The following is a 71194-nucleotide window of genomic DNA, read 5'->3' on the forward strand; positions in this document are numbered from 1 at the left end:
AACAAATCTAGGTTGTCCATCACCGACGAGGTCGTCGTTCTTGTCATCTTTGGATGCGTTGGTGGAAATCAAGCCTGGCGAGGTCAGGATCATCTCCGTCATTCTTGAAGAACAACTTCATGGAAGGGTACAACCGTATGGTAAACCCCAATAGATACTCACTCTTGTTTTTCTTTTCCTTTTTTTGAATTCTTGAATTAGATCTAGCAATCAGTGTGATGTGTTTGACGATATTTTAGCTCCAAAGCTTGATTGATGATTTCTTGTAGTAATCGAGTTTGTGGAGGAATCAAGATTTTTGATCAAGTGAGAGATTTTTGATTTAGCAATCAGTGTGATGTGTTTGACTATCATACTGTACACCTCAAAACCTCCAATTCTTCTTTTTTTTAGGATTTTCCAGTGTGAGGTTTACCTTTCAATTTTTCTTTTTCCTTTAAGTTCTTAATGTATGGTTGTTTTGATGGAATGTATGAGGAATTTGTGATGGTGTGACCAAATACAATTCGTCGCATAGATTTTGATGCGAAGTTATGATTGAATTAGGCCCCGTTCTAGAAACTTTCTTAAAAAACAAGCAGTTTATTTCACATTTTTAAACGAAAAAATAAAGCAAACGAAAATTAATTTTTCAATTTTTTTTGCATCGTATAAAAGATCTCATCGAGATATTTCAAACAAGATCCATATTGCATATTTTAGATTTCAATAAGTCTACAATTTTTGAGCTTGAAATTGCCTTCTTAAAAAATAAGGGCTTTTTTTTTGTTCCGGAACGGAGCCTTAGTTGTTTGCTTTTTGTCATGAGGCTATGCGAATTGCACATCAGAATTGTTTATTTTAGCGTGCCATGAGGCTATGTGAACTGTGTGGTGGGTTATGAGAATTGCATATGTGAATTGTTTATTTTAGTGTCGCGAGTCTATGTGAATGGTGGATTATGAGAACTGCATATGCGAACTGTTTATTTTAATGTGTGGTGAGGCTATGTGAATTGTTTATTATTGTTTGTTCAATTTTTGTTCATGCATGTATTTCTATGAGAACTGTGTATTTTTCTATAGAAATTGGGTATTGTTCATGAGAACTGAGTATTTTTATATGAGAACTGTGTATTTGTCCATGAGAATTGTGTATTTTCTATGAGAACTGTGTATTGTCCATGAGAACTGTCTATGAGAAATATGTATTTTTTTTATGTGAACTGTGTATTGTCCATGAGAATTATCTACGAGAACTGTGTATTTTCTATCAGAATAGTGTATTTTTCTATGAGAACTATGTATTTTTCTATGAAAACTATGTATTTTAGTGTGTGATGAGGCTATTTGAACTATTTATTTTTCAGTTCACATAGCCCAATTTTCATAGCCTGTTCACATATCATAAAGAACTGACAGTTTTCATAGAACTAACTATGAGAATTGACAGTTCACATTCACATAACCAGTTCACATAGCTTAGTTCACATAGTCAGTTTTCTTTGAGAATTGAGCAGTTCTCATAGAACTGACTATGAGAATTGCCAAGGGTATTTTTGTGCGAAATAATATGGGTCAGAAATTGATTCTAAAAATATAAATTTTACTAAAAATAGACATGTATACAAAAAGTTAAGAAGAAGGGGCAGAATAATAAAAATGCATGAAAAGTCAAGAGAAATGACTGAAATAAAGAAAAATATTTTTGTCAGGATTATTTCAAGTTCGAATCTAGAAAACGGGGCCGGCCTCTAAATTCCTAAATCAATTACTAATGTAGATGAACTATTTGGCCTAAAAGGAAATAAAATATCACAAGTTCAAGTAGGGGTGAAATCGGGTTGAGTTTGGTCCAAACATGTTGAAGACCAATTCGGTTCAGGGATAAAATTTTCAGGACCGATCCCAACTGTTATTAATTTTCATTCGATTCGGTTCGGGGTGGAATCAATTCGATCGAAAAATTCGACCTTATCGAATTGGGCTTAGTTGGACCGAAAAAAAAAAACTTTGATAGTGGGCCAATTCAAAAAAATTAACTTCATAGTGGGCCAAAAATAAAAACACTGGGTCTTAAAGGTGTATAATGGAGTACTTGATAGTGGGGCAATTTCAACTGTTTTTTTAATCAAACACCAATTCAAAAGAAAACACATATACAGACAACTAATTTCCATTTTCCACTACCTTAGCTCTTTATACCATTGTGGAGGACCAATTATTGATTTTCTATAGAAAAAGAGTTGTTACTTTTTACACCAGCCACTTGATGCGGAAGAAGTTCCTCAGGGCAGAGAAGGGAGTGATGCGGAAGAAGTTCCTCAGGGCAGAGAAGGGAGTGTAGACACCTTTCAAACGGGGCGTCGCCATACAGATTAATCAAGTTTGTTTGGTTCCACTTTAGTATAAAACAAGATCGTGGATATTCCCATGGTTAGGAACATCGCCACACGATAACGGTTATCATCAAAATAGAGTCGTCACATAGTTTATAAAAACTAGGAAAAATAGATAGAGATTCCCGGTACGGGAGCCAAAAGTATAATAAATAGAAGGTGTTAGGCACTCTTTTTTGTCCAGTCGTGAGACTAGCCCATAATTGTTCAATATATGATTAATACTTCATTTAATTCTAAACACATAATCTGATTATTAGCCTTTAACAGTGGATAAGGTGAGCGCAGACAGTAATTGAAAGCATGCCTTGAAATACACATAACACAATAAAACTGTCCTAGAGAATGGATCCCGCGGTCGGTGAATAGATGTCACGGCCCCGAAGGATCCTTCTGGATCGATGTATCAGCCGAAGGAATGAAGTCCCAACAGATGTTCTTTTTCACACCAGAACAAACAGTAAATTAGAAGATCAAATTACTATGATTTAAAGTACAGAAACATAAAAATAGACAAACCATAGGCCCCTGGGCCTCGCCATCTTGATCCTTCAGTTGCTTGATTGCTTCGGATTGAGGGTGATTGACTGATTTCCTTCTCGAAACCCTAGGGTTAGGATTTGTACTTCGGGGTTTGATTGCTCGAATTGCGGTTGCCTTTTAGATGTTAGGGTTTTTGTATGGGAGATATGGGAGAGTATTTCTGTAGAGTTTCGTGGCTATTGGGGGTGAATTGTGTGTATAATTTTGAAACCCTAAAGGTCCTTTATATAGGCACCAGATGACATCATTCCAACCAATTATAATGCATAAATTAATAGAAAAGTATATATGCATAAGATCTCTTCTCAGAATCTCCTTTCATAGCCCGAAAGAATCAGAATTTGTCAGCTAGGGTTTTAAGCATCGAATCAAATGATTGACAGAACATTCTAAAATCTGGAAAAAGGACGATCTGGCAACCAAAGGATCGATTTGGCGGCTGAAGGATGGTTTTTGCGGGCGAGGGATCAATCTCTCAGGGAGAATATTTTCAAACAACATATTTCACGGGTGAAAAAATGAAGTTGGGGCGTGAGATCAATGTTACAGCCGAAAGATGTTTTTTCCTAGGATATTGTATTTCTATCTGAAAGGCTATATGGCTCTGAGTTGGGTCCCCTAAATGGCTAAAAGTACTCACCAAAAGTCAACGTGTTTATGAGAAGTCAGTCATCAATCACTGTATCCATTCATCATCGGGATGGTCCCCAAGGTGGGACTTTGAAATAATCGTTAGGCCAAATTGGGGTGTCTACAGATGTCCCTTTTTGACTGAACTTAGACGGATTGCGAGACATGTTTAAGTAAGAGTCAAAGCCGTAAAACAACTTCAATTTGGTCGAACCACTATTCCAAGGGTTTTTGAAAAAGGTTTTAGTTATGGTCGGGTTAGGAGGCTGCCTAAGTATTCCACAAGGGAAATTCAGACCAATTGTAGTTCGGGCCAAAAATAAAAAGTTAAGAAGGTTAGGGACAAAAGATGTACCTTTGGGCTTTAAAAACCGTAGTGCAACGTACTTGGGCTACGCTAGGATTTTAGCGAGGAGTAGTTGAAGGAGCGCAGAGCTGCCGGGGAAGTATTGGCGGAGAGCATCCTCAGTATTTTAGGGTAGATCAGTACACAACGGGTAAGTCAGTTGCTTTTTATGATCATCCTTACTTTGACTGAGTGGAGCTTGATTGGGTAGCCCATCCTTGCGAATGAGCTTGATGGAATTGATGTAATTTTGGGGTGGAATCCAAACCATCTTCTGGAGACAATTGGACGCCGATTTTGAGATATGACGGCATGGAGCAAGTAACTGGAGTGTGGAGCTTGAGGAGACAGAACCGAGGCGTGGAGCCGGTTACAGTCATGAGGTGAGAGCCTGAGGAGTCGGAGCTTGGAGCTTAAAGTGAGAGAACCGAGGCACAAAGCCGGTTACAATCATAAGGCGAGAGCCTGAGGATTGGAGCTTTGAGCGTGAAGTAATGGAACTGAGGCGTAAAGCTGGTATCAATCATAAGAGGGTCAGAGCTTAGAGCTTTTCTATTTCTCACAAATTTTGGCATAGAGCTAGAGGATTGAGGCACGGGACCGATCAATAAAACCAAGGCACGGAGCCGGTTGATTGTAGGATTGACCTGTTTCATGAGAGAGATACAAAACATAGCATGTATATGATGATGGTTAGATATGAACAACTATGATGATGATGATGTAGACTCGATGTTGACAATGGTGATGCAATATGTGCACGGGCCTGTGCGTGTGTGTTGTTTTAAGCGTAAAACTTCTTTCAAGTTCTAAACTTGAGCATTCACAGCGTAGAGCTTGAGCATTCGGAGGATAGAATCCGAGCATTCAAAGTACAGGCTTTGAGCATCTAGTACACAGTGGTTGGGCATTCGAAGAGCTTACAGCATTTAAAGTATAAACTTTAAGCATTTAAACATAGAGTTCAAGCTTCCAGTATGTAGTGGTTGGGCATTCAAGTGCAGAGCTTGAGTATCCAGTACACAGTGGTTGGGCATTCGAAGATCTTCGAGCATTCAAAATTTTGGTACTTTGAGCATTCAAGCATAGAGTTTAAGAACATATGATATCTTGGTGATCGTGGCATGGAGCCTGTTGAGATAGTAGGCATAGAGCCGTTGAACTAGGCCTGTCAATGGACCGGATTCGATTCGGATCCGATCCGAAAAATTCGATCCGGATCCGGATCCGATAACATCGATCTGATAATCCGATAATCCGAATCCGGTAATTCAATACGGATCCGGATCGGATCGGATTAAATCCGTTATCAATCCGAATCCGAACTTTATTTTTTTTTTAAATTTTAAATTTTTTTTTAAAAATAGTAAAATTTTTATTTTGAAAAAAAAAATGTTTAAGAAGTTGTATTTTTATTTTTATTTTCTATTTTAAAATTTTTTTCGGAAAATAATTTTTTTTTGAAAAAAAATATTTTTTTTTTGCTAAAATTTTTGAAGTAAAAAAAGTTTCCGGATCGAATTCGTATCCGGATTTTTCGGATCCGGATTACCACTATCGGATTTGAGTCTTATCGGATCCGGATCGGATTGTGTCTTATCGGATCCGGATCCGGATCGGATCCGGCCCATTGACAAGCCTACGTTGAACTTGTGGGCGTAGAGCCGCTGAGTTTGTAGGCGAAGCGTCGCTGAGTAGTTTGATGGTAGTGAGTTCATGGGCGTAAAGCCGCTGAGTGACTTGAGCACAAGGCTGTTGAATGAGCATGGAGCTGCTAAGGCTTGAAATAATAAGTTGTGCATAGAGCTTTTGAGTAGCTTGAACTGCTAGGTGGTCAGGAGTTGCAAAGCTACTGAGATAACGGGCACGGGGTTGTTGAATTGGTGAGCATGGAGATGGTGAGCGCAGAGCTGCTGAGTTTGAAATAATGAGTTGGATGGAGCTATTGAGATCATGAGCATAGAACTGCTGAGTGAGTGAGCATAGGGATGCTGAGATGATAAGCTCGGGGCTTGTCTAATGAGCGAGTGTAGAGCTGCTGAATGGTTGAGGTGGTGGGCACAGAGCTTGCCAAATGGTCAAGACAGAGAGTGTGGAGCTGCTAAGTAGTGATGGGTGCAGGGTTGCCGAGTGATAGTGAACATAGAGCCGCGGAGCTTGGAATAGAACTGTTGATGGAGCACAGAATGTGACGACTGTTGTATTTTCAGAGTGCGATAATTAGGGCATGGATCCTGAGGTATCGAGGATCCTTGGGCTTTGAGAGTAAAAGGTTGGAGTTCAGAATCCTTAATGGTTAAGTGACCAGTAATCGGTGAACTTGCTACCATAGAGAGCTTTGGAAAATTCCAGATGCAGGTTCAATGCTAGTGCTTGAGATTCCATATGCTCGAGGATGCCCCCAAGGCTAGTTTTGATTACATTACATTTGCTCAGGAATGCCCCCAAGGCTGATTCAAACACATACACATCTGGTCTTATTGTGGTGAGAAATGGGAGATGTTGTTGAGCTTTCAAACAGAAGAGTGAGATGGGACTATAAGCGAGATGCTTCGATCTGTGCAAAGTTGTCGCCATTTGGGAGAGAGAGATCGCAGATTGCTGCCATGGATGGTTAGAAAGAGAGGGGGTGAATCGAGGGAGAACAAAGACGAAAAGCAATACACAGATCTAGGTTAATGGTGTACAGGATAGTGGGCACATGGATGGCTGAGATAACTTTGCCACTAACTAATGAATGGCTGGGATTAAAATGCAAAATACAGAATGTAAAGGTTTGGGAAGTGTTGTATCTGTTCGGTTCGGTGACATTCGGTTAGTTTTACTCCTAAACCGAAACCGAACCGAATTTATTTATTTTTCAAAATGTAAAACCGAACTGAAGTACTCATAAAACCGATCGAAATTGAAAAAACTGTTCGATTCGATCGGTCGATTTGGTTTTTCGATTAATATTTTCATCCCTAGGCTTCCCTTGACAAGGATAACCATTTAAATTTTTCTTCGTAGATCAATACTAGCATTTTAGTTGGGGGAAGACCTTGATTGCTACTTGCTAGTATTACTTAATAGACTGAATTAGAAATTCAAAGACTCCGCTACTTTAAGAGTTTTGAATTTTAGATTTTAATCATTATCTTATTTATTTATGATCATTATTTTCATTTTTATCTTTTCAGTTATTATTCTATTTCCTTCTACACTAATTACGTACAAATCCAAAATCCCAATTCGTAGCAGAGGGTCAAAACAGGCAAGGGAGATGTTGATGGAGCGCCGGACATGCATGGATGAGATGGGAAACAAAGAAGAGAGAGAAAGAGTGAACGGGCACGAGTTTAAACTGGGGCAGAAATGTCCCACTGGCTGCATCAAAAGTTATGCGGCAATTTGGATTAAAAAAATGCAACAGTATTTTTTTTTTGTCTTTATTTATTTTAAAAAAATTCGCATTCGTTAGTTTTGAATCAATTTTTTTGACTTATTGATTTGTCTCAGTGAGAGGGATCGACAAAAGTAAAACAATTTGATCGAAACTCATAATTTTTTTTAAAAAGACAAAGATAAAGTAAAAAAATTGTCTTATTGACTTATTTTTGTCTTTATTTAAAAAATTATAAATATCGATCAAATTTTTTTACTTTTTCGATTTCTCTCATCGAAATGAATAATAAATCTCAAAAGTTTAAAGCATAACAAACAAATGCAAGTTTTTTTAATAAAGACAAAAAATATTCACTCATATTTTTAATCCAAACCCACAATCTCTCCTGTCCTATTCTTAAAAAATTCAATTTATCCGTTCGGTAGCACGGGAACTAGGCCTGTGCCTGTGTCCCAAAACATGCGCATAAGGGTGGGACCCTAGAACAGAGAGAGAATCTCAACATTCTACAACAACCATCCATTGCATATTCCTTTCCCATCAAACCCTGGCATAAGTCACTGGTGTTTGACGATAAATATATTAGAAGATAAAAAAAATATTGTATTTATTTTTGTGTACTTTATATACTTTTTAATATACATTTACATATTTACTATTATCAGCCCATTAAGCTAATTTTAAAATTTTTCCAAGTATAATACCAACAGAGTTGCTACCTGCACAGACATTTTGCACATATATTTTATGGGATCTATTACGAGTCTCACATAAATTATTCAAGCCGTTCATTAAATGTAAAATATTTTTTTAAAGGTTAAGACAAAAAATTAACTCAATCTGATACTTAAAAGTGCTCGATTCAATTATCTAACTTTTTATTTGAATTTCAAAATAATAAAAATTAGATGATTGAATCAAATACTTATAGCCGGATGGAACTGATTTTTCGCTTCAGTCATTGTCTTACATTTAATTAACTACTCGAATCGTTTGTTTTGAAATCCACGGTGGACTCTACACATTAATCTATGCACCATATGTGTGCAAAATGTACATGGCAACCGACTTTATGTAATAGTAGCAGTGCTGCTACACACACAGCAATCTATGTATAGATTGTGTACAGATTGTATTGCAGGGCTTACTACGGGTACCACACAAATCATCTGAGTCGTTCATTAAATGTAAATATTTTTTCAAGGGTTTCCGTAAAAAATAAACTCAATCTAATACCTATAGGTACTTCATCCAACTATCTAACTTTTCATTCAGATTTCCAGATAATGAAAAGTTATATGATTAGATCGAGCACCTAGAGATATCGGATTGAGATTATTTTTTACGGGGACCCTTGAAAAAATGTTTTACATTTAATGAACGGCTCGGATGATTTGTGTGAAATCTGTGGTAGATCCCACAATGAAATCTCTGCACTTGTATGTGTGTGTAGACTCTCTGTAATACTAGTAACCTCAAGGAACCCCACCAGCACCAGCCACCAGGTCCACCACCACACCCTGGCCCCATTAAATTAGTACTATTTTAGTATTACCACATTAAATTAAATACTATAAAAAATACCAGTAGCGGATTATGGAGCGGTGTTAATCTTTCGAATGCTCAATCTCCGTTCTGGGTTCTGTTCTGGTTAATTTTTCTCGGCGTACGTAACAAAACCCTGTCCCTGTTTCTAACTTCTTTATCACCAAACGATGGTGAAATGTGAAGGATCAAATGCATAATCTGTTCCAACTTTTTACGACATACTATTTCTAAGAATTAGCAAAAAAAATCCGCGACCAGAGAAATCCCTCCTCCATTAACGGGTCAAGGGTTTCTGGGTTTTGGTCTTGCTCATTCTTTCGGTTGTCGTTTTCTGATTCACATTGTTTTGCTGCTTCTTTTTTTTTTTTTTTTTTTGGTTTTTCCAGCGGCATTTGGGATTTGAGGACGTGGGTCGGTCTCGGATTGCATGCCAGGTTTTCGTTGAAGGAGGACGTGGGTCGGTCTCGGATTGCATGCTAGGTCTTCGTTCAAGGAGGACGTTATGAAGAAGAAGACAGGGAAAAGGACTGTAAACAAGGAAGAGATCTGTGAGGATTGGTGCTTTGTTTGCAAAGATGGTGGATTGCTATTTACTTGCGACTACAAGTGAGTTTTTTTTTTCCTCTCTGAAAAAGACCATTGCTTTTGTCTTTGAAAAGCATTTTGGGGATCTTCAAAGAGAAACAGACGGACACTTTTTTAGGATCTCGCCCTTAGACATGTGGGCCTTCGCAGCTTCAGTTCAATGATTAAAGAAAAAAACTCGTTCATTTAGTATAGATGTTGGATGTGGTTGATATATTTTTTTAAAACCGTTTATGCTGCATCTAATTTTTTATGATATAAATGTCATTCGAAAACAAATCAATTTATATTCAATGAACATGATTTTGGACTTGCTTGATGGTCTAAACGAGTTGTAAGAAGTAAATGGTTCAGATCGTCAAAATGGGTCCGGAAAGGGCCCACAAAAGTTTGGTCCGAGACGTCCTTGGGACTGAATAGGAATCCAATCCTTTTAGGTGACATGGACGAAATTGCTCCATGTGCATGAATGGTATTCTTGTCTTAGCATTCTCGCAGAAATGGGGAGTCTGGGCCACAACCTGTCATGCTCTGCCTTGAAACGGGCATTGCAACGAGCCCTAAAATGTGATTCGATCCATTCACTTCATCGATCTCGACGTGTACAACATGTGAAAGTCGGGTTGATTCAACAATTGGAAACCTTGTGATTGAATCATATATATATTTTAAATAAATGAACAGCAAGTTTGGTTTTGAAAGCATGCTGCCAAGATAGCATGGTTCAATCAGTCAGTTTCCAATGTTCAGTCAACTTGATTTGTAGCAATATTGTTCTACGTGTTGTGTTCTACGGACTGAACGATAGGGATAGCCTATTCGGGTTCAGGATGAAGCGCCGCTCCCTACCGCATACTCACATGGTGTTGAGAAAATGGGGTGTCCAAATGAGTAGCCTCCCAATGATGAATTGTTTATTTTGATAAACATGTAGAATTTTTTTTCTATGATGAGGGTGTTCAGGGCTTAGTCTTGACATGAAGTCCGTCCATTTCACGTAAACAAGTCATCCCCGGACCTAAACGCTATGTAGAAACTAGTGATTATCTATGGGCGAAGGGGTGACTGCACTCAAGAAGTTTGGAAACCTTAACGTTAACTAACAATTTGTAATATAACCATGAAATGACAATGGTTCGCATCCCAAAACCATGCGAGCGCACCTGCAAATTCAAAAAGTCCTAGGTCCTTGGCAGCCACCTCAAGGTACAGAGGAATGAGAGTTCAGTTAACCATGCTTGACCTATTCGAACTCGAGAAAATTACTGCCCGCATCCTGTTGACATTGCAAAAACTCAGTAAAACATCTATAGCAGTAAATTTGTAAAGGTTTGTGCTAACAAGGTGCCAAGAAAGGGGAGCCTTAAGGTATACTTTTCACACATTCCAATTACTTCTACGTGTTTCCAAGTATTTCATACTTGGCCGGGCTGGTCATTAGCAGTTCATATACATATATTTATATATTAATGTACTTGTTATGTTTATTTTTTTGGAAAGCCGAATCATATTTAAATGTAGTGTTTCAATATAAGAGGACTACCAGTTGAATGTTTTACAAGTTCTGTTTTTAAACACAGAATATGAATTTAAAAAAAAAAATTGAACTGGGGGAAAATTTCTTTAGTTTGAAGACCTCCCAGATGTCTCAGTTGTACAATGTGGTTTTTATGTTATAAGATAACCCATATAATCACAAGATGCGGTTGGGTGAGGGTCTTATGACACGAGGACAAGAGTTTTTGAGTCAGGTATCCTATTCATACCCTATAATTTGGGATGTAGTACCAGCTCCTTTGCAATGATATGAAGATCGCATATTTTTATGCTCCTCGTATTAATGATTGGTGTCAAGGCACTTGGATGCCTAGTAACATCCTTGGAACAGATTTCTATTGGTCGAATGTAATTATCTTAATAAGTTCTTTTGAAGAGCATTATGCTAATTTACAAACTGACCTTTCTTGAAATTTACAAGGAAAAGGATGGGAGGTTAATATTGTTTGTAAAATTGTTAGGCAAGGCATTTTGCTCCCAGAGGCGAAGGTTTAAGTTGTTTTGATTTGAAGGTGGTTTTTTAACAGAAATGCACAGAAGTGGAAAGAATAATAGATAACAGAAAATCGTATGCCCGATTTTTTCTCATCCTTATATCATCCATGACCATTTTGTGTTACTATGACTATCTGGATTTAAATATGGACATTTGGTCTTGTCCTATGCACCACTACCTTATTACTTAACTGTTGTTGACTTCTCCAGTGTTGATTATGCATAAATATGCAATGCTTTAGTCCTGTATGATGCATGTGCATTATAGGCTACACCATCAAACAGTGAAAGGATAAAGAAGCACCGACACCTCTATGAAGGTGACATGTAGTGTCAGACACCGACAGGACACGACCTCATCGTCATTCCCTGTCATTTTCACATATAGATTTAAGAATTGTTGCATTAGATGATGTGTGTTTTTCATGCATGAATTGATGGACTTGATTTGTCCTAATTGATAAAAGGTCTGTACTATTATTTTTTATGGCCTGGCGCAACGGTAAAGTTGTTCCATTGTGACCTGGAGGTCATGGGTTCGAGTCCCAGAAACAGCCTATCTATTTGCAGGGCAGGGGTAAGGCTGCGTACATCAACCTTTTCCCATACCCCACAATGGTGGGAGCCTCGCGCATTGAGTTTGCCCTTTACTATTATTTTTTATGAAATTATGTCAATGACATATCATTGCTTAAGTTATGAAACATATGCTTCATTTCAATCTCAATTAGTGCTACGTCACATTTTTAATCATAGCTATGATATGATTCGATGTAAACGGACTACAATAGTAGATAATTCTTATTTGTTTAACGTGTCTTGTACCAACATTGTCTAAAAATTTCTTGCTCAGTGTTCGTTTTGTGTCCTTGTTCGTGTCATGTCCATACTTAGTTGAAAGGTGTGTGCTTCAAAAATTAAACTTACCTCAGGCATAAGCCTTTCGAAACTGCAATGGAGAAAAGCTCAAAAGAGATCCATGTTGAAGTATAGATGAATTAAGAGAAACAAAAGTTTCCTGAGGAGGTAGAGTCACCAATACATAGATTAAAGCTTTCTTTTCTTAGTTTTTTTTTGGTACTAATCCTTTGGATGATGGGTTACGCTTTATGGTTTGATTGGACACAGGTTGGCCTTATAATAGAGCAGACCTCCAGGGCCGTTGTGGGATATTATTGCCCAAGTTTGTAGTTTTATCACATATAACCAAAACCCAGTGACATTTGGCTTTGTTTATGCTTGAAGGAACAAGCTTCGCCATTGCATTCACATCTATGTGCTTTCGTATTTATTTTTCTGAACCGAGCTGTGTGTCTGTTTAAGTTTCTGAACATGTTTAGCTGTCTATTATTACTCCTTTATTTGTAGCCTATTGATTCATGGGGACTTTTTATTTTATTGAATTATTTTCCATTATTGATCATGAAGTAGTTTTATTTTGTGTAATCATTGTCAAATGTACTGGTTCAGGCAGTGTCTAAAAGCTTATCATGCTCGATGCGTGGGAAAGGATGAACTATTTTTCGATTCCGGGAACCGCTGGAGTTGTGGTAAGCCCCTTATATTTGTCTGCAGTTTTCTTTTCTCTTCTTGCATGCCATTCACTGGTTCTAATAGAATCTTGACTTTCGAAGTAAAAACGGGGCACTAATTGCCAGATGTGGCAAAGGTTTATTTCCCATCCTCAATTATCTAAGTTTTCCTATTCCACATGTCTTGGAGAAGTAAGAAAATTTGCTCTTTATGGAAACTCCATTTCCTAAATATTTAATCTACTAGTTATGTCATGGAATTTGTGACTGAAATTGAGAAGATTTCATAAATATAGTTTTGCAATGATATAACATCCTCTTCCACATAACAAGACTTTCATGACGAGACTTTCAACAGTCATTGCTATTTTTCAGATCTTATTCTAAAAACTAAAAGAAGCCTTATCTGGCCTTATGATGTTAACTTATTTTCTCGTACTTCCAAGACGGTGCATATTGTCATAACAGCATGCAAAGTGGCAAACTAATTCTCATTTTGTATTTCAGAATGGCATTCTTGCTTAATTTGCCACAACCGCTCAAAGTTTCATTGCTTTTGCTGCCCGAATGCTGTGTGCAAACGCTGCATGATTAATACGAAGTTTTCATGTGTTAGAGGGGAAAAAGGATTCTGCAATCACTGCTTAAAGCTTGCCCTACTTTCAGAAGAGAACGTTGATGTTGACTCTGATGGGGTATGACACTTCTTTCTTGGTAATATGTTACTAATCAGTTTGAGTTGCAAAATGAATCATTTTTGATTGGTACTAAGTTCTTTAATTTGGTTATGGATAATCTCCTTTTTGTGGAGACAAGATAGAAACCTACTTATGATCTTCCAAGAAGCTAGCCCTCCACTTAATTCATGTTGCATTAGACATAGCGTATAACTAGTTGAAAATGTATATGCCAACTCTATGTTTGTCTTAACTTCTAGTTCTAGCTGTGGGTTGCGATGGTTTTCTAAATGCTGGTAAATTAAATGGAAAAAGGAGTTTCCTCGTTTGCTTGACATACCTACTTGTAACAACTGACTCAATATGAAAACTTTAGATGTTAGATAACTTTCTTATTTCTATCCTCACCGATGACCTCACATTTGGTCAGGCTCTCCTCCATTAGACACTAAACACGTGCAAGTATTTTAATTGTTAGGCATGTGGTGAGATTTGAGCACAAGAACTGTTGCGTGCTTTGATATCATATTAGATAGTTAAGCGTGAATTCATCTAAAAGATTAAGCTGTCAGAGAGGGTGGGTAATATTATTATTTGTATCTTCAACAATACCCACCTAAAATTTACTCAAGTAACATGTAAGATACGATGTTTGAAATTGTTTAAGACGAAATGATACGTAAAGTGGGCTGTTAACAAATCCTACTGTGATCCAAGTCACCCAGTAATGGTCTCGATTAAGATCCAATTATGCCTAACATTTGTATGTTTTTTGTTTTTGAATAGTAAGAAAGAAGACTTCATATGACATAGAAAAAGCAGCAAGAGTTCAATTAATAAAAGCGGGGGACAAGGAATCCACATAAAACAAAATGAAGAATAAACAAACGACAAACGAGGAATCTACAAAAGGAAAAGAAGAAAAGTCCAATAGCCAGTTGCAATTTTTCACCCACACCCGGGGGGGCTTTTCTTATTCGTTCAAAGGATGAGTTTTGCTGCTTATTCTCCAATATCTGCTTATTACATTGCAGGAACAGGTAGACTTCAAAGATCGAGACACATATGAGGGCTTATTCATGGAATATTGGGAGATAATCAAGAAGCAAGAAGGCTTGACTTTGGAGGATCTTCGTTTTGCCTATGCTCAACTGAAGAAGGGTGAAAACATTAAGTCTGACTATGTAGTCGAATCTGAGGAGGATGAAGATATTCAATTAAGATCTGATTACGAGGATGAAGATGATGTAGAGGAACGCAAACCAATGAAGAAAATAAAGAAATCCAAAGGGCAGCAACTTGTGATGAAAAGGAAGGTAGTGTCGAATAAAAGAGAGTTCATCGGTTGGGGTTCAAAATCCCTCATAGATTTTCTTGCATCAATAGGTAAAGACACAAGCACAGAATTATCACAAGTGCAGGTGTCTAGTATCATTACTGCATATATCAACGAAAACAGGCTCTTTGACTCTGAGAGAAAAAGGAAGATTTTATGTGATGATAGACTGAAATCTGTTTTGGGGAGGAAAACAGTGAACCGGAATAAAATACATGACCTCCTGGAGCCTCATTTTGTCAACAACCTAGAGCCATCAGAGGATGAATTTGAATACAGCTCAGAAGATAAGGATGAAAATGTGTTGGTGGCCTGTAAAAAGCAGAAAAAATTGAGTACATGTAGGAAAATCCAGGAAAAAGAGGAGGTGTATAATGCTCCGCAGAGCTGTTTTGCTTCCATCACTTCTGAAAACATTAAGCTTGTCTACCTGAGGAGGAGCCTAGTGCAGGAGCTATTGAAGCAACTTGGAAACTTTGAAGGCAAGTTACTAGGAAGCTTTGTCAGAGTCAGATCAGAATTCATTGACTTTACTCAGAGAAGTTCTTTTCAGCTTCTGCAAGTCACAGGTTTGTCTTGGTGAATATATGATAATCAAATGATCTAACTGGAATATTTCTTCCTATTAGTTGCCCTTTTTCTTCCGTGCCTTAACCTTAGTTGCACGAAGCAGGGGCAAAAGTTGGTGCAGGTGCGGGAGAGCAAGAGGATATAGTAGAATCTAATGTTGAGAGCGTCTATATGAGCGTGTGGGTATACATACATACATAAATAAATATGTTATAGAAATATTAATTTAACTTCAACATGTAAATTCGTAACTAGTGTCAATTGCAAACATTTTTTGGTGTGGATTTACGTAAATATTATACTAGTACTTAGTGTTGAGCAAATTTAAGTTAATATTTTGCTAGTATCTTATTATTACTCCATATGTTCTCTAGTTTGGTAGCCTTTCTTTTATTACTTGTGAGATCTATAAACTTGGGAGGTTCTATCCTAGTTGTGAGCGGGCTCGTTTCTCGATGGGAGTGAGGTTGCTAAGAGATTATGACTTACGAGCATGGGAGCGAAGTTCTGTGGTGGATTCGCAGCCCCGATAAGAGGATCCTGCTGCAAAGGCCTTGACTTAATAAGAATCAATAAATTGCGTGACTTAAGTTTTTGGAAGAAAAGGATAATACTATTTCCCTGTAAAACAGCAGTTCCTGTCCCTCATTTATATATTAGATTGATTTGAATTCAATGCTAGAACTAGCGATACCATTCTAATGAAATGGTAAGTTGTACAAAAAAGGTACTACATATTAGTGAAATGAACCTTCCTATTTCCGACTTATATTTTGTGGTACCATGATCAAACACAACAGCAAGCCAATTTCGGTTTAAACCTTTTCTCCAACCACTTGGGTACTGGCAGTTAATTTGAGGAGTTAGATTCATATTAAAATTTCGAGTCCTGCAACTTGTCTCACTGTGTTGGCATGACCCGGTTCAATACCTTATGTTAAGTGGTAAAATGCTGCAATTATTCTGTGCTTTAGTATAGCTATTATTCCCTCCGTGCAAAAATCTTTTTCCGGTCCGCAAGAAGAGGACTTAAAAATAATACAATTTATGAATAAAAATTCAAAACTTTTCAACAATTTACTAGATATCAATGAGTTCTTTTAAAAAACCGATCTGTTGAACAGGGAATAAAGAACGTGGAAGCAAATGTTTTATTGTATATCGGACTACCGCATGTTCCTTTCAGTTCTCCCTGGCTAAGCTATCAAACATGGCACTTTATGAATGGCAGATTCTTCCGTCCAACAAAAGCCCAATCATCATTTATCAAACAAGTTATACAATGTCCATTTGAAACTTGAGCAACCGAAAGAACCAGAAGTGAATCTTTATTCTTGTTGTTTCAGAACTTTAGTTGCCTATCGTGCAGTTCTTTCTTCAGCAGTGGTCCTGGAAAAGGTGCTGTGGTGTATGTTAACTAGTTCACTTTTACAACTGATGTGGAGGAACGACTTCTATATGAAAATTTTGAGTCGCCGTCAAAATGAAGTTGCTTGAAGTTTTCTCGAGTAGAAGTGAAATCTGAAGTACTGATTTTGCAGGAATCATACTAGGAGTCTAGGAGTTTGTGACCCATTATACATATATCCAGCTACTCCCTCAATGATAATTATGCGTTTGAAAGAACAATCGAAGGTAAATGAACCACGTTGGGCCAATTGTGTGCTGTGTCTAAAATCTGAGAACTACAGACTACAGTGTCCATGACTCTACAGAGTACCTTTTAGAATGATCTGGTAGCCAGTGCTCAAACATGGCGGTTAAATGGTATGGTTGGGGTTTGGATTGTTGTATTTTCCTTAGTTTGTTTATTTGCATTATATCGTCGTTGAGTTTGCTGAAACCTATTCATGGATAAGCTATAGTTTTCTTTCCGAGTGGAACTTATTTTTAACATTGCACATTTCCTTTGTCATCAACTCATGATGTACTCAGGAATGAGGAAGGTAACCATGGGGGAAACCAAGACAGAAATTCTTCTCCAAGTTCCAAATATGTCAATCGACGTAGGTGTTGATATGCTTTCAGATGATAACTTTTCCGAGGTAAAATTAGTGTTTTTAGTAGTTCTGTTTTCTCGTTCTTTCTTATTTGTTTTAGGGAAAATTTCTTTTATATTCCTTCGACTTTGACCAAAAATTCATTTTGGTCCTTCACCTTTCAATTTCGGCATAAAAATACTTCCACTTTCCAATTTTTTTCAATGTCATCCTTTAAAAGGAATCCGTTTTCTTTGAGTCCTGCTATAGGGACCGACGGCCGGCCCGGGCTGTCTCCGGCCACCAGACGGCTGATCCGAGTCATTCAAAAATTCTATAAAAAAAAAACGAGGGGCCTACGCGGGAATCAACGGCATCCGATGTGTGTAGGGTGCTTGATCCAAACATCCTATTTTTCGTGTATATATGTATATATCCCTAAAGGATGACATTGAAAAAAATTGGAAAGTCGAAGTATTTTTATGCCGAAATTGAAAGGTGAAGGACCAAAATGAATTTTTGGTCAAAGTCGAAGGGATATAAAAGAAATTTTCTCTTTGTTTTATACTTTGTCTTCTTTCAAATTTTCACTTCCTACTCTACTGTAATAATTCACATATGTAGTTATCATATCTGGATCTTCTTATACCGAAGCTATACTGTATAAGCATTACACCGTGAGTCAGCAATTATAGTGTTTCTGTAGTTAAACCTACAGCAGCAGTTTGTCGTGTCAACAATGGTTAGTCTTTTTCGAGCTTTGCAGGAAGAATGCGATGATTTAAGACAAAAAGTGAAAGACGGGCTACTAAGAAAGCTTACTATAGTAAGTTGCCTCATAAACTTTCTGATTAATTTTATGCTTCCATATGCTTGACAAATAAAGTTCTTTACTTATATCTATTGTGGATTTCTTTATGAATACTGGATACTATTATCGTATCTGATCGCAAGCTGAAAGATTCTTGGTTTTTTGAAGCGTTTGGAAAACTCCTCTGGAAAGAATGTAATTGGCACTTGCATTTTGTCGTGATTTAGTGGAATGAAATATCGGAAACTGTTGGGATCGAGTCTCAATAATGTGGTCCCTTGGATCCATACAATTGGTTTCTACTTCAATTGAAATGGAGAATAAGCCATCCCTTTTCTCTCATCGAATCTCTTTACATTTTTTTTGGTCATTCGTTAAACCTAATCTATTCTATCGTATTGCTCTTCACTCCACTTGCGAATATCTTTACATTTAATTGCTTTTAATTACCATCTTTATTGAGTTTTCTCAAAATCAACAATCAACTATTTTTCTGAATTAATTTAGGACGTAAATGAATAATTGTGACTTTATTTGAACAGTGAAATAATTGTGACTTAGCCTTCATAACCTCTGAGAACGATACTCGGAATATTTACCGCTATCTTTTTGGTAGGAATAACTATAATTCGTTTTATTAATTATCTTTTTGGTAGGAATAACTTTTTCTCTTCCATTTTTGAAAAAATGTTGTGGTAATTCCTCAAGGAATTGCTTGTTCATCCTGAAAACTTTGTTTTCTGAGCGTGAACAGCTATAGGCTGTTTCTCTAACAACCCCATCCCATACTGAAAGTCTGCATGGGTGTTCCTGGGATGGATTATGTAACCTGCTACTTGTGACATGGAGTTAAGCATTTTGGGCCATGTTGTTAGGCTTTGATAAGTCATTGAGTTATTAGTTTACTAGGGACATTACAAGTGGCATCCAAGCGACCCATGATACCTTGTGTGGCCACTAGGAACCCCCCCGGTAAGGCTACAGTGATTAGCTATTAGGGAAAAGACTCGGGCAAAGTTGCAAGTTATGGTGATTGGTGACTGTTCAGTTTTAGGGTAATCGTAATAGGGAGAAAACCCATTAGAGTTAATTTCATTCAACGTAAAATATATATATACAAGTTGTATAATAATTGCACTACGGTCCTAGATACTTAAACTAATTACATGATAAGACACATAATTACACTAGATACAAATAGATCCATCATCTAACACTCCCCCTCAAGTTGGTGCGAAGATATCAATCAAGCCCAACTTGAACACAATAGGATGAAAACTCTTGCTACCCAGCCCTTTTGTGAATATATCAGCTAACTGATCTCCAGATCTCACAAACGGAATACATATCAAACCCTCGTTCAACTTTTCCTTGATGAAGTGTCGATCAATCTCTATGTGCCTCGTTCTGTCATGCTGAACGGGATTATGAGCAATGTTAATGGCAGCTTCATTGTCGCAGTAGAGTTTCATCGGAACACTGTCAGCAAACCCCAAATCAAGTAACAAAGTTTGGAGCCACAAGAGCTCACAAACACCATTAGCCATAGCTCTATATTCAACTTCTGCGCTAGACCTGGCGACTACCGATTGCTTCTTACTTCGCCAGGTAATCAGATTACCCCCAAGGAAAGTGCAATAGCCAGAAGTAGAGCGCCTATCATCCACAGAACCAGCCCAGTCAGCATCAGTGGATGCCTCCAATCACAAATGGCCATGATTAGAGAACAAAATTCGTTTTCCTGGAGCTGATTTCAGATACCTCAAAATACGATAAACTGCATCTAGATGTGAAGTACGAGGATCATGCATAAACTGACTAACAACACCTACTGCATAAGTAATATCTGGTCGAGTGTGGGCCAAGTATAATAGTCGACCCACAAGTTGCTGATACCTCTCCTTATCAGTACGCTCCCCCACATCTCCACTAAGATGATGATTCGCCTCAATAGGAGAATCTGCAAGTCTACAGCCCAACATACTTGTTTCTTCCAAAAAAATCAAGTATATACTTGAGTTGGGAAATAAAGATACCTCTATCAGACCTCGCTACTTCCATTCCAAGGAAGTAGCTCAATGATCCCAAGTCCTTAATCTCGAACTCTTGAGCTAGACAAGACTTAAGGTTATGAATCTCACTCACATCATTGCCTGTCATTATTATGTCATCAACATAAACAATAAGGACAACAATCTTACCATTACTTCGCCGGATAAACATCGTATGATCTGCATGGCTCTGCTTGTAACAAAAACTCAGCATAGCCTTAGAAAACTTGCCAAACCAGGCTCTAGGTGACTGCTTCAGCCCATAAAGTGCATTCTTCAATCTACACACCTTTCCTCCACTTGCAGGAGAAGAGAGGAGAAGAGAAACCTGGTGGAATATCCATATAAACTTCCTCCTCTAAATTACCATGGAGAAATGCATTTTTCACATCAAACTGTTGAAGAGGCCAATTCAAGTGGGCAGCACACGAGAGGAGAGCTCGCACAGAATTCATCTTCGCTACCGGAGCAAACGTCTCCTCATAGTCAATACCATAAGTTTAAGTAAAACCTCTGGCAACAAGCCTTGCCTTGTATCTCTCAACTGTACCATCAGCCTTTTGCTTAATAGTGAACACCCACTTGCAGCTCACTAGTTTCTTCCCTCCTGGAAGTGACACTAGATCCCAGGTGCCATTCTTTTTCAAAGCTGTCATCTCTTCTACCATAGCTCTTTTGCACTTAGGTATCTTGAATGCATCCTGCCAATTCTGTGGAATAGATATAGAGGAAAGAGTAGAGACAAAGACATGGTACGAAGGAGACAAACGGTCATAAGAAACAAACTGTGAAATAGGATGTTGAGTACAAGATCTAACACCTTTTCGAATAGCAATAGGAAGATTGTCAGGATCCATAGGAGGAGGTTCAATAAGAGAAGAATCATTACCAGAAGAGTCAGCTGAGGAATCTGGAACTAGAGTGGGTGATTGTGATTGACAAGGTGGTAACGTATATGAAGACTTTCTATTTTTCCGTCTAGCATACCTCTGTAAGCCAGCTCCCTGCAGTCGTCGTCGTGCAGGTAGTTGTTCCTCAATGTCACCACCAATATCATGTGTTTCCCTTTCAACAAATACTGGTTCCTCTCCGGTGTTTTCCTTCTTCCCTTCACTATGATCATAGAAAAATTTCTCCCCCTCACTATGATTATAAAAGGTAAACATCTCTTCCCCCTGCCGATGCTCCCCCTGAAGAGATGGTTTGGAGGGAGAATAAAAAATCTCTGTTTCCCAAAAGGTAACATCCATAGAGACAAACATCTTCCTCGAATAAGGATCGTAACACTTATAGCATTTCTGGGTAGGAGAGTACCCAACAAAAATACACTTATGGGCCTTATGTCCTAGCTTGCCCCTAGAAGGTTTTAGGGTATGAACAAGACACACACAACCAAACACCCTAGGTGGAAGAGTCGTAACTCGACAACTGCTTGGCAGGCACTCAATGGGTGTTTTAAAATTAAGGACACTGTATGGCATACGGTTGATAAGATATGTAGCAGTTAAAATAGCTTCTCCCCATAAGTATTTGGGAACATTCATAGTGAACAAAAGAGATCGAGCGACCTCAGCAAGATGACGATTTTTACGCTCAGCGACTCCATTTTGTTGTGGAGTGTCAATGCAAGTCTTCTGAAAAATAATACCATTATCATCTAGATATGTCCGAAAAATCTTATCAATATACTCAGTCCCATTATCACTCCGAAGAATTTTAATATGTGTATCAAATTGAGTGCACACCATCTTATGAAAAGATTTGAAACAGGAAAATACTTCATTTTTTGACTGGAGTAAGTACATCCATGTGGCACGAGAATAACAATCAATAAAAGTAACAAACCATTGATAGCCCTTTAAAGAAGTGACAGGAAAATGATCCCAAACATCAGAATGGATAACCATAAATGGAGAATCACTTTGTTTATTAATAGGTGCATAAAAAGAGTAGGGATGACAATTACCTCCGATCCGTCCCCGCCTCCGACCTTCCAGCCCCGATCCAAGTGGGTATTCCCCGATCTGATAGGCAAATGGGGCGGGTATGGTATTTGCTTCCCCCGCCCCATTTTAACCCATCCAGACCCGATTAAAGATATTTATATTTTTGTATGTATATTTCTAAATAAATTTCATTGTTTTGATATAATAAGAGCAATATACCAATTAATAAAACACTAATTTATGTCTTTGTTTATTTATTTCTATTTTTTTAAACTCTCATCAATCATCAAAATCTTGTTTTTTTTCAAAACACTCTAAAAATAAAAAAACTAGTCAAATTATTATGGTGAATGGGGACCCGATTTTTTTCCCGACCCCGACACCTCCCCGATTTCTCCCGCTCCGACTCCGATCTGATATAGAACGGGGTGGATTTGGAGGACGCTAAATCAGACCCAATCCGCCCCATTGCCATCCCTAAAAAAGAGCGTTTATGTTTTCCAAACTCACAGGCTTAAAAAAAAACTGATCCCTAGGACAATGTTTAACTAAAGTAGGAAAGAGTTTCTCTAATATCCCAAAAGAAGAATGACCCAATCTACGGTGTCACCGATGTAACAAAGAAAGAGTGGAACTCATATCTGCCCATAGAGCTTGTCCACATGATAAAGATGGCTGAGATGGATGAGGTGCATGCTCCAGATAATACATACCACCATGTGCTTTACCACTGCCAATCACCTTCCCCGTTTCTAGTTCCTGAAAGATACAGTGAGTAGAAAAAAATGTCACAGAACAGTTTGCAGAATGGGTAAAACTACTAACTGAAAGAAGGTTAGTGGCAAAGTTTGGAATATGGAGGACTGAAGAGAGAGAGATAGAGGGAGAATAGCGAACAGAACCTTTCCCTGAAATAGCAGAGAACGATCCATCGGCAATTCGAACCTTATTCTTACCAGAACAAGTGGAATATGAATAAAAAACAAAGGAACAACCTGTCATATGATCTGAAGCACCAGTATCGGTAATCCAAGGAATACCAGAGAAGGCAGTAAATGCACTAGCTGGAATACCTGAATGAGCAAAATAGGATGGAGTAGGAGCTCCTGTGGAAGTAGGAGCTATAGTAGAGGAAGAATCAGCCTGAGCCATAAGACGCCTGAGCTTGCATCTCCCCCTGAGAAAAACCGCCATCAGAATCAGAAGGTGACTGAACTTCTGTACTGAACCTAGAATCAGACAAGGTAGCAAACTCTGAAACATGTGGCTGAGCCTGAGAACGCCCGGGACCATGACCACGACCTCGACCTCGACGTCCACTGCCTCGCCCACGAGAAGGATGACCATGTAACTTCCAACAGAAATCCTTGGTATGTCCAGTGTTGTGGCAATAATCACACTGGAGTGACATACGGTCTATGGTCCCACTGGTAGTACCAGACTGAGACTTTCCACTGCTAGACCCAAACTGTCCCTGCGGAATAGCAACCAATGCAGAACGATCAGAAGTAGAAGCTTGTAACATAGCACCCCTTCTGCTCTTCTCCTGTTGAATAATGGCATAGGCATCTCCCAAAGATGGAAACGGAACACGACCCAACACCTGCACTCTAATTGGATCATACTCCACATCAAGACCAGTAAGAAGGTCATACACACGCTCTTTCTCTATTCTTTTTAACCAAGCACCAGCATTAACGGAACAGACTGCTTGAAACCCCTGATAATAATCAAATTCTTGCCAGACCCCACTGAGATCGGCAAAGTAAACAGCAATTGTGTTGATCCATAGTACGAAGTCGCTTTCGCAACTCAAAACACTGAGCATCATTGCCTTGCTAAGAATAAGTCTGTTTGGCAATAGTCCAAATCCGATATGGAGTGTTAAGAAGCAAGAAAGGACTACGAATATTAGCCTTCATAGAATTAAACAACCGGTCATGGCTAAAGATCGACGAGACCTAAACGTCTTGAGTTCAACATCAGTAGTAGGCTCAGTATCAGGGCTTTCAATGAACTCAGACATCCCTTTAGCTTTAATGGCTAATGTAAAAGTACGAGACCAAAGTAAATAATTTGTGCCATCCAGTTTGATGGGACAAATATCCAGTGGAGAGTTATCTAGAGTCCCTACACGACTCAACTCATCCTTGCCACTAGCGGAAGCCTGTTTTTTCTCTTCTGACATCTTGAAAGCAGAACAATAATGCCAAATAAACAATGAACAATGTTCCCAGCAACTTTAGAACTCCAAAAACAATGATTAACGGTTCCAAAAACCCTAGAACCTCAAAAAAATCAGCTGAAAACCTTCGGATCTGACTGAAATAGTGTTGAAACTTCATGAGAGAAGAAAAAAATAGATTTGATCGGCGAGAACAGATCTGATCGACGGCGACGGCAAGCCCCGACTGATCGAAGCACTATTCACGAAGTACTGTTCATGAAACACTGTTCACGCAGCAACAAGAAGAACGTCATAGGTCGCCAGGTTCTATCGCTCTGATACCATGTTCAGTTTTAGGGTAATCGTAATAGGGAGAAAACCCATTAGAGTTAATTTCATTCAACATAAAAAATATATATACAAGCTGTATAATAATTGCACTACGGTCCTAGATACTTAAACTAATTACATGATAAGACACATAATTACACTAGATACAAATAGATCCATCATCTAACAGTGACCCTAGAGTTGAACCTCTCGCGAGGGTGCAAGGCTATATGGGAGAGCAGTTTGTAACTCCCTGTCCACATTGAAAGTGTGCATGGGTGATCTTAATGAACCACATATGCAACTACTAGTATCTTGGCCACATTGTTTGGATTCAACAAGTTACTAGGTGAGTCGTTTACTTAGGGCGTTACCAGTCAGTAGTAACCTAGGGTAGTTACTGTTTCTGCTGAGTTTGAATCGTTGTGCATCACCTTAAGGATGGAGGATAAGTCTTTTTAGAAACATCAATTCTATCCAAGAAAAAAGCATCAAATAGTTACACGATTGGTTAACTAGCTTTGCTCTAGTCCCAAATTGCAACTTGTAAGTCATTCTTCTGTAGGTCAGATTTCCTTGAGCTTGAGTTCCTCTACCCACCTAGGGTTTTGCCTGTAGCAGATGAAAAAATGATTTTCTGTGCTCCTGCCAAATGTCCTGTCGGCATTCATTTTATCTTTGAACTTCAGTGGTTGCCTTTCTTATCATTTTGTGTTTTTTCCCGATTTCTGAATATGACGATTAGAATACCATTGCGGCAGGAGAAATCTTTAAAGTATCTATGGACCCTGTACCAATCAACTGCCTTCGAGATTAAGAAGAAGGTGTCTCAATTATCCATTTACAAGCACTTCCTAATAAACTGGTATAATAGTCAACATCTGGGGATGCCTTTTTTTTTCTTTTTCTGGGTGATTGAAATTTTATTAAAAACAAACCAAAGACAAGGGCTAAGGGGCATACCAGAGACATATACAACCAAGGCACACAACCAGCACCCTACTCACTTAGAACACTAAGAAAGAAACAACATATAAGGATAGCACTAATAGACCTCAAACACCCTTGTAGAAATGTCCCAATCAAGACATAGCAACTGTTAGTATCAGTTTTCCTAATGTTCCTCCAAGAACTCACGTAACCACGAATATCAGGGACAACTGCCCTAATAACCTGACTGGCATCAGAGCTTGTGGCTTGAAAAACACGCCTGTTCCTCTCCCTCCGCATACAATATAAATATTTATTTCTTACTGAGTTCAACTTGAGAAACCGGCTTTTGTATTTGGTTCTACAGTTGAGGACATCTTTCTCTTCCACGAGTTCTTTAAGTTGGTTAATTTTTTTTTCTCACGCTTAATGGCACCGCTCTCTTTCAGCTTCAAACATCTGAAATTCTTTCGTCTTAATCTAAAGATTATGTGGAGAAATTTTCTACCATTAGGGATTTTAACTTTGTCCCTATTTCTCTCGAAAGTCAGTATTATAAAAGTTATTTGATCAAAGTTTTTGTCTGACAGGTGGAGCTTGAGCACAAGGCCAAAAGTCTGCATGAGGACATAACAAACCATGTATGGATTTCCTCTTCAGTGTTTAGTGTCACTTATGTCTCTTCCTATATGTATAAGAATCTAACATTGGAATCTAGGCTTTGGCTTCCATTAGTCTTCAGAATGAACCATGTCATTTATTCTGGTCAAGTGGTCATGACAACTTGTGGGGTTCTTCCCTAGTTCTTTTTTGCCACTGTGCTTCTTGGGGACCCTTGATTCGGAGTTCACACCTAAAATACGATACCAGATTACTGTTCATAGGCTTGTCTACGGAAATCTATGGAGAGAGAGAGAGAGAGAGATTTTTTTTTTGATGTAGAACGAGTGAAAGCTTTTAGGGATTCAACGGGGTAACAAAGAGGCTGGGTTTTGGGGCCACGATTATTCAACTTTTGGGGCTCCTTTCATGATGATGCATTCTTTTGAACCAAGATTTGAGATCTGCTCCTTGTCTTCTCCTTATCCTGCAAAATGAGGCACGACTAAAGACCACACCGGAGACTCTCCGGAATGGCCCTCCAGTGCAAGAATCAGTACACTTGCAGAGAGGAAAAGGAGAACCAAGAACTAGGGTTCTAGGGCTGAGTTGTGCATACCTTTTTCAGGAAGGCATAATGGGGTATTTATAGTGAATTCCTAGCTTGATCTCCAAGATTGTACCAACGCTCAACACGCGTCGACTGATGTCATCCTCATGTCATGTTTAGGGTTTTGTAACCGTTTGTAGGATGAGCTGGCACCTTCACGTGCCCCTATCCTTATCCAAATAACTGCACGGGTGACGTCAAGAATGTCACCACGGGCGGGATTGTTGTTCCCATGCGGGTGAACTAGAATGTTGGCCACGCATGCTCGTTCGGGACCGAGCGTGGTATGCGCCCCTCGAGGGGTCTCTTGCCGAACTTATTTCCCGACCGAAAGAATAGGAAGCCGAACCGGATAGGCGGGCTGATGCCGGGGTTTGGGCTATGAGACCGCTCGACATACCGAGCGGTAAAGGTGGAATAACTTGGGCTATATTGGGCAACTGGCTCACGTTCGGTGCGACACGAGCCATTTCGTTCGGCCCGCTACAAATTTTATATCGTTTAGGGTTGTGAATAGACCCTTGAGCAGTAACACTCTGAGAGTAAATGGATATCAAGAATAAAAGAGAAAAATAGAAGAAGATAGATCTAGGAACCAAACCTAGAAGCTCTAGGCATCACACCTAGGGTTCAATTGAATCCCTTGGGTTTGATTGCATCACACAATCCATAAAAGAGGCTTCAAAAGCTCTGAAATTTCTTATGATATTCAACTCCCTTATTATTCAGGCCTAACATACTTATATATAGACTAGAGACTTCCTAATTTAAATAAGGAAACTACTAAACTTTTGACTTCTAAAGTTAATCTAAACCTAAATAAGCTGTAATTAAAGTACCAAATAACTAACTTGATCCACAAGACGACCAGGGCAACCCTTAAGGCCAATGTCTAGAACTGAGGAAAATACTCCTGAACTATAAATATGACCAGCAGCATACTTAACCTGTTATAAGCATAAACAAGACTCTATAAGAACTAGAGACATCCGTACACATTTATCCAATTGCTCTAGCCTCTATGTGAGTTTGGCTTGAAACTAAACAATTTGCATATGTGAATGCTTCCTTAGTCTTGTTCTTTCTTACTCCCTTTATGGACTGCATCATTTCTGGTGGTTGTGAAATTAATTGCGTAGTATTCTCCCTTCAGAGTCATGTTCTGGCACGCCACCAGAAACTTGTTTTCCTGTTCTTTCTTTCTCTTGCAATGTATCCTACGATCACTTCTACTCATTAGGTGTTAACTAAATTACACGTTTAGTATGTCTGGTTCTTTTATGTCATTAAGTGTCTAGAGATATGATATGGAAGGTGTTGAAGTAGAAGGAACTTATAGGAACAACGGGGAACGGCGATGTTATAAAGGATGTGTAATTTGGTTGCGAGTACAAGTAGATGACCCACAGGAGAAACAACTGAATTTCAAATCATAGTAAGGATTTCACAAAGGGTCCCTTGAGTCTTTATCTTCTTGTAGATGAATTGACGAGACATATCAAGATGATTGATGAGGTTTTATGGTGTATGTTATCCGTAGATCATATTGTCTTGGTGGATGAAACTAAGCGAGGAGTTGATGCTAACTAAAAATTTCTAGTGAAGCATTGGAGTCAATAGGCCGATAAAAAAAGGCATTGGACTCAACTGGGTATAAAATGAGTAGGACTTGTACTGCATACATGGGAATGTAAATTTAGTTGCTGTAGCTGATGAAGTAGCAATAGTGAGGAAGTTACGGTTCAAATGATGAGGTAACATTAGAATGTATCACCGGCGGACTACTTAGAGGTGCGGGTGTCATTTTGCGTATACCATACTATATACATATCAAATATACACATTGTAGCACCAAGATTTTTCTATGTAGGAACCCCCTCTACAAGGCCCAAATTGTATATTTTGGTGTGGCTTTGGTTACATGAATCAAGAACTTTATTCAAGAGAAACATCTTGAAGCCACGTTGTTCATTATCATCTTTCTGTTTGAATGTAATATAATCCATACTTTTTAATATCTGCTGATCTGTTTTGTCTGTTTAAAAATGTCAGTGGATCAATAGACAGCTGGCTTTATTGCAAAACCTCATTGATCGTGCAAATGAGAAAGGTTGGAGAAGAGAATATCCTTTCGTGATTTGTTGTAAAATGCCGAGTCAGTGTTATATTTGCTGCTTGTAAAGGTAGACCCACATGCCTCCGTAGATTAAGGCCATAGTTGTTAGAATCGTACGATTCACGAATCAAGCAAAAACGATATGAATCTATAGGTGAATCGAGTTTTATATGAAAATCGGTGGTGAATCGTACGATTCGATTCGCGATTCCTATAGGTGAATCAATGTTTATCACAATTTCTGCATTCGACAATACAGAACCACTTTTTAGGTTTTCCTTGAATTTTTCTTATAGAAAAGCAAGAATATAAGATCATATATACTTTTTAGGAAAAAATTTGTAAATTAATTGATCAGTATTTATTCTGATACGGGGCACTCAGAGCCTCAAACCCACCCATATAATGTTGCCATATAAGCTAGTTTAGTACCTATGAGGCTACAAACTTTTATTGTGTCAAAGGCTAAGCTTTCATTTTTGTTATGAACCTATAATGTCTAAATGTGAATATTCATTTTCTAATAGTATTTATTTTCCTATTATCATTATTATGCACAAGTGTCTTTCCTATTAGATCACATGATCATCCACCTATAATAGAAAACAAACTTAAATATTGATTTAAGCTGAAATTATTCAAATTTACAATGTATCTAAGTATCTTTATCATGTAGGTGCATAGATACATTTTCCAATGTATTTTTCAATTTGGACCGAATCGTTCTGATCCACGATTCAGAAAATGGTCAATCCGATTCGCGATTTGACAACCTTGATTAAGGCAACTATTGCAGAAACTCCAATTACTCCTGTAAGTACCTGCAACAAACAGTTTCATTTTATCCAGATAACAGTATGCAGAAGCAAAAGGATACCTTGTGTTAATTTGGGACTTTGGAAATAAGATATGAAAAGAGGTGTACTAATATTTATCATGGTCACCGACACATAACTTTTGCACGCATATGCACAAACTTTTTTTAGCATTCGAGGTAACAATATTTGCAGTAAAAGGTTTTAATGTGATCCTTGACCTACATGGTGCTCTACGCTGTTTGAATACATGGAGAGAAGAAAGCTACTTCAGACACCAGAAGAGAAGTCACGGTTGTTAGAAACTGTTCCCAGGGTGATTGCAGATGTAGCAGAGGTTGAATCTATGTCCAACGATGCCATTAAAGAATCTAAACAGGAAGATGGAAGCTCACCGAAATCCATCCTCATGGAGAGTTTAGAATCTCCTGGTGATGATAGGGGAGGCAGTGGAATTCCTTCAGGTATTACAGATGCTGGAGGTAGGATTAGTTTATAAATGTTATGCCAGTATTTCCATTAGCAATAGACTCCGTGTTATGAAGATATTGTGTTCAATAATAGATTCAGAAATGAAGATTTCTTCTAGGAGGAAAAGATTTCTTCATCTGACTGCAACTTTCTGAATCATTGTTTGTTTTAACCCTTTGACATTCAAACTTTCAGACAATCTGGCATGGATTTTTCTTATCTAGTTGGTTATTCTTTTTCCCTCATATCTGCTTTATGTGTTACCATTATTAACTCTAGGTGAGACATAGGTTTTCCTAAAAGCATGCATTAATTTTTCTTTGATCAGCAAGCATGCATTAATTGTGGTCATCTCGGGATACATAGCTTGCATCCTGTTCAAATTTTAAATGTCATATTTGGGTTTGTATTGTGTGTCGTAAGATGCATTAACTGACTAAAGTAATTGGAAGTTGAAAAATAGTTATAACATAAATGGCAAAATCAATTGCATAGAAATAAATGTGTAAAACAAAAGCTTTGAGGATACGAAATATCAACTCTTCACCTATACAACATGTAGACTTTCTGGTAAGTAACAAAAGAAGTAGTAGGTACTTACAACCCAAATTTCCACATTACATCCCTTGCCTGCTTTATAACGCATTTACTATCTATGATTCTAGGTGCTGACGGAAAAACTTAAAAGGAGAAAGAAATTAAAATCTCAAGTGTCTTCATTCATCAAGTAAATTTCATCCTCCTCAAATAAATGACACACCTTGGATTTCACACCCCGTGTTACAACTCAAACCTTCAACAATCATGATATAAAAATTGAGCGAGATTATATCATTACTTACATAATAGGAAATACAAATTGTCAAATTAGATAAAACAACTTGTCGAAATGTCCTCCGAAGGCCAATCTTATACCTCTCTTGCATATGAAAAGTAATATTATAATGAGAAGTATACGATACGAGAAGTATAAAAGTGCCAATAATAATGAAACCAATCAATGATAGTCCCCGAGTCAAACCAAATTGTCCCTATAATAGGACCTCATACCCTATGCTCCTTAGTACATGACTTGTGACTGGCCTTATCCACCTCAGCAAGCCCACCTATGACTTATTGTGGCTATTGGTGAATTCACTTCACCCATGTACCAAATAGTTCGACCACACATAGCCACCATAAATATAATTACCATATAACACGACTCAAACAAGATTATAGAACTTTACGAATTGCACAATGAAATCATAGGGAGTATGGAATGGGAATTTACAAGGAATAGTCCGAAGATTTTAAGGCATATTGTATACAACCCGGTTCACTTGCAATTAAGATCAAAACCTTTAAATGCATAGACTTTATTGCCATGGATCAAATCAAAATATTATCATAAGTTGATCTAATTTTTCCACTCAATTTTTATGTACAAGAAATAGAAAGCGACTTAGGATCCCAGTCTCTATGTCTTGCATTCTCTTTAATCATTATGGCCCATTAACTAAATCACCACAATACCTTTATAAAGACCCCAAAGTATTTCTTTCCACTACAAGCAGGTCCCTCACTTAAACACCACCCAACATGCTTGTATTCCTTCTCCCCCTCTTTTCTCTCTCTCTCTAATCGTATCACCAAATATGACTAACCAACACGCCAAAGTAGCAATTACTTGTCTTCATTCCACATGGCCTTCATTCTGTATGTAATTTCATAGAAACCCACTCAAAATTAATAAAGTATGCAGAACAAACTGACATATAACAACACTACTGTTCTAAAAATTGTTAGGCGCTAGTCAGGCGAAAGAGGGGCGCCTAGTGGCCGACTACACCTAGGCTGATTTTAATCTAGGCGTTGGGCTCCCACCTAGCGCCTAGTTGTCGACTAGCTGACCGCCTAGACCAACTTTTAGAACACTGAACAAGACAAAGAGTACATGAGCACACATTTTGACACAAATAACTTATAATCAACTTAAATAAGAGTATAGACTTCTAATCAATAACGGGTTACCTTTCAAGTTTATCCCCAAATGTTTCTCATTGTTGACTTCTAATCAATGACGGGGTACCTATCAAGTTTATCCCCAAATGTCTCTCATTGTTACATACAATACATGTGTATTCTATCATCTTAATACAACATTTAGGTTTCAATATTTTTATCTACCTATATGCTTTAATTTTCAAATAATTTGTCCAAATAGGAAAACCTAAATTGTTTCCAACTAAAGCACATAGATATAAGATAATTACCACTAATGGAGTAGATATCTATGCAACTGCTTAAGCCCCCCAAAAGCTGGCCCAAAATCGGTTCCCAGTTGTTATTTAGTTTATTATATATGTTAGATGTAGTGATGCAATAGGATTTAGGGGTATTGTTGGCATTTTAGTGTCTTTAGTGTGTGTAGTGTTTTGAGTCTATAAATAAGTGTCTTGTGCCCTCATTAGTTAGCTTTTTGATTATTAAGAACATTGAATATATTGATTGAGACATAGTTTCTCTCTCTACCCTTTGGGGTTTATCCCCTTGAATGGGATTTTGCTCCTTTCTTTGAATCTTGGATTCCCCTTTGATATTTTGATTGCATCATGTAGTATTTCAATAAAGGTAATTGTTGATTTGGCGGCGAAATCTTGTGCCTTTTAGTCTTTAAGTCCATTGTTCGACTCACATGCGAGTCTTTACCACTATAAGTTGCATTTTAATTGTACTTTTTAGTTTCCACTGTACTTATGTATTACTTTTAGCTTTCCTTTTCTAAGTTGAGGGCTTGAGGTTATGGAGTTTTCCTGTTGGTCAGTAAGTATTGAAATGATGCATCAATAATAACAATAACAATACCTGTGTAATCCCCAATAATGGGGGTATGGATGGGGTGGATCAGAGACAAACACGAACTTTGGCAATACATGCACAAATTGGCTTGCTCTCAGAAAGTTTTACCATTCAAACAATGGTCCCTTATGCCTCTAAAAATTGAGAAACTCAATGGACATTTTGCCGTGGAACTATCCCTTAAAATCAAAGTTGGAAGACGTCAGAAATGGCAAGCGTGAGGACCCGATTCGATATATGTGCTCATTACCTTGCTTCCTTTATTCAAAATCTAGAGCATCAATAGCACACAAATAGAAGTATTGAAGTACTAAAAAAGTATTTTCCAATAACGAGTTTCTCAACTATGATTAATGGTGTTAAATGTAAGCTTTAAAATATCTACTAAATTTAGATCAAACGTTTATTACTAAGTTATCCATTGAATTTGAAACACAGAGTGTTGGACTACTAAGAAACAACAAGTGAGTGTAGCCAAAATGAGAATGTTGAAATGGATGTGTGGTAAAACTTTGCAAGATAGAATTAGAAACAAAAACCTTTGTGATATGATAGGGGTTGCATCGATAGAAGATAAGTGCTTACGACCTAGCGTTGGTCGTAGTATAGGTTGCCCCAATTGTAGGGCTAGGTTGGTTGTAGCATGATAACTCAGAAGTCTGAGGTCGAATCCATAGAGAAGCAATGGATCTAGCACGAGGTTTGTTTTACGAGGGGGTTTTGGCATTTGGACCGCCAACCTTTTGAGTTGATTTCAGTGAAATTTTCTCTCTACCCCTAATTTAACTAGAAAATGAAGTTTAAACAATAATTTTAAAAAGGCAAGGTCTAAGGGTTTTATCCCCCCACAACTTAGGCCGTTTAATGCTTCTAGAATATAACTCAATTGAGAGTCATGGTCACCCATGAAAAAAAAAAAAAAGGAGTCACGGTCACTTGCTCTCGGGAATTTAGCCATGAAAACCAACTTTACTCTTTGAATGGAGGTTTGGAAATGGAAAGAAACCCATTTAGACATTTTATCAGACAAATAGAGTGCCATGGTTTCAAGCATTGTTTGTGCCGAGGAAACTTGTATTTACACAATCAAAGAAATAAAGAATCCTAAGTTTAGATCAAAGATTAGAGTGTTCTATCTGGTCACTAACAAACATTAAGCACAAAAATATGTGAGAAGCCATTAAAACACCTGAGTCATGGAGTGAAAATCACCCCATGACCAAGCCTATAGGTCTACTTCTCCATGGAGGAAGAACACATCAATGGAGGAGAAGAGAAAGTACAAAATATCAAGAGAAAAGGAAATAAAAGACTGATCTTGATTAATAAAGAGAGTACTTACAACATTAAGGAAGGCAATCTACCCGAAAACCTAGCAATCAATGCTCAATGGAAGAGAGAGATTGAGCTAGGGTTGAGAGGGAGATAGAAAGAGAAAGTAAAATGAAGGATTACCTAATAATCTGGGGTTCTCTAGCATTTATACCCCCTAAAAAGGTCTTAAAAAGGTCCAAAATGCCCCTAAGTTAATACATGGTCGGGCACAAAAGTTGCCAGAAATTGCCAGGTGCTACTGGTGCCAAGGGTATAGCTGGTACCGGTAGCTGGCTTGTAACTTTCAGTTCTGATCAACCGGTATCGGTACCAAGGGTTTGGCTGGTACCTGTAGCTTTCTTTGCTTCTTCTCCCATTGGCCCTTTGACGGCCCGAGCACTCTCCGATGCTTCATGACTCTTGGGACTTGGTGGCAGAGTGCCATGCGATCTTGGGTACTTTGGCACACTTGGGAGCCATCCATGACGTCCAAATGCACCTTATTTCCATTGTTAACCTTTAACTAACAATAACACACCTTTGCATAATATCAGCATAAACAAGCAAGTATAGCCGGGTGTGTGTGACAAAAAGAGAGGGATAACCCTGTTTATTTACACTATTGACTGCTTGTGAATAAGATGAGAGAATAGAATAAGGTGATTTGGACATGTCTATCGTAGATCGGTCAATGTAGTAGTTAGGAGGATTGATAAGGTTACAATAGATGGTAGCATTAAGGAAGTAGTAGTCCAATGTTGACTTCAAAGGTGTCAGTTTGCAAAACCTAGGTCTTTTTGATGTCATGGAACACAATTCCCTCGACATAACTCAATGAACAACTTTAATTGGCTCCCCACAAGTGAGCATCGAAATTGGGCTTCTAGGATTAGTCGAGGTGCGTGTAAGCTGACCCGAATACCTAAATTATAAAAAAGAAGAAGAAGACAGAACTCAATGGAAACAACGTATTCATGTTGCTGAACCCAATTTAATGGGACTTACTGCTCAGCTTCGTTTGGTTTGGGTTATTTCAATGTGAAGCAATAAAAATATATCTTCTATTGTTGTTAATGCAAACATAACTCTGAAGTTAATTTTATTATATCTCAGTAAGACATATATTATGGGCCCCATTTCATTATGTCCCCTAGGGCCTTGCAAATAGCAGGGCTGGCCTTGTGTCTGTGTAGGTTGTTGAAAAACAAAAGAAATGATATTAGCTTCTGTCAACAGTATTAAACGTTCAAACATTGAGTTCTCACGAAATGAGTTTTCCGATACAACCGAAACAAATGACAATATATTGATGTATTGTGTGCATACTGTATACCATGCCGTACCATGTATCACTTATTGCATAGCCGATCATTGATTGCATCGTACAGTAAGATATATTGACGCATAAGATACATGTGCTCTATTTCCGTTTGACCCAAAAAAAAAAAAAGATACAGGTGCTGAATCGCATTGCAAGGTACATCTCGTGAATTGTTAGATAGTGTTGTTTGACTGTTGGAAACTCATAGGAGTAGGCTCCAAGCTTTACCATCCCATAGAAATTGGATAGTTCCATTTTATTCAAATCTTTTTGATGTGTTGCTATATTTATGAGCTATTTAGAGGAAATTTTACCCTTGTTTCTAGAAGTTCTATTCATTGTTGACATTAATACGGCGATGTTTGTTGAAATCATAACCAGAAGTTCTTTTTTCCGAACATGATGAGATTCCCCTTATGTTCCATAAAATCAAATAAACAACTTAAAAATGCCATATGCACAGACAGTGGTATGGTTTCATTTCTTATGAGAAGTCGAACTGCATCTTCATATGATGTGCTATAAAAATGAATTGCTTGCTGCCCCATGATCAGTTGAACCAATACCCTTTTCTCTGATGTACTCCAGTAACTTGGCCAGTTAGAAATGTGAACTGGTGGTGTTTTCCTTAGCCATCTCCATTTAGCTGTTAAATCTTGTGTCCTGTACTTCTCTTTTAGCAATCTCCACTTGGTAGTTGTTTTAATACCAATATTGGAGTCGCCCTTTGGAGCGTTCATAACTTAATAAGCTCGTATTTATTGCGTACTGCTGATCTTCTATGCAGGAGATAGAGCTGTCACCAACAGCAACTATGATTTTTGGAATTTTGGATTCAGTTCTGCTACTTGTGGAAATGGAAATGCACAAGGAACACAGCAGGAGAACATTGGAAGCAATATAAAAGGTTTAATTGTACTCTTGCACTCTGTTTGCTATAAAGTAGATAACAATGTGGCAGTTTGGGTGAGACATAGTCATGAACATGGAGAAAAGAAAAAACACATCTAGATGGAGCATGCTTTGAACAATCATCATATTTGGGGTTCATTTTTAGTCTGGATATGTTACTTTTTGGTTTGTCTGCTGCATGATAGTTTTACTATGTTCTCCAAGGTTTTAGGAATTCAGGATATTTTGGTAATTTCTAGATTTTCTAGACATGGGCTTAGGGGAGCTTCTCAATGACACACCGTAAAGACCTGGCCCTGCATAGCAAGATACTATCCATTTTTAGCAACGACTGCACAGCTTTCTATGTACCATACTAATTCAGGATATTTTCGTAATTTCTTGATTTTCTAGACATGGGCTTCCGGGGAGCTTCTCATGACACACTGTAATGACCTGGCTCCGCATGGCACCTACTATCCGCTTTTAGCTGCAAGCCTGCACTGCACAGTTTTTAAGCGTACCATACTATGTAGGTCTTGCGCTCACTCCATGATGTGAAGCAGATTCATGGAGTTGTGTGGTTCACTTCACCTTATCAATTTTGGCTTCAAGCCTCTAGGAGTTGTCACAATCCACCCCCCTAAAGCCACGCGTCATCTATGGGACCCATACAAGCACATTGCCATATGGAAACCCGTCATGACGTGGGAGCCACCCAAGCACATATCACTGTGGAGGTCTTCGCTCTGTTGTTCCAGCCGCAAAGAGGGCGACATATAGTCCATATTAAGATACATGCAAAAGATAACTAAATGATCTAGATACCTCATTGGCTTGTGAAGCTGTCAAAAGAGAGATACCCTCAGGTTAGAAGAGTGGACTGCCACCATTGACGTTAGCTACAGTATTTCGAGCATTATGTTCCACCCCTGCAAAGTATGGGCTTGGCCATTTGTATATAAGCTTTTGAGCACCATTCAATTGTGAGATGGTTTATGTTTTCAAGGGTGAGTTTTGGCCAAGAGTTTCCACACTTGCATGAATTTAGTGATCTGGTCAAGATTGTACATTCTCAGGCCACAAAGATTGTAAACAAACTCTGTTGGCTTAGTAGTAGAAATCCACTTCCTATCTAACGAGGGAGAAGAAGATTGATCCCATAGGACCAGCAAATGGAAATCAATCAATCATCTCCTTAAGCGTTGGGAATTGGCTCATCTCCTCCAGGGTTCTTTTAGAGCTATTTCTGTTTCACATATATTTGTATCTGATTTAGAGTTTTTTGATCAGGCTGAGCATCACTTTATTTGGTTTCTTTTGTACTTGGTTTCTGTTTTATATTTAGTTGCAGAAGGGAATGAACAGACATGCTGTGCATCCATTTCAGAAGCAAAGCAAAGTCCTGCTACCGAAACGTGTATTATAGAAGAACAGCCTTGCCTGATTACTTCTGAAGAGACATGCTGTGCATCCATTCCAGAAGCAACGCAAAGTCCTGCTACCGAAACGTGTATTATAGAACAGACTTGCCTGATTACTTCCGAAGAGAGAGTAAAGCATTCCAAGGTTTATGTTATTGTTGATCAACCTAGTGTTGCTGAGAAGCGAAACCAGTTAAAAGATTTAGAACAAAAAAGTATGAGAATTGAAGAGGCACCAGCGGTTCAGTTAATTGACTTGAGTAGTAATGATGATGACAATGATGATACTGACATTACAATTAGGAAGGAGAAATTTGAAGACCAAGACGCTTCCCTATGGCTTTGTCTCGGCCCAAATGAAGAAAGAATGGGGCCACTCTCACTGCCATTGTTGAAGCGTTGGAGCGAGATTAGTTCGTTTGCTTTGAAATTCAAGGTGTGGAAAACAGGTGAGAGAGAAGAAAATGCAATCTGGATGAGCGAGGCTGTTAGACTGTCTTCACTGGAAAACTAGAATTGTTTATTTTCGTTGTACATCCTTTACAAGATTGGAAGCCTAGAGTTATGTGAATATTGTTCTGCAGAAAAATCCCAGAATGTAGAAGATATAGGCAAAGCTAGCTGCTTCATTTTGTTTTATGTGGAAGCAGAATAGGTTTAGTGAAAGAATACATCATAGGAAAGCAAATGTCTTTTTGAGCAGGATAGCAAATGTATCTATCAGATGTCAACTGTCAGATGTCGATGTTTTGATGTCTCAAAATGTTCAGGTTTGTGAGGAGAAAAGCTATTTTCTTAGTTAGTGCTTAATTTCAAAACTCAGATTTCTTGATCTTTGTTTATATTTTGGTCAACAAGGATACAAGAACCGTTGTATTCAGAATTGGTCCCAGTGAAAACCTGGGATATCAGTGTTTATGGAGTACTTGCCAAATGCAAAAATTAAGGTATTTACTCAATAAATTACTTGTGATTGTTTCTTGACCATGGATTCATAGACTACAGTTCGAGATTTAATCCTCAAAGTGAGAGATCAGAGTGGAACTTATTTTTGTAACAAAAGTTGATATTGAACTGTGCTTTGAGATGACTTTTGGGTTCGTTTGGATTAATCTTAGATTTGTGGTGGGGAAAACATACGAAAAGAAACTAAAGAAGCAGCCTTTTTTTTACTTTCCTTTCCCCTATTTTGGCTTGGAAGGAAAATGATACTGTAGTAAATGATAAAATGGAAGTAGTTTTTCCAAAAAAATCAATTTTGTGTGTTTAGTTATCCATGAAAAAGGAGTTTGAGGAATTCCCCATGAATTTTAAATTGGTTTCTTTTAGTAGTTTTGTTAAGCCGGTTTGATGAAATTCATGAAAGAATCAACATTATGCTTGTACAATATTTATAATTAGTTAATTTAAAGTGAACTGGGTAAAAATTCTAAACAAAATCAAAGTTTAAGTTTAGTGTTATTTGGTTCTGTGTTATGCAAATTAATTTCATTCCCAAGATCTTGAATCCGTAAAATTTCTATGATTTTGAATTTACTGTAAAATCGAATTTGGTTGATGAATAATGCTCACAGTCACCAATGAGAAATCTAAGGCTCTGTTTGGAAAAATTGCCAATTTTTTTGTTTTTTGTTTATGGGAAAACATTAAATGAATTTTATTTATTTATTAAAAAAACATGTTTAGTGACCATAATCGTTTTTGTTTATTTATTTTTTGGGCTGCCGAAAGTATTTTCAAAACAAACGAAAAGGGAATTTTAGTGTTTTTAAAATTTTTGTAAACCAGTGGAATTAATTTAGTATTTTATAAATAAAAACAGTAGCACAAACATATTTATAGTGCCTGTTTCAAAAAAATTAGACTGTGTTTGAAAATGAGCCAGCTCAAATTGTTTTGAATAAGTCGAGATCAAACAACTTGATAATAAATGATGTGAGCTCGAGCTCGATCATTTGGGCTTGGCCTCTAGATACTCTAGTCTTTTAATTAGCCGAGTTCGAACACATCAAAGCTCGGCTCTTCTCGGTTCGTTTACCGTCCTAGCCCATAAACGTTGGAGTAGTATTTTGTTGAGGGAAAAAAAGAAAAGAAAAAGGATGGCATGGTTGAAATACCAATAGTTCTCCAAGGGCAAAAACGTAACCATGTAACCATTAGGGCTTCGTCTTGTTTTTCAAGTCTCCGTGCTCGCCTCCTCTCTCTCATCCTCCGCCTATATAAATTCCAGTATAAACATCTCCATCAACCTCCACAATTTCGCAAATCTCTCTCTCTCTCTCTCTCTCTCTCTCTCTCTCTCATCATCCCCTCGTCGTCTACCTATGTATCGTCCCGTCTGTAGTTACAATCTTCACACTCCGCACTTGTTTTTTACTAGTATTTTTATCGATGATTTTAAAGGGGGGCAATGAGGAGGAACAAAGTCATGCACCACTCTGATATTGATTTTATCAATCTGTGCTGATACACGACTCTAAACCCATATCTTATCTGAGCCCCCATCCATCAATTTCTTCGATCTTACTAATTCAGTTCTGTTTTGCTCAAAGGTTTTATCTTTCTGCTTTTTTAGTTTTCTGTGTGTGCTTTGGGGGGGAGCCAAGTGATGTGGTCATTTGATTGACCAAAAACCATGATGCGGACCGCACAGCTTCATAAAGCTTTTGGGGATAATCTTTTGGTTTCTGATGGTTTCCCTCCCCAATCCCCATTTCCTCATTTATTTTTCACTTATAATTATCTTGGGGTTGGGGTGAATTAATTAACTCAGCTCAACTCATTTTTTCTTGGGGTGAATTTGTTGCATACTGAGTAGTATTTTTCTAAAGCCATCTCCTTTCAAAAGCAGTGCAGATTTATTCAGCTTTGGGCCACCCTCACCCGTTAATCCAGAATGGCCATTTTTTGGCTTCGAAAAGAATGGGATTTGTGGAGGAATCGTTGGATTGGAAAAGACAATGGAAAGATGTTACCTTGTCAATGAAAGATTTAATGAAGATTTAAGCATTATCTTGTTCTATTGCATTCTTTTAGAATTAACTTAAAACTTTAACTTAAATTTGAAAATTTGTTCTTATTTGAATTTTTTTTTGTATTTTTAAGTTTTGTACAGGAATCGAAAAAATAAAATTTTGACACTTTATTCAAGTATTTTACGAAATAATCACTTTTTAGCCAAAAATATTATTTTAAAATTAGTTATTTTTCAAAATACATGAATAAAAATAAAAAAAATATTTTTCAATTTCTCTATTTGAGACAAATTAAATAATAATTTAAAAAATTTTGGCACAAAATTTAAAAATGAAAAAAAATTTAAATAAGGATAAATTTTTTAAATGTAAGTTAAATTTAAATTAAGTCTAAAAGAATGCACATTACTTCAATAATTTAAATTAGTCAACACACTTATGTTCTGTTGAACTCGCGAGACTAGGGTCCCGTTTCAGTACATTTTTTAAAAAAATAAGTACTTATTTTATATTTTTAAAATCAAAAATAATGTAAATAAAAATTAATTTTTTAATTTTTTTTTACCATATTAAAGATCTTAATGAGATTTATTAAATCAGATTCATATTGATAAAAAAATTATTTGCTTAAACACATAATTTTTAAGCTTGAAATTGTCTTTTTAAAAAATAAGTACTTATTTTTCTTTTCGGAACGGAGCTTAGGAACAATACAACATCGGGAGCGCGGGACCCACAAATAGGCAAAGAGTGTGGGGCCCAAGACTGAACATCGAGAGTATGGGCTCTACAACAATATGTTTGGCAAAGTGTGCTAGGGCCCGAGGAGAGATTTTTTAGTGCCAAAGCGCGGGTGTATAAAGAGTGCTAGGGCCCAAGGAGAGATTTTTCAATGCCAAGCGGTTATTTCATGTGGTATTCACTCGGTATATCTAAGTCGTCCGATATATTTTTGGATATTTCGGATTGAAATCCTCTATTTCTTTTCATCTTAACACACTTTCTTTCTCTTTTTCTCTCTCTAAATCTATAAAATGGACGGTTTGAATGTGTGAGCAGACACCACATGGTACCTGCTCGGCACTGAAATTTTTTTTGGACCCAAGACCCATTGAATAAGTACTTGAACTAGATAATGTGTGATTGTGTCAGGCCTGTTTTACATTCTAAAATAAGTATGTAAAAAATAAGGATATATTTTTAAGTTTAAAAATAATAGATTTATGAAAATAATTTTTTCAATAAGTTTTACAGGATTTGATAGATCTTGTTGAGATCTATTAAGCAAGATATATATGGTATATTTTTTTATTTTAGTAAGCCTATTATTTTTAAGCTCAAAAATTACAAATAAGAACATTTTCTCCTTCGCCGAGGAATATTACTAGCTCTCAAGAGAAATAAGTATTTATTTCTTAAATTTAATGTGATGTATTATAAGAAAATGGCATGTCTTGTAAAATGGATAATAAGTACTGAAATTTTTGTGAATTCTTGGTTTGAGGAGAAATCGGAAAAAGTTAAAAATTACAAATTTTGGTCAGTTTTTTTTTTCTCTTGAAAATATCAAAAATTTAGCACTTTTAGCAGCGTAATGGTAATTGAAAAAGAAAATTCAACTGATCATTCTCTTTTTGTTTCTCTATAAATAACCATTCCAACCGCTTTTGGCTTAATTTTGCACCTCGGCTTGAGGCTCGGAATCGTTTTCAACCGTGAAGGCGGTGTTGTTTGATCGGGAGTTGATTGGAGTTTTTTTGTTTATGCTGATTCACTCGAAAGGCTGCAGCTCCAACACTAGAATGATTTCAAGTTTCTTGCGTAGCTGCAATACTTAAACACTTGGTCCTAAAATTAACCACTGGGCTGATCACGATTGCACGTGAGAGGAAGATTCAAAGAAACGAGACGTTTTGGCGGTTTTTTCTGACAACTTGGTCAGCTTAGGAGATTTTTTTGTGGATGCAAACACATGGAGGGGTGTTTTCACAATGTTTTTCCTCCAACGGCAACTGATGGATTTTTCCCTTTTGACCTAATTTGCAAAGAGTCCAGCCACACAAACTCCAGTAGTTCATATTTCATACTTATCTTTTCCATTTTTCGAACTTTAATCTTCCGATATCTTTCACATACCCACCATTAAAAAAAATAAAGGTGCTGGTTGAAAGCGTATGAAATTAGAACTGTTTTCCATCCAATAAAACACAAAACTATTTAAATGCACAAACCTTCAAAGCAGCTAAAAAATAAAATAATGAAAATTTATGGATATTTTTTACAAGGCCCCATAAAATAATATTAAAAAATTTATGAATATTTTTCTAAATTTTTGTAGGACCCAGAATAGACCCAAACGCTTTTTTCTTTCCATGGTTTCCTGCAAATCTTCTGTGCGATTAGAATTTCCGATGAGGACTATGTAGGCAATGTGGCCACATAAGTTCCAAAAAAACCTCAAAGATGATCTTCACTTTAAACTATTTTTGACCTTTTGAAGTATCCGATGATGTTTTCTATTCAAACAAAAAAAAAAAAAAAAAAATTTACGTTGAAACAAATTGAGAGCACTAATCACAAAGATTACCGCTGTTCACGGTACAACACCGCCTATTCCATCGGTATTATTATTAAACAAGTGAAAGGGCTAAGGTCATTTCTCTTAGAGCATCTTCAATTTAATACTCTATTTGAGAGTATTCAAATACTTTATTTTATTTATAGAGCGATTTTAGAGGAAATCACTATTCCTATTTGCTCCAACCACAAACCCTCTATTTATTCATAAAGTGATTTTAGAGGAGATCCTCCATATTTTCTCCCATCCTCTCAAATAGAGGAGGCTTGAAAGGATGGGTTGGAGGAGTTCCATACTCTCAAATGGAGGAATAAAGCATGGGTTGGAGATGCTCTTATACATTTTGGAACATGTCCGGCAATTGCGATTCGTTTTGGCGGAGTCATTCAGAATTTTTTTTTTTTTCCAAGAAAGTTTGAAAATAAAAAACTAAAACCAAACCTCTGTAGTCAATAAAGCTTTGCATTAACAATGTTTAGAAAGGGGACTCGGATCCTCTGTCCAAGTTTGTCCAAGTTTCCCTGTCCTACCCCTCTGTCCCAGCTTTCTCCAGCTGCCACGTTGTCCACTCCAATTCTCTTCAACTTTTTCTTCAACTCCGTTAGTTCAACCCCATTCCGTTCCCTTTTATTCGTTTCCTAACTTAAATGAATTTGACCTCTTTCTTTACAACATGTCATCCCAAGAAACAATATTTGTTCAAGTGCAGTAGTAAAACTACACTTCGGCACTTGTTTTTTTAAAAATAAAAAAAAAATCCTAATGAGTATTTGGGTGGTTTCGTAAAATTTTGGTTTAATAAGTTAAGTAATTTTTTTTTATCTTTATTCAAATTGAGGGTGCATTCTTTTTAACTTAATTTTCTTCTTCATTTTGTGTGTTTTGTTTTTCTTTTCAGAATTTTTGTTAGATTCGCTTGATATTTTTTGGATTAATCATCCATCTCAACAAGAAGGGTCTAAAAAGTATAAAATTATAACAGAAAGCAAAAAAAAGGTTTACTAAAGACGAAAAGAGTATTAAAACGATTGTCTTATTTGTCTAAATTGCCGTTTTATTTGAATTCTTTCAATATCGGTCCATAGTTCTATACTTTTTCGATTCGTCTCGACGAGAGGAATGGTTAATTCCAAAAATTACAACGAAAAACTAAACAAAAACTTGCGAAAAGTAAAAAATATCAAAATAAATTTTAGACTTATAAGTTTAAAATAACGCAGCCAGTCTTTTTGACTTATTTTTGTCTTTTAAAGAAATTATGAGTTTAAAAAAAAATCTACTTTCCTGATTCCTCTCGATAAGATGAATCAATAAATCACAAAAGTTTGACGCAAAATTAACAAATACAAAAAAAAAAATGAATAAAACCAAAAAGCTCATTTTTTTGGCCAAAACCACCCAAATACTCATTAGGATTTTTTTTTTTTTTTTAAAAACAAGTGCCGAAGTGTAGTTTTACTACTGCACTTGAACAAATATTGTTTCTTGGGATGACAGGTGGTAAAGAAGTCAGATTCATTTAAGCTAGGAAACTAATAAAAGGGAACGGAATGAGATTGAACTAATGGAGTTAAAGAGAGTCAGAGTGGGCAACGTGACAGCCGGAGAAGACAGAGACAGAGGGATAGGACAGCGAAACTTGGACAGTAGATCCGAGTCCTTAGAAAGGTTCTTTCGTTCCTTTTGATTAGATTAACTCCGAAGTGATAAGATTGGACTTCAAGGATATTTAATCTAACTATTCTAATATTACGAAGTAATAGAAAGACAACAAAAACAAATAGAGTTGCACCTATTTCCAGCACCATAACTTTCTGTCCACGAGGAAATTACAAAAGTCGGCTTTTTGGGTTTTATCTTGGATGTTACAAAAAAATATTTGGGTAAAAGTAAAAAAATTTACTTATCCGATTTTTCTTATCGAGACGAATCAATAGAGGTAAAAAGATTGTCGCAAAAAACAAACAAATGCGAAAAAAAATTAGTAAGAAAAAAACCCAAAAATCCCTCAACGGAACTTAAATCTGATCAATTTTAATTAGGTGCCACTCATTTCTCCATTTCTGTCGTAATCAAACAAACTCTGACGCAACCAAACACACCATGCCGGCAGGTTGAGTTCCATCATTAACAATAATATACAATATACACAAGCAAGTTTCCGTTCCGGTCAATTTTCTTTCTTCTTTTTTAATCCAGGGTGTCCCGGCAAAGCACAAACGCAAATCGAGAATCGAAAGCAGAAGCAAGTGAACAAAGTCCATACGTCTGTGCTTAGCTGGGAGTACAAAGCAAAATTGACATTTGTGTCTGGATTGATGACTACGTTTAGTATTTTACTGGAAATTACTACTTCTTGTCCTGATAGGCTTATTTTGGTTAGCCTATATATATTTGATTCATCGATCTTTAAAAGATAGTCCAACAATACGAAGTTGCTCTTGTCTGCATTTAGATAATGGCAGCTCCAATTAATGAGGGAGACAAGTACAGGTCTTACTTGTCAGGAGAGGGAGAGAGAAACACACAGTGGAGGTATGGTGCTCCTCCCAATTATGATGTTGCAAACAAGCTCTTTGAAGAAGGCAGAACAAAGGTATCTCTCTCTCTCTCTCTCTCTCTCTCTCTCATCAAAATTAGACATGAGATGAGACCCTTTTTCCCAAAATCTATATTGTTTAAATGTATTCGCAACCACATGACATTACTGTGTCTTAAAATTTCAAATTACCAAGATTTAAGTGGGTAAAATAGTTAAAAGTGTATCGAGACAAGGGGACAAAGTTTTTTCAATGCTCGATATATATATATCCCTGGCCACAATTTTGCGCATCTACTTACTAGTTCGTCCCTACATGTGGTAGATATGGCCTCCGGGTTCAGTTGAAGAAAAAGTGCAGAACCTTGTGAAGACATGGGAAATGGAGATATTCAACAAGACCTGTTTTGATGACTACAAAACAGTCGATCCAAAGAAGTACAGATTTAGCCTCAATGGTAACCCAAACACACTTAAGAGTGTTTCCTTGCTTTTTTTCCATTCTAAGATGAGGTTTTCTCTGCAATAAATTTGATTGCATACTCTGATTAGGAAGGGAAGGTATAACACTAGAAGAGAAAAGAAAGCTTGGAGGAGGTTACAATTTTCTGCTGCAAACCTCTTTGCCGGACAAGTTCCGGTGCTACAACCCGGCTGAAGAAACTGTAGACTCGGCCCACAAGGCTTTCACGACAGCTTTTCCTCGCGGTTTTGCTCTGGAGATTCTCCAAGTCTACTCGGGTCCACCAGTGATCGTGTACAAGTTCAGGCACTGGGCATTCATGGAGGGTCCTTTCAAAGGACATGCTCCCACCGGCGAAATGGTCGAATTCTATGGCATGAGCGTTTTTGAGGTATGAATATTCATCACCATAATCAAACAAACCCTTATCATCCTTTTCTATTTCAACTAGTTCAAATCTGCTAATAGAGTTGAGGTTGTCTCCAAATCACATGTCCTCAAGTCCCAAAGCACATTCAACTGAACGATTAGGTTGTGTTTGGTTGGCAGTTTAGTTTAGTTTTGGTAATAGGTGGAGAGTGAAATAGAGTAATGATTGAAGATATGGGTAATGATTGGAGAGAGATAGAGAGAGATGAGAAAGTAATAATTGGAGAAATAAGATAATGATTGGAGAAAGAAATAGAGTAATGATTGAAAACTAAAACTAAGTTGTTAACCGAACTAAAACTAAAAACTATGTCTTTTTACATTCGAGATTCCAATTTTAGTGTCACTGGGACTCTCACTCCCATGAAATTGACTCTGAATATCTGTCTATACAGTTGGACGAACAGTCGAAGATCGTGAGGGTTGAGTTCTTCTACGATCGTGGCGAGTTGCTTGGAAGGCTTGTGAAGGGCAAGGTCTGCGAGGATTCCGCAAGTGAGATATCTTCAAGCTGCCCTTTCTTGAAGAACACAGGGTAGTTGTTATGTGTGTGGCTCTAAGACTTAAAAGGAACAATCTCAGTCTTTATGTGGGCGTAATCTATACTTTTAGATGCTGGTTCTTCCCTCTGTCTGTGTCCAATAAGTTAAATGGTCCTTGTTAGTACTTAAGGGTACAAATAAAGGCATATATGGCTATAATTTGGATGTACCAATTGGGAGTTGTGGTTTTATTGATCTCTTCACTTTTCAGCTGATGGAGTAACATATCCCATGCATTTATCCATCACATAACTACTTAGTCCCTTCAAACAAACTAGCCGTAAGCCCGTAACATTCTGTTTTCGGAACATGCAGAACTAGGACAGACAGTACTGTTCCACTGAATAGGAAATTTAACACCTTAAATTATAAAGCTTCAAATCAGCACAACTAAGTGAACAAGAGTACGACTGTACGAGTGAACAGACATCCACTCCATTTGTTCTCTTATCGGCGTTAGCAAGTGAATGGAATGGATCATTGCTTCTTTGAAATGACTAAACAGTGGGAATATAATACAACCATGCATGGTATCTGATTTGTTAGGTCTAACAAAGTTTAGGTGCCAATCATTTCTCTATCATCATCTATTTTCGCGCATCAATACATGCATTACATATATCGCAATACACATTCAACATAAAGATACATACTAACAGTAAGTGACGCTTTCTGCTTTGACATATTGAATATAAATGCTTATGCTGGTCCTATGATCCCTTCCTGTCTTCAACCACCACATTTTTAGCATTTGAAAACAGGCAACTCCCTAGTCACTCGTTGAGAGCCTGAAGGCTTTTGCTCCAACCAAACTACCTACGGGTTTTATATCACAGCTATATACTATAAGCATCTTCGGTAATAGAGTGACAGATCAAACTGATCATTCCAGGTCTTCTTTTTCCTCGTGTCAGCCAAGCATATTACGAAATTCACTTGATTGATTCATGTTCACCCTGAGGGTCTTATGTGGGCTTGCCGGCTTGGCAATGACGATAACCAGATCAAACCCTTCAAGCATATTGTCTTCAACCACAAGGAGTGCACAAAAAAAGTGATAAATCTTAAAACCAAGAGAGAAATAACATGGTGACTGGTGCATAGAAAAACAAGTTCCGTCTCATCCTCTGTGTTGGAAATTCGGTGTACCCATGTACTGGTGTGTTTTTGGCTATTGGATTATTTGAAACATTTATGGGATGTAAAAAATTTAACATGATCAACTGCCGGAAATACATAGGAACAGAGGTATAGAGATATTTGGGTTCTGAGGACTGGGGCTCCCATTTCCAGCATCATAACTTTCTGCCCACAAGGAAATCATTGAAATAAGCTCCAATCATACTGGTAGTGTTCGTTTGCCAATTTAGTTTTGTTTTAGTTTTGTTTTTCAATTATTATTCTACTTCTTTCTCCAATCATTATTCTATTTTTTCAATTATTACTTTATCATCTCTCTCTATCTCTCTCCAATCATTACCTACTCTCCAATCATTACCCTATTTCTCTTTCCACCCAGTATCTTTTTTGTTTAGATGTGATCAATTTTAGGTGCTACAATCATACTATCTTTTGGAATTTTAAAAAAACTCCGAACTGTAGAATTTGAGCACTCCGTCTGTGCATGATGCTCCCTGGTGTATTACTACATGGTTTTTGTTTTGTAATGATATGAGAACCTGTATTTGCTGATAAAAAAAATATTTAGGTGCCACCCATTTCTTCATTTTCCGTCGCAATCAACACAAAATCTGATGCCAAAATATGATGCAACCAAACACATGCACCAACTGCATAATGGGCAGGTTGAGTTCCGTTAAAAATATACGTAGGCAGGATTCGGTTCAAAAGCAATCAATATTTGTTTTCCTTTTTAACTCAGGTGTTTGATCAAGTTTACTCACATCTCTAAAATCCTAGGGAGAAACCCCTCCATCCAATAGTGGGGGCTCCATTTACATTCGGGACCTAAGTCACATGATGCACGTGCATTAAACGGGAACGCGAGTGCAAGCGTGAAAAGTATCCCAACAACTAAAATTTATGAAAGCGAGAATTGAGAGTAAAAGCGCAAAACGAAAATTTTGAGCAGAACCAAGGTCCTACTGAAAGATTATGTGACTAAGGTCGGGACAAAGTGAACAAAGTCTCGTATGGACTGACTCCAATAGAGTTAATAATACTATCTAAGAGGTTTTGAACCAAAGACCTAAGAAAGTAATCTCCCGAGTTCCAGACCTTGACCAGCGTGCCTATCCTTGGTGGTTAGCAGGCAACTTTCGAGTCCATGCGTCAGTGCTTAGCTGGGATTACAAATTAATAGGAGTATTTTTATTTGGACTGTTCACCAGGTTTAGTATTATACTCGTAATTACTTCTTGTCCTGATAGGCTTATTTTGGTTATATATTTGATTCATCGAGCTTTAAAAGATAACTCCAACAATACAAAGTTGATGTTGGCTACAGTTAGACAATGGCAGCTTCAAGTGTTGAGGGAGACAAGTACAGGTCTCACTTGTCCGGAGAGGAAGAGAGAAACACACAGTGGAGGTATGGTGCTCCTCCCAACTATGATGTTGTAAACAAGCTCTTTGAAGAAGGCAGAACAAAGGTATACTGCAATTCATGCGCCCCCCCCCCCCCCCCTCTCTCTCTCTCTCTCTCTCTCTCTTGCGCGCGCGCGCCTGCGTGCACTTGCTCTCTCTCTCATCAAAATTAGACATGCGATGAGACCCTTTTCCCAAAATCTAAATTGTCTAAATGTATTCGCAGCGGCATAACTGTGTCTTAAAATTTAGAAGTATCGAAATTTAAGTATGTAAAATAGTTAAAAATGCATCGGGAGGATGTAGTGTTTTTTCAATACTTTGTTTTAGTCTTTTAGACAGAAGAAGAAGATGGATCCCTGGGACCCTGGCCACAATTTTGTGTATTTACTTGTCCCTGCATCTGGTAGATATGGCCTCCAGGTTCACTGGAAGAAAAAGTGCAAAACCTTGTGAAGACATGGGAAATGGAGATATTCCACAAGACCTGTTTTGATGACTACAAAACAGTTGATCCAAAGAAGTATAGACTTAGCCTCAATGGTAACCCAGACAGACTAATATATTTGCTTTACTTTTATTCATTCTCAGATGACGTTTTCTCTGCAATAAATTTGATTGTATACTCTGATTAGGAAGGAAAGGTATATCACTGGAAGAGTTAAGAAATCTTGGAGGAGGTTACAACTCACTGCTGCAAACCTCTTTGCCGGACAAGTTCCGGTGCTACAACCCGGCTGAAGAAACTGTAGACTCAGCCCACAAGGCTTTCACGACAGCTTTTCCTCGTGGTTTTGCGCTGGAGATTCTCCAAGTCTACTCGGGTCCACCAGTGATCGTGTACAAGTTTAGGCACTGGGCATTCATGGAGGGTCCATTTAAAGGAAATGCTCCCACCGGTGAAATGGTCGAATTCTATGGCATGAGCATTTTTGAGGTATTATTCATCACCATAATCAAACAAACCCTTTTCATCTTTTTCTATTTCAACTAGTTCAAATCTGATAATAGGGTTGAGGTTTCACCTGAATCACATGTCCTCTGTCTTTGGCACATTCGATTGTACGATTGGGTCTTTTTATTCGTATATTTTGAGTTTCTAACTTTAGTGTATCACTGGGACTCACCTGGAACTGATTCTGATATATGTCCATACAGTTGGACGAACATTCAAAGATTGTGAGGGTTGAGTTCTTCTATGATCGCGGCGAGTTGCTAGGAGGGCTTATGAAGGGCAAGGCCGGTGACGATTCTGCAAGTGAGATGTCTTCAAGCTGCCCTTTCTTGAAGAACACAGGATAGTTGTTCTGTGTGTTCTCCCCGCAACTTGTGTTCAATAAGTCAAATGGTCCTTGGTAAGCTTATGGGTACAAATAAAGGCATATCTAAGTACATTTTGGATGTACCAATTGGCATTCTCATCTCTGTTTATTGTGTGTACCTTACGTTATGGTGTCTTGTGTTCATAGCATTATACAGAGCACTACGGCCATGTTTATTTGGCAGTACCGGATTGTGCAATATCATACATCCGGACTACATATCCGGTATATGAGAAAAAGATTTATGGTTAGATTAAGTATCCATCGTATTTTTTTATCCCACGAACATGGGATGTCAAGATCACAGGAGTTGTGGTTTTGCTGATCTCCTCACTTTTCAGCAGATGGAATTACATATCCTATTCATTTATCCATCCCTTCACTATTAGTCCCCAACAAACAAGCCGTAATGTTCTATTTCACCTGCAAAACTAGAACACTGTTCCACTGAATAGGAAATTAACACCTTAAATATAACTCCATTTAAAGCGTCAAATCAGCACAACTAGGAGAACAAGAGTACGAGCGAACAGAATTCCACACCATTTGTTCCCTTATCGACATTACCCAGTGAATGGAGTGGAGTGGATCATTGCTTCTTTGAAATGACTAAACTATGGGAATATAATGCAAACATATTATCTGATTTGTTAGGTCTATTAAAGTTTAGGCGTCAATCATTTCTCCATTTTCTGAAGAAAATTTGACACGCAGCCAAACCAACCACCTGCAAATGGATACAACACCACCGAGTTTGCTTTATGTGTATATCACCATACATCACGTATCAATACATGCATTTCATATAACACAAAATACAATCAACGTATATAGATACTCGTTAACAGTACGTAGCGCTTCTGTTTAGAGTTAGACGTATCGAATATGAATACTTATGCTGTCCTATTCCCTTGTCTTCAACAACCACAATTTAGCATGTGAAAACAATCAACTCCTAGTATCATATGATCCCAAGTGATCAATCCTATAAAGTCCAGCAGTTCCATTATAAATACTGCATATGGTTTCAGGTGATGGCAACACCAGTGATTCAACCGTGAATCCATAGCATAATTGCGTCTATCACCTTCAAGAATTTAACTAATGAAGTATCCAATACCATGCAGGAATTCAGAATTACAAAATGATATCACCCTCCCAAATACCCATCAGCGGGGGTACACCCTCCCGTACCTCCAGAAGTTACATCTGGCCAGACCAAGGGCTGTACAAGCAAAGCCCCCAAAATCCCCATTTGGGTAAAGCTACAAGTATCCAATTACATCTCACCCTCCATAAAATTCTCACTGAGAGTCAAGGCTTTGCGGCAACCAAAGGGTTTTATATCACAGCTATAAGCATATTCAGTTATAGAGTGACAGATCAAAATGATTCCACGTCTTCGTTTTCCTGATATATTACGTAGTATATATTCACGAAATACATACCAATGAAATCCAGAAAAATGTAGGTTTCAGCCAAGTAGGGGTGGAATTTAAACCGACAAAACCAAAATAGTCGGTTTGGTTTTGGGGACAGATTCGGTTTGGTTCAGTTTTGTTTTGCAAAATATATTTTTCCCGGTTCGGTTTTGGTTTTAGGGAGGTAAAACCGAACCAAACCGAATTCTCATATTCTGAATCCCTGATTCCATCATTGCAGTCCGTCCATAGCCCTTCTAATCCTAGACGTCCATTCATCTATCACACTAAACTAACCCTAGCTGCACTTTATCTCTCTCTCTCTCTCTCTCTCCCAAATCGTTCCATACAGACTGACAGACGGTCATCTCTCTCTCTCTCTCTCTCCACAGTCCAAACTTGACGTTCTGCCATCTCCACACCAACGAAACCTTAAAATCAAACCCGAACCAAAAAAAAAAAATGTTTTACAAAACAAAACCGAACCAAAACGAATCTATCCCCAAAACCAAACTGAGCCAACTATTTCAGTCGGTTCGGTTTTGTCAGTTTAAATTTCACCCCCATTACAAATTCACTTGATTGATCCATGTACACCCGAGGGTCCTATGTGGGCTTGGCAATGACGATAACCAGGTCAAACCCTTCAAGCATATTGTCTTCTACCACAATGAATGCAACAACAAAGTGATAGATCTTCAACCAATAGAGAAATAACATGGTGACCGGTGCATAGAAAAATGAGTTCTGACTCATCTGGCTGTAGACAATACAGTGATTTTGTATGGTGGGGTTAAGCATCTAAAGGGTATTGTTAGTTTAAGAGTTCTAACAATTATTTATGAGTCAAAATTCAATACAGTAAAGAGAAAAAAAAAAGCATGGAGTTTAAACATACTAAGCCCACGGGAGGGAACCTGAATAGAGGGATGCACCACAATATCTGAACAACCCTTCGATTTCAGGACAGCCATTAGGGTAAGGGACTGACCGGTGAAAAGGATTTCGCCCTAGTTTCTTGCGGCGAAGCGAACCTATGCAGCCATACGGGTCGGCTTGAAATTGAGCCCTCACTATTGCTTCACCTTTCATAGCTGCTTCCTTTGCGGTTGGTGAAGCTGGGGTTCCCGAGTAGAAGAACCTAGCCTCTGGAAAACGGATTGCGGAGCGGTGCAAGTGCACAAATCTCTCCTCCTTGAAATCATAACTTACGACCTGACATCCACAATAACAAAAAAATCATAGTTTCATACTGTGAGATAATTTAGTTCCGCTCACGATTGAATACAAAGTTACAAACAAACCACACAAGGGTAATGATGATGAGATTTTCAACTGGAGGTTTGAGTAAATGGGTTTCTATAATGAAAGTCAGCACCATGAGAAATGATAAAAATAGAAGCTATGAAGAACTGTAGATCGTGGAGTTTTTAAAAAAAAAGCTACTTAAATAAAAAAGCAAGGATAAAAGATCAAAAAGCAAGGATATTCATACAACCCAGTCACCTTCAATCTTTTCGGAAATACAGAATAATTGGTGAGCCATAATACAATGCTTGCAGATATTGTCAAGCTTTTGGAAATGGTCTGTAACAATTCATTTTATTACTTACACAGAGGATCCTCGAAAACACAACGAACGTAGATGTTATGGGTTGCTCTCGAACATAACACATGCATACAAAAGAACTACAGAGCAACGAGTTAATAATAGGTTCCAGGGTAGTTCATTTAAACTGTGTGCCTGCCTGCCTTTAATTTGAAATCCTTGATTAAGAAATAAAAAAACGTATTCTCTTTTTCATTTGATAAAAGCATTTCAGACTTAACAGAAGAAAGAGGAACCCTACAGTGAGTGATCTTACAGTTATATTATGAGGATATATTCCAGTAAGCTCCCGGAAACGGCAAACACTAAAAAGAAGATTCTCAAAACTGTCCCTGGCATGCTCTTCTGTGAGTGCCCTCCATCTCACATTTTCTTGCTTGCCTAAACAGACAAAAAGCAGAAACGTCAAAATAGGAAGATACTAAGCTTGTACACAGTACATAAAATTAGAACAGAGAATCCATTAATGAAATGGTAGTGACAAAGTGATGAGACAGTTATGTAGTAGATTTCATTTTCTGCAGCCAAAATTACGCACTCAGTGCTAGAACTATTGCCGCAGTAAGCTCATCTTGGCCCATAAGGACATTGTTTCCAGTCAGCTAAAACAATTTGAGTATTAAAAGGAACTGTTGGCATTTGTAAAAGTATTTGTCGAAGCTTTGAAGGAAAAATTACAAGAAAAGCACAGAAGGGCTAGTGGTGATGGAAACTTTTGAGTGAATAGGCTCAAGACTACGAAAGCATTTTAAATACAATAGTTTTGCTTCCCTTCACATACAACCAGGATTATCAGCAAACTTCCACTGCCAATGGTATAACAAGCGAAATAATACCCAACTACCTCACCATCAAAACCCTGACTCGTACTAGCAATAAATGCTGCCACTTTCTATATTTTCTCTGATTCTATCAGAACTTCATATAGCAACACCACCACCACTATGATCAGTCCTAGCAACACATCAAAGCACCACCAGGTTCACCCCATCAGTGATATCTCAACAAGACAACTACCACAAAAGTAGCCATTCAATCCTCACTCCATCACCATTCCCAACAAAAACTCGTCATGCCACCTTGCTATCAAAATGCTGATCAACAATCAGGTAGGTAATCAACAACAAGAACAGCCATGTTTGGTTACAACCATAAATGACACAATCGTGCAACCAAGAAGGGAATAAAGCGAAGAACATAACAATAGAGTTGCTTGAGCTAGAGGCACATATCCACATAAATAAAGTCCGAAGCTAATTATCAACCACAACTCCATCCCAGCTAGCTGGTGATAATTTAGTCATTACAAACATCTCTCATCACTTCTTTTTCCCTCCAAAACTCGTCGACCACTTGTTGCACCACCTAGCCAGATATACTTTTTCGAGAAAGATAAGGTCTTCTGCATTATCCATGTTCTACTGATCATGACAAGTCAAAGGTAGCTACCTCAGCGTAGTAGCAATTTATTATTGTTATTGTTAATGCTATATCTAACAGCGAGTAAAGGTTGGATATCATTATGTTAACTGTACAACTCGGTCAAGCTATCAGTTTTTTCTTCTGTTGTCATTGACACAGCAGCTTTACTTTATGCTCTAGTGCAGCTCTACAATCAACAATTCGAAAAATACAGCATGAATGCATATGATACTGAAACCGACCACATACCTAGCTCACAAACTAGACTTTTACATGTATCTTGTAACATTTACAGTTAATGACTGATTTCTTCGTCCAACTCGTGATAAAGTCCAGCTTTTTTCGTGCATCTCCTATTTCTGCATTTCTACTTTAGGATATCAACGAGGAACCAAACGCGTTTTAGAAAAGAAACAAGATTTAACCATTTTGAAACCAATGACAACATTCAGCTAAACAAACCCGTCCTAAATAATCAAGCTTGCTACAAGAACCTATTTCCTCAGTTTGGACTTTGGGGCGAAACTTTCACTTGAGAATGATGGACGCATAATCTTCGAAATATTAAGTAAAAACAAAGCGTGACAAGAACAGCAACAAGAAGTGAGAAAAACACAAAACGCACCAAACCATCTTTCTGATTCAGCAACAGTCCAATAGCTCTGTGCTTCGCTACGAGGCCCGGCATCTTTCCTAGTCTCACCACCGCTAAACAAAAGCAAGGCCTCATCATCAACGGCCGCAGTTTCTACTCCCTCCTTTATATGTGCCACAAAAGTAGCTGCCTGCCCTGGACGCTTCTGATAAGACTCCAGAAACCAAGAATCCTCCATCCCAACTTTCCCACAACTACTGCTAGTATAAATTGAATGCCCAGCAACCATCACAAGATTCTTAAGCCTTGCAAATGGGTCAGTATCAGAACGCACATCATATTGCCTGTAATTATTGATCCCCATGAACTGGCTTTTGTAAATGGTTAGAATTGTGAGCATTATGATCCCAAAACAAAACAAAATGAAGACAACAAATCTTGGGTGCGACTTGTAGTAGTAATGGACAAGGTTTACAAGAGATTTAAACATCTTGATGGGATCAAGCAGTAGTGATTGTTTGGGCTTTCTGGTTCTTCTGATTGTACCGGATTCTAAATCAAAGTCTCCCCTTGGGTAAGAATGGAAGGGCTTTGAATTGACTGACCCAAATGAAAAACTCCTCATAATGGAATGTATTCAGCCAAAGGAACGGAATTAGACATACCCAGGTGGGGATTTGGATAGATTGATGTGTAATGAGGTTCAAATGGGACAGGGAAGAAAACCCAGGTGGAAATCAGGGGAAATTTGAGAAAAGATCAAAACTTTCTGATTGAAATTGAAGTGTGCGGCGTACCCGGATGGAAAATCCAGTGGGAGGAATCAATGGGATCACAGTTTACTGTGTTCAGTGAGTTGGAGGGGAAATGAAGCGCAACCCCAGAGAGAGAGAACCCAGCGATCATGGAAGAAAACCACATGACAGTGGCAATACTTGGAGGGGAGAAAGGTCAATGTGTGTGAGTGTGTGGGAGAGAGAGAGAGAGAGAGAGAGAGAGAGAGGGTTTTTACTGGGGTAGGCGATGGTGAAGACCGAGGAGCGAAGACTAGTAGACTAGTGGCCCATTTGGCTAGTGTTTCGCCAAAATTTCTAAAAATTTTGGGTTGAATTGGCCAAAAGTTCCATGAAATGTGGTTAAATACAATATAAAGAAGGAAAAAAAAGTCTTTGAAATTAAGTTACTTGATTTAAGTAGTTCTTAAGCTAAGATTGGAAGCAAAAGTTGAATTTCAAATTGGAGTCCATCAAACAATAGTTAGAAATTATTGGTTGTTATCATTAAATTAGAGTTCCATCCATGAGAGACAATTTTAAGGATTAATAATAAAAAAATTGCCGTTAAATAAAAAATCTATGAGAGACAAATTTCCGTCTAGAATTTACTAAACAGAAAGTCTAATTGCACATGTTAAAGTGTGGGGTCTACTATGGTGCGATTCGAGCGGTTTATAAATGTGAAGTATTTTTTCGAGGGTTCTTGCAAAAAATGAGCTTAATCGAGCATCTATAAGTATTAGACTAAGCTGATTTTTTCTAGTTCACCCTCGAAAAAATATTTTACATTTAATAAACGGTTCGGATCATTTGTGTGAGATCTGCAATGCACCCCACACTGTGATCTATGCACGAAATCTGTAAAGTTAGCAGCTCTCTTTGCTAAATTTGTACAATATGGTGAGATTTGTCTAAAGTGGAACTCTAAAATTAAATATTTTTATCAGCTGAGAATCAATTATGTAGAAAATTCAACAACATATTTTCACATACTATAACGGTAGAAGCCTTTTATACCACATCGCCGCTACAAACGTATAGAGCTTCTCGTGAGCAAGTAGAGTTTTAGGCTTGTTTGTTAAACGAGCGGAGCTTAACACTATAAAGCCAGTTCGGCTCGTTCGTATAGGCTCGTTAAATAAATAGATTGGGCCTATCTCATTTGCACCCCTGGCACCAATCACCCTTCGTCAATTGAAATTTGAATCACAAACTTAACCAAAGCAGTCCAAGTTTACGTATTAAATCCAAAATCCATATCAAATGTCTGTATTCTTGAAGGGAAAATGACGGCTAATGACGTGTTTTGATAATTAATATCCGTCAAAGACATGCTGGGAACATTTGTTAATGTTAAAAATGTCATTAGCGGGTATTAATTATCAAAACACTTCCTGGGCCATTATTTTCTCATTCTTGAAACTCGGTCTAGTGGGGCGGACAAGATAGATTTGGGCTAAGTAAAATGGGCCAAGCCCGTTGGCATTGGCAGGACAAGCGAGCCTAGCCCGTGGAATTGCGATGTGCAGCTATTGGGCCGCAAGACTGGATCAGGCCAAACCCAGTAGCAAACTTTTGGAAAAATGCTGGGCCGGTCCCAATTTTCAATTCCATAGCCCTTGAGATCCTTTCCAAATAAGTCAATAGCCCACTTGGTTCTTTCACTATATACTCCCTTGCAAATGCTAGTCTGGTGGCATTGCTGGAATCGTTCTTCTAATTTCCTTTGATTCTACAGATGGTGAGTGTCCAAGGTCTGTTAGTCTTGCGGCCCAACTCAGTAGCAATTATTTTTGGGAAAATTATGGGCCGGTCCCAATTTTCAATTCCATTACCCTTGGGATACTTTCCAAATAAGTCAATAGCCCACTAGGTTCCTTCACTATATATCGCAAATACTGGTCTGTTCGCGGTCCGGTTCGGTTCGGATTTCTAAAAATTCGAGAACCGAACCGCTAGTCACAGTTTTTACAAAATGAAATCCATGTCTGGACCAAAAGTCATACGGTCTGGTTCCAATCCGATCCGTGACTCGCGGATCAGTTACGATTTTGTCCACGGATTTTAGCAAAAATAAAGCTCAAGCATATATCCCACAATAAAAGGGAAGAAGGTTACATTTAGAATTAAGTTTAACACCATCAGAAAGTACTTGTTACATTAACTACCAAAGGCTTACTTCAAAAATCAAATTCAAAAGAATCTAAAACATTAGTAGGATTGTATCATTATAGTACATTACATATCATAAAAGAACCGGAAAAGAAACGAACTAGTGAGACTCAACTAGGGTTACCCGTAATTTATACGAAAAAACTACGATTTACTCCCTATATTTTATGTACATCTACATTATATCCCATTATTAAGATAAAATACTAAAATTGGTGGAAAAAAGTGTTAACATTACTAACAATTTATTACATAAATACACACACACACACACACACACATATATACACACACAGTATTATTTATATAAAATAAATATCTCACGGTCCGGTTCGGTTAATCCACGGTTTCGTAATGAAAATTAGTGGACCGAACCGCGAGTCACAGTTTTCTAATTTTTCAATCCATGTCCAGACCATTAATCCACGGACAAAATCCAAAAGATACGGATCGGTTCGGTCCGAACCGGTTTCACAGTTCACCGGATTTTTTGAGCAGCCCTAGGTGGCATCGCTCATTGCCATTCAATATATATCCCTCTCGCAAATCTTCTTATATGAACACATTTTAAGCTTGGTATATATTGTATACTTTTTCGATTTTTCTCATTGAACAATGTGATGTAAAAATTTGACCCAAATCTAGTAAAAATTAAGAAAAAACAACAAAAAAAGACTGCGCTAAAAAGTTCGGCCAAAGGTGCCAAATATCATTAGTTCTTAATGATCTTTCCCTTTTAAATGGGCATAGTTTTGGGAACAAATAACACTTACCCAAGTCAAGACCTCAATCTAAGTGAATTTCGCAATGTACCTGGCAATGCATATTGTTTGCATGGTAAGCACCAAAAGAATAGGAAACTCATCTTTAGTTGCTTGCATTCTTGGCCATTAAAGTTTGATAGGGTAATGTAAGCTATCAGTGGGCCAAACATGGCTTGATACCACATGGCGAAAAGTAATGTATCTATCAAAGATATGGAGCTTGACATCTACAATTTATCTGCTGCACTGAAAGGTATGCTGGGGGGAATGGTGGTCCATTTGCTTTTCCCATAGTTTCATGTCCCATGTGGCTCTTGACAACCAAGGTTTTGTCAGTACCAAGGTTTTATTATGGTAGGTGGGTCCGTCATCTACCCAAAAGTGCATATACCTTTGTTTCCGTACAATGTCAGCTGCCTGAATGCACAAAAGACTTTTCATGAGAAGAGACTATTGTGCAATCCAGTAGTTGAAACTGTACGGGAACAGAGCTACATACACTTTTTCGGTAAAGAAGATTTGACCTTAGCTACCCCACATACAATACGAAAACGATTGGAATTCTGCTTGTCAGTTTTCAAGCTGCAATTGGTGTTGGAGTCATTTTGATGGACTTTAGCACTTCAATTGATTCAAATTGTTCTCTTGTTCATGTCAATGGATGCACTTCTTTGTGTTATGAATTTGGCAAAGGGGGTACCTCTGTTGTCATACGATAAGTACTGTTTGGTACAAATCCCAGTTTTGCACTAAAAATTGTATGCATGTTTGAAGTTTAAGCTAGAATCTACAAACATCCTGGTAACTTTTGTCATGCGTATTTGATCGACTAACAAGCTTCCATGTTACCGATTCGTACTCTTTTTAGAAGCTGCTTGGAAGTTGTGAACTGATGTGCAAAGAATGTCGGTCGCGTTCACCATGCGGTGAGGGTTGAAGTTACAAGATCTACAGGGTATACTGTCTGGCTACTTCCTCTGCTATTACCTAAGCAAGCGCGTGAAGGGTTATGGACTCCATGTTTATGTAGTAGAAGAATCCTTTGTATGATTCTGACATATACTTACCTCTTTGCTTTGGCTTTGTGAAAAAAACATAAGACTAACAATATAAAGACACCAAATGGAGTAAACCAAAGTAGAAGATTAATACACAATAACTATACAATATATTCAAGCACTTCAAAAATAAATAAATAAATACGTTACCAAAAAAATAAAAAATAAAAAAATAAAATCAACTAATTCAAACACACAGACTCGACATAACTAAGGCAAACAGGAAGGTGATCTGATCAAGGGTTCAGAAGATCTGGAGAAACTAGAGCAGTGAACTGCTGCTTTACAATTCTGTTTTTCACTCTCCTCGTTTTCGTGCTTAATCTCTTTGAGCATGGCTGTGACATCCTTCATTGACGGTCTTTCCTCCGGGGTAGGGTTGACACAGAGAAGAGCCACCCCGAGCACTTGAAGCATCTCTTGGATTTGTGAACCTGACCACCGAAGTAGCTGCCGATCAAGAACTGATGTGAATTCTCTGGGCTTGTCATGCAGTTCTTGGTTGACCCAACTGACAATGTGGGCTCTGTCGGGTATTCGAAGATCCATTGGTTCCATCCCGGTTAGGACTTCTAGGAGGACAATGCCATAGCTGTAGACATCGCTCTTTTCTGTGATCCTCAAGCTGTATCCGTATTCTGCATTTTGTCAACACTTGTTAGTCCATTTGAATAAAATGTTAGCCATTTCCTTAGGCTATTGTTAAGACCATACAAAGTATCTGCCAACTGGAAGCACACCATATTCATAGTTATATATGCCAGTTTATTTTTACTCGTAATCTGCATGAAGGAAATACGTATGACACGAAACTCCCAAAAGAAGGCCAAAAAGACACCTGATCATAAGCTGCACCAAATGCTAATGAAGTACAGTTGAAAATAGAGAGGAAAGCACAGAACTAGGAGAGTTAATAAAATTGTTTTGAGAAGGTAGCAACGACAATGGAAATAGGAATGATAGACTACGATTTTGAGACTCTAGTGAGTACAATGGAATTTAAATGCAATGGCGATTTTGACAACACATGACAAAATAGTCTGACAACTTTTCTTAATAGCTAGCAATATGAATAGTAAGGCAGGTTAAGCAGAGAGGCTGTAGTATATATCTGAACAAAGCTTAGCTGAATTGAAGCACAAAAAAATGCTTACCAGGAGCTATGTACCCATAAGAACCTGCAACTGTGTTGGAAGCTCTGGAATACTCAGAAGTATCAACGAGCTTCGCGAGTCCAAAATCCGCGAGGAAAGCCTCAAACTGTGATCCCACTAAGATGTTATTGGCCTTGATATCGCGATGAACGATGGGGGGAATGCAATCATGGTGAAGATAAGCCAAACCCTGAGCAGCTCCCAGTATAATCTTATACCTTGCATCCCAATCCAAGAACGTATTCCTCTCATGGAGAATTCCAGCTAAACTACCATTATTGATATAGTCAAACAACAACAATCTAGTTTTTGCATTTTGACAACACCCCAAAAGCCTAACTATGTTCTTGTGCCTTATCGAGCCAAGTGTTGAAACTTCAGCAGAAAAAAAGTCTCTCCCCGTAAACTCACCTGCCTTATCTGGCCACAACTTCTTCACTGCAATGAGCTGTTGCGAAGGAGTCTCAACGCGATAAACTACCCCGGAACAACCCTTTCCCACGATGTTGGAATCTGAAAGCTTTGTCACAATGTCGTTTATAGAGAAGTTTATCTTTTGGAATGGGGTGATTTTCCACTCAAGACCCTCTTCTTCATCATTCCTGCCGAGTTTAGTGCCTTGAACTCGAATGAGCGAAATCACTCCAATAGTCACAGTTATAACAGTTGCAGCTATGCTTAGTGCAACCAAGGTTGCAAGACTTTTAGTAGATTTGCTCCTGTGACTAGCTCTGCACTCGCTTGGATTAATGCAGAGGTTAGGATTACCAACGAAAACAGTTGGAGGGAGTTCTTGGAAGAACTTTGTACTAGGAAGAAAACCGGAGAAATTGTTATACGAGACGTTCAGAGAAGCTAGATTGTCCAAATTATCCAGTGCCCTTAGGGAACCTGTTAGCACATTGTGAGAAAGATCCAAGTTCGAAAGTTTCGAAAGCTTTGAAAAGCCATCTGGGATTGGTCCATCCAAAAAATTCCAACTCAAGTTTAACAAGATATCTAGGCCTTGCAGTTCACCAATCTCATCTGGGATTGAACCGCTGATTCTGTTTCTGCTCATATCCAACAATTGTAAATCTTTACAGAGGCCGATTGATGGTGGAATCGAACCAGTAATGTAGTTTTCACTCAGTACAAGTTTGTTCAAAGACTGGAGATTTCCGAAATCCTGAGGAATCACACCTGAGATTCTGTTATTGGATAGGTCTAATACATTGAGCTCAACAAGTGATTGAAAAGAGGTTGGAATAATGCCTTGGAGCTTATTATCATGCAAATCCACCATTTCCAGCTGACTGCAGTTTCCGAACTCTGGTGGGATTTCTCCGGTGAATTCATTTTCAGACAATTCGAGAAAACTCAAACTTTGTAATAGTCCGATTTGCGATGGAATTTGACCGGACAACATGTTTGAGCCCAAACGAAGACGTGTCAAGCTTGTGCAATTTCCAATAGCAGCTGGGACTCCTCCAGAGAGTTTGTTTGATAACAAGAGCAATTTCGTTAAGTTCTTGAGATTGAAAAGGGAATAAGGAACTGACCCAGAAAGGGAATTGTGTGAGAGATCCAGTGCTTGAAGTTTCCAGCAGTTGGATAGCTCAGATGGAATGATACCCTCAAGCTGATTTTCCCAAGCAAAGAAAAGAGAAAGTTCTTTCAATGCCCCTATGGAGGAAGGAATCTTCCCTGTGAATCTGTTGTTGTCCAATTCAAGTTGCTTCAACATTGAAAAGTTTCCAATGAATGATGGAATCTCCCCAGAAATGTTGTTTCCAGACAAAAGAAGTTCCTCCAATGCACCTAAATTTCCCAGAGTCAGTGGAATCTCACCTGAGAGAGAATTCAATGAGAAATCAATTACTCTCAATTCTGTGCTGTTTCCAAGAGATTCTGGAATGTTTCCACTGATTTTGTTTTGCCACAGCAACACCCTTTTGAGATTTCTCAAGAAACTTAATTCTCTTGGAATCTCTCCAGAAATCTGATTCTCATACACAAACAGATTCTCCAAGGCTGAACAGTTTCCAATCTCAGGTGGAATCTCACCAGTGAGATTTGCTGTGTACAGTGAAAGAGTCTTGAGATTTTTCAACTCTCCTATACTAAATGGAATTTTCCCCGAAATCCCAGTATCTGCCAAACCCAGAAAAACTAGCTCTTTACATAGTGATATCTGCATTGGAATTTCTCCATTAATCCCAATATTTCCACCGGCACGAAAAATTTCCAAAACCCGTAAGTTTCCTATTTCTGCTGGAATTTCCCCATAGAGTTGGTTATCAAACAGCTCAAGCTGTTTAAGCATTGAGCAGTTTCCAATTTCCATTGCAATTCCACCCTCTAAGGAATTAGAACTCAGTGACAGTATCTGAAGTTGGGATAATTTTCCGATATCCGGTGGAATTCTACCTGTTAGGGAATTGAAACTGAGGTCCAACGTGGTAAGTGAAGACAAGTTTCCAACTAAAGGTGGGATTTTTCCAGTGAGATTTCCATTGGAAAGGACTAGAGTGGTGAGGGAATTGAGAGAGAGGAATTGGGTGGGAAAAACATTGCCAAGATTAATGGAGGTGATAGTGATTTCTGAAACAAACCCATTGGAGTTGCAGTGGATGTAGTCCCATTGACATGGGTTTTGGTGGGCTGGGTTCCATGACGTGAAAGAAGTTGAAGAGTGAGAGGAGTTGAAGGTTGAAAGCCATGAGAGGAGAGAGAGGCCTTCTTGGTTCAGAGCGGAGATAGATGGGAAGAGAGAGATGTTGAGGAACAAGAGAAATATGGTGATGGAATTGGCTGACATGGTCAGGGTTTGCACTCTGTCTGCCACTGTTCTATCTCTCAGCTAGTTCTTCAGCAATGCAAAATTCTGTCACTGGAATGTTCGCATAAATGTTAGTAAATCTTTAGAATGGACCGTGGGTTGTGAAGTGACTAAACTGCCCTTGGTTTTTATCCAGACTATTGTAGCCACTAACTAGCTAAGGATTACAAGAAGAATTTTATGAACTGATATAATTGCTTTCTCAATTTGTTTCTTGAAACAGCCAATTTGCGCACTACGTTCTTGTCTATTTGCATAACAATTCATACATACGTCCTATACTCGAAATTGATGTCGATATCAATACCATCCTCTGGCTTCCCACTCCATCCTCCGTCCACTGGTTCTTCGGTCCTGTTCCAATCAAGATGAGGTTCGATTTGGAGAAGGGATGACTTGGCTTTGCTCCTTCAGCCAATAAGTTGTTGGATTTGGCGCGGTGGCTTTGGCGACATTGTTTTACTGACGGGCTTTTTTCTCTTCCTTTTCGATCTATTTTTCTGTTTTTTTTTTACTCCGTTGGATGTCTGTCTTCCTCCATGAGGAATCCCCCCCCTCCCTTGTGGAGTGTATTCCCTCCCATTGTGGAGGGGTTATCGTCTAAATTTCGTCCGTGCTTATTTTATGGTTTGAGCAAGGTGTTCTTGTAGGATCCTTCTACTACCATATTTTTGACTAGTTCTATGTCTAATCTCGCTGTTGGTATGAAATCTCTATAATGTCTTCGGACTTATAAAATGAAATTGCCTCTTGTGAAAAAAAATTGTTTGGACATCAATTTGTGAAATGTCTGAAGGTAACCATCCAAACAAATGAAAAGTACAAATCCACACCAAAAAGAGAGGTAGACTGGACTCCACGAACTCTTTTTTTTCCCTGCGGGATTATTGTTGTAATGTCTCGAAATCAGTTCCCTTTTGCTTTGTCCATCTCTTGAGAAAATAATGCAGTTACCTTCCAATATTGTGACCCATCATTCCCTCATAAAGGCAATCCCATTTTTTTCCCCATGCATGAACCTTCCCACATAACCAATAATAGAAAAGCAAAAAATCTAGTCCATTTTGTCAAAAAAAGTTTTACAAAGTAAAACCCAAAAGTACCCTTGTGAGAATTTTTTTCTTTCATATTATCCATGCGAGATTACGCAACATGAAACTGACAAGTATGTTCATGGTATTAACACCATCATTCACGAAAATGCACAAACCCTAATGGATGAAAAAATATCGACACTAATCACAAATATTTGACACCGTAGGTTGTTGGACAAAAAGCCAACGCAAAAAAGACAAAAGCTCATAGTATAAACTAATCAAATTCGAGTTGGGGCACTGGGTGGAATCCAAAAAACGTGTTTGTGACATTAGTAATTCCACCTCTTTGTTTGTTGTATTCCTTCTTTTTTCTATACCTATCTCAAAATTTTCTAGTAGAAGATCTACCCCAAAAAATGGAAGTTCATTTGCTTGATTAAAAATACTACTGTAGGAGTAATAGATTTGTAACTGAAATTAGTGAGACCCATGTCCTAGAGATGCCTTTATCAAGAAGGTATGATGGATTAATAACTATAGAGGAGAAAATGAACTTTCATCTTCATGAGTCTAGCTAAAAGCAAGGCGTTGGTGATTTCGAAAGATTGAACCAAGTAGGGTATATTGTTAAGGTAAAGGTTTTAGACTGAACCCAAGGTGTTGGCCTGATGGTTAAGGTTTGGAATTTAGGGGTTTGCTCCATCATAATGTTTCAAGTTCGAAATCTCTCAAGTAGGGTATATTGTTAAGATAAAGGTTTTAGACTGTACCCAAGGTGTTGGCCCGACGGCTAAGGTTTGGAATTTAGGGGTTTGCTCCATCCTAATGTTTCAAGTTCGAAATCTCTCAAGTACTATAAACTCTTTTGGAGCCAGTCATACGAACCTTCGCTCTAGCTTTAAAAGGGGCCCAATTAGTAAACGGCGGGCTTGGTCTCCGAAAATTCATCAAGGTGCATGTAAGCTGGCTCGAACACCTGACTTATCCAACGACTTAGAAGATTGGTCATGTATCAAATGTGGGGCAACCTGAGTGCCTGGCCATCAGTTGTGTGGCAGCTGCTATCTCTATACCTTTGCCATTATCTCATTTGGAATGTTGTTCTGATACCAACCCATCATCCTGACCCTCCCAATATAACAGTGACACTAGACATGACAATTCTGTCTCTCCCTTTTGTAATTATCTCTTAATTGGACTACTCCATTGTCAAAATTAATTGGTTTTTCCCCCTTTCTGTTGACTTAATGGCTTTGTTTCGGATGTCTTGAGCCAACAAAAGTGATCAGTCCAACAGAGGCAGCCTCAGCCAATCAGAAGTGATCAATCCAACAGAGGCAACTCTGTTTTTCCTGTTAGCAGGTGATCACTATCTAGGTCACCATTTTTCCTAGTCCAAGTATACCATCTGGAAGGAGTAGTTTTTGGGTGTATGTAGGTCTTTCCATTCTTCTTTTAAAGCTGATTGTCCAAACCAGCATACCCGCGTCTCGAATAAATCCAGAGCTCTAACGTTAGCGATCAGACAAACTTCCAAATAGCGCCAAGAATTGATTTATAGGCAACGAGAATCAGAACCGTGAGTGCAGAATGGTGAACTCCTTACTTGCTGACATGCTTCCACTCAAGACTCAACCAACCTTTCAGAGTTGCATCTACGAAGTTATTTGACGCAGTACACATATTGAATGTGAATCCACCAAATTCGCTGTTTTCATTCGGTCAAATAATCCAGGATTGGCAAACTTAGTGTGGGCAATGTCATGTGGAGCCATATCAGCCCTAATGGAGCACCAAAAACACTTTGAAGCCAAACAATGACCCTCCACCATATGATATGACCTTAACCTAGAACGAAAGATCTTCCACTTCAACTTTCATTGCTGGTCGTGCGCAATCTATGAGGCTACATGGTTGCTGATAGACTCGAAAGAGTTGGTTTGAGGGATTCTGGTGTGAAGACTTGGGAAGCTAAACCTCCCATTTGGTTGTTGGATTCGATTGAACGTGATAATCATCTTTATTAACTGTTGGATTAACAGTTATCAATAAAAGTCTCTTACCGTTTTGAAAAAAAAAAAAACCCCTAGTCTGAGAGAGGTAATCAACTCAAATTTTCTGTACAAATCTTATTTTCTAGTTGGACTGAGCTTCTTAGCGGTCCACTTAAGTGAATTGCATCGTGGGTTGGCGCATTTTAAATAAAGGATTTCTTCTGATGATCGAAATAGGTCATATTTATGAACATCAATATTACCAAAAATTGTTTGGATACCAATCAATAGTTGATCCGAACACATTTATTTTTCAGAAAATGGGTTCAATCCAATGTGCCCAGCTCAATTTTTACAAAATATTTCCAATTAGGTATTGATTTGTATACGAACAACATGAGTTTTGGTGTGGTAAATATTCTTGGCAACTTCTTCAACATGGAGGATTTCGATCATCGTAATGGACCCATTATGATCCCAAAAAATGTGCCAACCGCACGGTGCAGTCCACTTGAGAGCTAATTTCTTTCTAACGTTAGAGAAAGCCAACATTCTATACGCTTTTAAATGCACCGTTAACAATGAAGTCGTATAGCTAGAACCACTTCTATTTCACTCGAATACCTGGAAGGCAAGTTAAAAGATCAAATAAATGAAAGGCAAGTTAAGTTTTTGAGGCCTGTTTTTTTTTTTTTTCCTGCAAAAGATCAAATGAAACACATAAAACTCTTATCCAGCTCAACTAATAAGTAAGAAACTAAAAAAAAATCACAAACAAACAAACAAACTGACTTGCCACAGTGGGGCTTACCACGCCAAGGTCGAAGGGTCGATTCCCCTCGGCAGTGATTTGTCCTCGGAGCCACCTCACCTCAAGCAAACGCGTGGAAAGGGCTATGGGAGGGGCTGGAGAGATTAGTCCGGTTCATGAAGCACTCTTCATTATCAAAAAAGAAGAAGAAAGAAACAAAAAAAAAAATCATACAGAATTTCGTGAAGCAGAATTCAGAAGGAAGGGACATATATTTTGAGTCCTTTGTACATGATGAAAAAACCGAAACAAATCAGCCCAAGCAAAGCTAAGAGAAGTTAATGGGCCATATAGTTGGCCCCATCTAAGAAGTTGAATGGGTCCTATAATTGGGCCTTTTGAGCTAAGAATAGCTTTGTAATATAAACATCTGGGAAACCAAATAAATCAGGTTTATCGCGGACGCAACTTTTCCTCTGATGAGTACGGAATTGGCCAGGACAAAAGCTGGATCCACTTCTACGAGAGATTATCTAGTGCCTTGTCACGTGGTGCTGCAAGCCTCATTTTTACCGGACATTGAGATTAGACTTGGATACTAGACATTAAGATAAGACCTGTACGCTTTTTTCAAGGCTCCACACAATGTGCGAAATAAGTGCTTGGGCAGTCGGGGCATTGAATAGTTTTTGCACTTTTACCAACATTAGTCATGAACAGGTCTGACATGACCTAAATCCAAGGGTGGGAGGTACACTCTAGATCGGACCCAAATTCTAACCAAATGCGATAGAATTTGGGTTCCCAAATCTGGTCGAATAGCCTCTGCATGACACGTGTTGTTTATACATTATGTGTGCAAATGAAAGATACGCGTCGATAGGGGAGTACGCTTCATGTGAGCTATGGAATAAAAGAATAAGATAGATTGCAATGCTACGTACCTTCCATCTTTTTCACCTAATAACCCTAGTTTCTTTCTTCTACAGTTGTACCATCTACAAAGACTGCTTTAATTAGTCTTCGGAGGGTCCTTAAAGACACCAACCCTAGGCATCTGAGGTCTTCTAGTTCTTTCTCTTCCATGAACTTTGAGCTCGAATCAAGCCAGACTAGAAAAAAACCGTCCTCGTATCTTTCTTTTTCTTTTTTTTAGCTTGATATATTTCCTAAACGACCCACGTCGTCCTGTTTGGTTGATGATTACATGGTTGCGAAAAATGGATGAAGCTCATTTTAAATGGAACGATATTTGAAACATAAAAGTGAATTTCAACATTTCATGGTGAGTACTCCTAACACATACAAATTTTGAACTATTGCAAAAGTTTAGTTGTAAATTTAGACCAACCCTCCGTAATTAGTAGTATATTAAAATAATATACTGTAATACACAAAGTGAATGGTGGGTAGTCATAGAAATAGGAATGTGATCGATTGAAAGCTCTATGATGAACCAAACTCCCATCACATTCCACATTTGAGGGCAACAAAACCATGTGGCCTGTTTCGTGTTACCAAGAAAAGGGTACTCATGCCCAATGCATCCTCTGGTTGAACAAAGACACATCCTCCCTCCTCTACAAACAAACAGAACAGAAACCTAGCTCAAAAACCGCGTAATATTGTATTGGACCCCAGCTAACGAGTACGCTATTTGGTGTACACGCCACACCAGTCATCAAATTATCTTGGTTTGTGGTCCGCTTGTGTTCTTCTTATATTACTACTACTGTAATATTTATTTATCAATATTTTGAAGGTGTAAGGGCCTCCGTCAGTCCCAGCACAATTCCACCCCTGATTTTGAGACGACAAGGCCACCTTTGATTGTCGAATTGTTTTAACGTGGGATTCAACACTTGAGGTTCACGGTGTAATAGATAGGATTTTATGAATATTAAGTTGTACTACGTTTTGTTAGAGTTAGATAAAAATTGAAAATTATTTTTGACCGTTAAACGAGGGGAATAGATAATACCACCCCTCCCGTTCCCTGGTGTTTGTTAATCTTCCACATGAATGAA

The 71194-nt window shown here is 38.1% G+C and overlaps 5 protein-coding genes and 1 non-coding gene across 11 annotated transcripts; 4 read left to right on the forward strand and 2 right to left on the reverse strand.

Annotated features, from left to right (window-relative positions):
- The first annotated feature begins 8814 nt into the window (after window positions 1–8814).
- LOC131306613 (uncharacterized protein At5g08430-like) lies at window positions 8815–39032 on the forward strand. 6 transcript variants are annotated; one of them, XM_058332965.1, is made up of 13 exons: window positions 8816–8947; window positions 9216–9263; window positions 9310–9435; window positions 12937–13016; window positions 13506–13693; window positions 14710–15580; window positions 17517–17626; window positions 18327–18386; window positions 26386–26436; window positions 29058–29128; window positions 30174–30418; window positions 36671–36790; window positions 38123–39032. In XM_058332965.1, the coding sequence occupies exons 3-13, from the start codon at window positions 9332–9334 to the stop codon at window positions 38710–38712; spliced, it is 2490 nt and encodes an 829-aa protein (XP_058188948.1). In that variant the 5' UTR covers window positions 8816–8947; window positions 9216–9263; window positions 9310–9331; the 3' UTR covers window positions 38713–39032. The 6 variants fall into 6 exon arrangements, with proteins under 6 accessions (XP_058188949.1, XP_058188948.1, XP_058188947.1 ...); XM_058332966.1 differs by having other exon boundaries at window positions 8815–8947; window positions 9216–9435; window positions 38129–39032; XM_058332964.1 differs by having other exon boundaries at window positions 9216–9435.
- Window positions 39033–40603: 1571 nt separating this feature from the next.
- On the forward strand, window positions 40604–40699 carry LOC131309018 (small nucleolar RNA Z221/R21b). Its single transcript, XR_009194692.1, has one exon. It is a non-coding gene; the product is annotated as a small nucleolar RNA Z221/R21b (small nucleolar RNA).
- A 5224-nt stretch (window positions 40700–45923) lies between these two features.
- On the forward strand, window positions 45924–47934 carry LOC131306615 (pathogen-related protein-like). The gene is made up of 4 exons (XM_058332971.1): window positions 45924–46347; window positions 46616–46748; window positions 46843–47144; window positions 47578–47934. The coding sequence occupies exons 1-4, from the start codon at window positions 46210–46212 to the stop codon at window positions 47719–47721; spliced, it is 717 nt and encodes a 238-aa protein (XP_058188954.1). The 5' UTR covers window positions 45924–46209; the 3' UTR covers window positions 47722–47934.
- Window positions 47935–50122: 2188 nt separating this feature from the next.
- On the forward strand, window positions 50123–53505 carry LOC131306617 (pathogen-related protein-like). The gene is made up of 4 exons (XM_058332972.1): window positions 50123–50336; window positions 50682–50814; window positions 50907–51208; window positions 51430–53505. The coding sequence occupies exons 1-4, from the start codon at window positions 50199–50201 to the stop codon at window positions 51571–51573; spliced, it is 717 nt and encodes a 238-aa protein (XP_058188955.1). The 5' UTR covers window positions 50123–50198; the 3' UTR covers window positions 51574–53505.
- Window positions 53506–53720: 215 nt separating this feature from the next.
- On the reverse strand, window positions 53721–57700 carry LOC131306614 (uncharacterized protein C57A10.07). Its single transcript, XM_058332970.1, has 3 exons — window positions 56671–57700; window positions 54880–55004; window positions 53721–54229 (listed from the first exon to the last, which is right to left on the reverse strand). The coding sequence occupies exons 1-3, from the start codon at window positions 57263–57265 to the stop codon at window positions 53912–53914; spliced, it is 1038 nt and encodes a 345-aa protein (XP_058188953.1). The 5' UTR covers window positions 57266–57700; the 3' UTR covers window positions 53721–53911.
- Window positions 57701–61517: 3817 nt separating this feature from the next.
- Window positions 61518–65463, reverse strand: LOC131306618 (LRR receptor-like serine/threonine-protein kinase RGI2). The gene is made up of 2 exons (XM_058332973.1): window positions 62565–65463; window positions 61518–62048 (listed from the first exon to the last, which is right to left on the reverse strand). The coding sequence occupies exons 1-2, from the start codon at window positions 65362–65364 to the stop codon at window positions 61621–61623; spliced, it is 3228 nt and encodes a 1075-aa protein (XP_058188956.1). The 5' UTR covers window positions 65365–65463; the 3' UTR covers window positions 61518–61620.
- Window positions 65464–71194: the final 5731 nt, after the last annotated feature.

Source organism: Rhododendron vialii, chromosome 11a, assembly GCF_030253575.1.
Source record: "Rhododendron vialii isolate Sample 1 chromosome 11a, ASM3025357v1".
Classification (NCBI taxonomy): domain Eukaryota; kingdom Viridiplantae; phylum Streptophyta; class Magnoliopsida; order Ericales; family Ericaceae; genus Rhododendron; species Rhododendron vialii.

Coding starts and splice junctions, on each gene's coding strand:
- LOC131306613 (XM_058332964.1), top strand. CDS start 9,332: ATGAAGAAGAAGACAGGGAAAAGGACTGTAAACAAGGAAGAGATCTGT. Junction 17,627..18,326: donor CAGATGATAACTTTTCCGAG/GTAAAATTAGTG, acceptor CGAGCTTTGCAG/GAAGAATGCGATGATTTAAG. Junction 18,387..26,385: donor TACTAAGAAAGCTTACTATA/GTAAGTTGCCTC, acceptor TTTGTCTGACAG/GTGGAGCTTGAGCACAAGGC.
- LOC131306615 (XM_058332971.1), top strand. CDS start 46,210: ATGGCAGCTCCAATTAATGAGGGAGACAAGTACAGGTCTTACTTGTCA. Junction 46,749..46,842: donor GTACAGATTTAGCCTCAATG/GTAACCCAAACA, acceptor TACTCTGATTAG/GAAGGGAAGGTATAACACTA. Junction 47,145..47,577: donor ATGGCATGAGCGTTTTTGAG/GTATGAATATTC, acceptor CTGTCTATACAG/TTGGACGAACAGTCGAAGAT.
- LOC131306617 (XM_058332972.1), top strand. CDS start 50,199: ATGGCAGCTTCAAGTGTTGAGGGAGACAAGTACAGGTCTCACTTGTCC. Junction 50,337..50,681: donor TTGAAGAAGGCAGAACAAAG/GTATACTGCAAT, acceptor TGCATCTGGTAG/ATATGGCCTCCAGGTTCACT. Junction 51,209..51,429: donor ATGGCATGAGCATTTTTGAG/GTATTATTCATC, acceptor ATGTCCATACAG/TTGGACGAACATTCAAAGAT.
- LOC131306614 (XM_058332970.1), bottom strand. CDS start 57,265: ATGAGGAGTTTTTCATTTGGGTCAGTCAATTCAAAGCCCTTCCATTCT. Junction 55,005..56,670: donor TGAATCAGAAAGATGGTTTG/GTGCGTTTTGTG, acceptor TTGTCTGTTTAG/GCAAGCAAGAAAATGTGAGA. Junction 54,230..54,879: donor TATATCCTCATAATATAACT/GTAAGATCACTC, acceptor TGTGGATGTCAG/GTCGTAAGTTATGATTTCAA.
- LOC131306618 (XM_058332973.1), bottom strand. CDS start 65,364: ATGTCAGCCAATTCCATCACCATATTTCTCTTGTTCCTCAACATCTCT. Junction 62,049..62,564: donor TTATGGGTACATAGCTCCTG/GTAAGCATTTTT, acceptor GACAAAATGCAG/AATACGGATACAGCTTGAGG.